Source organism: Manacus candei, unplaced genomic scaffold (assembly GCF_025592945.1).
Source record: "Manacus candei isolate 608988 ecotype Guabito, Panama unplaced genomic scaffold, ASM2559294v1 h1tg000011l, whole genome shotgun sequence".
In the NCBI taxonomy this organism is placed as follows: Eukaryota; Metazoa; Chordata; class Aves; order Passeriformes; family Pipridae; genus Manacus; species Manacus candei.
This window is the reverse complement of record NW_026138059.1, coordinates 27605297-27666244: the sequence shown is the minus strand read 5'-3', so window position 1 is coordinate 27666244 and position 60948 is coordinate 27605297. Positions and strand designations below refer to the sequence as shown.

The 60948-nt window shown below is 41.1% G+C and overlaps 1 protein-coding gene across 2 annotated transcripts; it reads right to left on the bottom strand.

Moving 5' to 3' along the window:
* Positions 1-8667: 8667 nt before the first annotated feature.
* LOC127466672 (uncharacterized) lies at positions 8668-33801 on the bottom strand. Of its 2 annotated transcripts, none has more exons than XM_051777793.1 (2): positions 33496-33801; positions 8668-11701 (listed from the first exon to the last, which is right to left on the bottom strand). In XM_051777793.1, exon 2 carries the CDS (start codon positions 11280-11282, stop codon positions 9324-9326), a length of 1959 nt encoding a protein of 652 aa, XP_051633753.1. In that variant the 5' UTR covers positions 11283-11701; positions 33496-33801; the 3' UTR covers positions 8668-9323. The 2 variants fall into 2 exon arrangements, with proteins under 2 accessions (XP_051633753.1, XP_051633752.1); XM_051777792.1 differs by lacking the exon at positions 33496-33801 and adding an exon at positions 27367-28160.
* Between the last annotated feature and the right edge of the window lie 27147 nt (positions 33802-60948).

The window sequence follows — 60948 nt, the reverse complement described above, 5'->3', positions numbered from 1 at the left end:
TCACATCTCTCAAATGCGTCAACTAAAAATCACTAATCTATGATGACATGTGACTGGACTCAGGGACTCAGGCAGTGCCTTCTCTATAAAATCTTGTGTTTCAGGCAAAGAGTATGTTTTTTGTACGCTAATTTTCACCTTTCTGTTATGAAGGGCCAGTACGTAATGCTAAAGCACTGCAGCATTATCGAAACCATAAAAAAAGGTATTGATATCTTATGTCCTCTGATTGCCTTGTAAACTGTAACAGTAAAAAAAAGTGGCATTTAAATGAACACAATGAATGAATTATGAACATCCATGACTGAGATGTAGATAGAGGGGTTTTTTCTGACAGCATATTCCTCTGTTGCTGTCCTTGTCCCAGGACTACTACCCCAATAAGTATTCCATATCATAAGCTAAACGGTCATTACAACCTACTCAGTATAGGCATTAGTATGTACTCTTTACATGTAGTACATAGAAAACTAGTGAAAGAAATAGGGAGGAAATTACATTCGGTTTTGTATTTAATAGAGTGATTTTCTTTATAATGGTTCTCTGGAGCACATTAATTTTATCATGGCTTTAATTTACATCAGGAGATAATCAGAAATCACACTGTTCCTGAAGGAGGCCCTCACTGGAATCTTCCGCCTTTGCAACAAGGTGACATTCAATCCATTTTAAAGGGCATCATGGGAGTGCAGATATGCTTCTCTACTTTGAGAGTGTCTGTTCTAATGGCCAAACTTCAGAAACATTTGACATACAGCTCTGTGTCTAAGAGCACGTGAATATATTAAATGCTGTTTATAAAAAGCAAAGCTGTGCTAAAATGCCTATTTGCCCCCCACTGCTTAGCAATATTAAAGATTAGAGACAATTGTTTTGTATACTGAAGAGCCTATAATGGCTTCTAGAGAAGAACGTGTCAGCAAACTAGATAAGGCTGCTATTAAATTTTTGTTGCTGTGGACTGCTGACTTGGATCATTATACACTTAAATTGAGTTATTGTCATTGTTATATAACAAAACAGAGAGCTTTTTGCCTCCAGTAATGTAGCATATCTTTTAAAGAATGAGTTCTCCTGACTGATTTATAAAATAGTTCTGTTTGCATTACAGTACCAGGCTGCTGGGTGTTTCAAAGTGATTTAGATGAACTGTCCTATGAGTTTGTGTGTATTTCAAAAGACAGATAACAGTCTTGGGTGAACCTGCTTCCAATAATTTTTGAAATTTATTGAGTGACAGTGAAAGACAGTAAAATTACAACCCTCCTCTCTCCCATAATGTAAGATCATTTCATTCCAAAGAAAGTGTGCTTAAGGATTTGTGAGGGTTTTTTAAATTCCTAATAATTATTTGTTCAGATTAAGAAAACAGGACTTATCCTGTTTTCCTCATTCCAGGAATATTAGTTTTTTTATAATCTCAGGTTTTATTCTTTAAAAAATGGTTACGTTAACACTTCTAAATTTGAACAAAGAATATGAACAATGGAAAGATCAGATGACCATAAAAATGAACTACTTAGAGCTACCTTATTTCAAACAAAGTATACTGCTGGGGGAAACCATAACTATTCCTTTTCACCATTGTCTTTGCTGGAGCCAGAATTTCACTGTGCACATTTTCCACAGCTTTTTCCCCTTAAATGCATCTAATGGCAGATCGAGACAGGATGAAAGCATCTAAGCGTATGCTATTTTACTTAAATTCTTTTAATTCCCTATGCCTAGTCTCTGAAGAGCTGCTGTATTTTAAGAGAAATTCCATGGTGAGTAGTAAAGGAACCAAAATCAGCAGATGTAGGAATATACGACTGGAAGAATCTCATTCCCAGTAGTCTTAAACAAGAACATGTTCAAGCAATACAGGTCTATGTATGCTAAATACTTTTTCAGTCTTCAAATTACTTGGCTAAAAGTGACAAGATGTCTTTGTTTTCTCTCTACTCCCCTCATCATCTCCCTAGCCTTTCTCTGCAGCTTTTCTGACTTCAGCTATCTTTCACAAACACAGGTCACTGGGGTTATACAATAGTGAAGATGTTCTTCATCCAGTCACACCCTCCCTTCCCTCCCTCCGTAGTGGTGCCTCCGCAGACACATTCTAGAATTGAATTTTTTTTCTGTAGCATTGCATCATTTGTGCTACTTGTATCATTCTTTGATCAAGCTTTTTCTTCTGTCTGTTTTAATGATGAGATCCCAAATCCTAGCAGAAAATCTTCATATGACCCATGTATTTCAAATTTTTAATACCGTCCCATTTCTGTGATCACAGTTCTCAAGTTCATCCAGTCTTGCCACTGGCATATTATGATCCTCTTCTGCATTAATGATGCCTTGCCAATTTAAACCATCAGCAAAATTAATTTGGGGTCTAAACACTGAGCCTTTACACAGACATTAATAAAAAGATTGTTAGAGATATATTCCAATAGTTTCTCCTGGGGCAGTCTAATAATAAACTCCCTCTACCCTATATGGTTATCTCCTTTTTTAGACAGTTCCTCTCCTGACAGATTGGAGTTTTTTTACCATCCTCATTATCAAGTTTATCTAATAGGAAATTCATATACCATTTTATTGCAAATCTAATTAGTTAAGTATTAGTTAATGTATTTGCTTTGCCTTGAAAATAATTGATTATACAAGAAAAGGTGAGAGGATTTTCAGATTTCTATCCTGGTAAAATTTTTTGACATTTATCCAGCCTCTTATTTGTTTTGATGTCCTTAATAATTATTTCTCTCAAAACATGTTCTGAATTTTATAAAGTATTCGGCTAACAGATATAGGTTTCTCTGGTTACTTTTCTCCATAAACAAACTCTTTATCCACCACAGAACCACTTCAAAAACAAGAAAACTATTGAAAAAATTGATACTGGATCTGTGATTCCAAGGGTTGAGTTTTCCCAATTCTTCCATAACCATTATCAGTTGCCTCGAAGTTCTCCATTTCTTTAACTTTAGACATTCCTAGGGTACTCCTTACAGTGAACATTGACACAGCTGCATTTCCAACATATTTTCACTGCTTTCCTGGGACTGAAATTCTAAACTCATTTTGTAGGAGGCATGTCCAAAGGTGCAGGGGACGCACCGAGGACAGAGAAGCCCGAGGGACATGGGCTGAAACGGACAACCCCATTGGTCACAAGGTCACATGGTTTTAAGGGATAAGAAGGAGCGCCGCATTTGAATAAATCTCTTTGATTGCCATCTCATCGGAGAGCTGACTCCATTTCTTTATTATATAAAGACCCACGCAACATCATTTTCCGTGTTTGACTTATTTACGAGTTTCCTCCACCAACAAGTCCATGAATATCTCACTCTGCTGCTCTCCCTGGCCAAACTCCCTTCTTTGAAAGCACTTCTCTCCCATTCAGACCAAGAACTCTGTAGACTTTCCTTTGTCTGTTCTTTCATTATGACTGAAAGGCAGCAGGGCCCTTCAATTCAAAATAATTTTGTATTATACTCTTTTCTCAACCTCTTCATGCAAAATTAAGCTTAAAATAGCATCAGCATTGCTAGTTCAGTGACTATGGGGGGAAAAAATAGAAAGATTGCTCTTAAGAAATAAGGAGGTGACAGACTTCTTTACAGCATTTGTTTTCTAGTTTATCCTTGGGAACTTAATATTTAGTTAAATAAATACATTTCCGGTGCTATTGATTCTGATTCTCTGAAATCAATACCAGATCCAGAGTTATCACTAAATCAAGGTCTGATGGTCCATTGTCAATATTACTACTTTTATCACCTTTCTAAAAGTAATTTTGACTCCAAGATAGTTTTATCCAGTGTATTCGTTGTTTGGTTTGGTTGGGGGGAGTGTTATGTTTATCACATGGTTAAATACTGAGTGAAATTATATTCTTTGATTCTGGCTTTTCTTATTGTTTAGACCCTTTGAATATTTCCCTGGTCCAGCCATGGCCACCTCTCTTCCCTCTGTGATATTCAGTTTCATTCTGTGCATTAACAGTTCTAATGCCTCCATTTTTGCCCACACTCCTTGAATTGATATTTCACATATCCCCTTGTGGCCAGCCTCTACCCAGTGCCTGCTTAAGAGCTCCTTTTCATTTTCTTTATTTTCCCACTTCCTGATATACATTTATCCATATAAGAAACTTGTAATAAATTATCGTAGTAACAATAATCTTGTATAAAGATTATACGAGTGTCTCAGAGTCATCACCTTTTGTCATTTAACAGTTTCAAAAATCTTTCTATCATTTTTGCAAATCAGAATTTAAGTACCCTAGTTGCTCAAGTGAAACCTATCCACAAAGAAAATATTTTTATCTGAATGTGTTCTGAAAACACCTACCTTTCTTTGATCCATGATTTGATCTCTGTTACTTTGTCATTCTTTGAGCACCTTTCAGAGAAATTAAACAGACAGAATCAGAGTCACAGAATGGGTAAGGGTATAAGGGACCACAGTGGGTCATCTGGCCCAACCTCCCTACTCAGAAACCTCTCTTGGAAATCTGTTCCAGTGCACAGCCACACACACACAGAGTAAAGAAGTTCTTCCTCATATTCATGTGGAACTTCCAGTCTTTATCTTCTGCCTATTGCCTGTTGTTCTGTTGCTTGGCACATTTCACTGAGGGTCACTCAAGTCTTTTGGTTTCGATTGTTTTGATCCATTCCTGCATATATCCAGCTGCACCTGGATATATAATTTGTTTTGTTGTGATGGACAGGTAGTCAGTTTTGCCCTACTATGTGGAGGCTGTTCAGCGTGGTATGGAAAGCTTCAGCCAGCTTTCTTAAGAGCTTGAAATCTCAGTGTTAACCATGTTCGAAGACTGCTCAAAAGACCTATACATGAGGGTATTAAACATAGTTTAAAAAATTTGCCCCTTTCTTTAATGCCAAGAGAGAAGCTGGATTTTTTTTGTTGTTGTTGGGTTTTGCATTGCTTGCGGGAGTTTATTTATGGTGGTTGCTGAACACTGCAAAAATTTAAAGTCCTGACATAATCACTAGCATTCATCTATAGTGACAAAAATAAAACCTCTCCAATATGCTCACTTCTGTGTGGCTTTATATTTTACCAGCAAGCATTCTCTTCAGTAAGTCTCACATTATTTAGCACTGCAGATTCAGAGGCATTCCCATCCACATGTTCATGAGACTAACAGATACAGTAAGTGGATACATCTGTAGTTTTAACAAAAACTTCTGGCCTTCCATGAATGTTTTTGAAGTGCAAATGGCAAAATCTTTTGCAAGAGTGTGCTGGTTTAAAAGTTAACCAGCAGGGGGAATGAACCCAACTCAAAGGAGAGATTATAAGTCAGAATAACAATTTATTAAAATAATACAGTAAGTACAATAATACAAACAAACAATTGGTCTCAACCCACAAAAACCCAAATGTGTAACCCAGTACCCTGGGGCCTGAACAAAGTGGTGTTCCTTGGGCCCTGTTTGAGTCCAAAGTAAAGGGAGAGGGGAAGAACCTGCTGGTGGGAGAGCTGCTGCAGTCTGGCCAGAACTGGTGATCGCAGTCCAGTGGTGGTCTAAGTCTGGTTGAGAGCGATGAGATGCAGCCGTCCTCTGGATCCCACGAGTGGGTTGAAAAAATGTTCCAAAACTCCAAGATTATATATCCTCCAGTTCAGGCAGGAATGCTTGGTACTCCCCTCAGGGCGGGGAGTTCACAAAGGGTGTGAGGACAGAAACATCCTTCTATCTCACAGGCCTCTTAACACCTAGTTTATAGCCTGAGGAGTCAGGCTCTATGGGTAGAGGGTGCGAATAGTCTATTGACAACAATAGTCTAGTTTCTGGGAAATTACATGGAATGCTATAGAATACAGTTTTGGGTTACACCCACCATGCTCTATGGGCAGAGGGTGCGAATAGTCTATTGACAACAATAGTCTAGTTTCTGGGAAATGACATGGAAGGCTATAGAATACAGTTTTGGGTTACACCCACCATGATGAACTGATCTCAGCTGTCCTAACTAGGACATTATCCACCCCTTATTCTATGCCATCCATGTCATGCCCAAATTAACCCTCTTTAAAAACTATATCCCTTTAAAACTATATACATCTATCTATCTATCTATCTATCTATCTATATATATACAATGAAACATTACAGACCATTCTCACTCAAAATTAGGTCCCCTTGTGGTACACAACGTGTCTCCCCATCTTTTTGCATTACCCACCACGTGGAACCAGGTCCCTGAGCAAAAACAATCCCTCGGATGGGTTTGCCTTTGCTTGAGGTGGGACTAATCCAAACAGTCTTCCCTAACATTCCTCTCATATGTACCACGGGGACTTTATCTCCATCTACAGTATGCAAAAGTTCTGATTGGGCAGGGCCAGCTCGATTGATGGAACCTCGGGTGTTGACCAACCAGGTGGCCTTTGCTAAATGCAGCTCCCAGTGTTTGAGAGTCTCCCCACACAGTGCCTTCAGAGTGGTTTTCAGCAGTCCGTTGCACCGCTCAACTTTTCCAGCAGCTGGTGCATGGTAGGGGATATGATACACCCACTCAATGCCGTGCTCTTTGGCCCAGGTGTCTACAAGGCCATTCTTGAAATGGGTCCCATTATCAGACTCAATTCTCTCCGGGGTGCCGTGTCGCCACAGGACTTGTTTTTCAAGGCCCAGGATGGTATTCCGGGCAGTGGCATGAGGCATGGGGTATGTCTCCAACCATCCAGTGCTTCCTTCTACCATGGTCAGTACGTAGTGCTTGCCTTGGCGGGTTTTGGGGAGTGTGATGTAGTCAACTTGCCAGGCTTCCCCATACCTGTACTTTGACCACCGTCCACCATACCATAGAGGCTTCACCCGCTTGGCCTGCTTGATGGCAGCACATGTCTCACAGTCATGGATGACCTGTGAGACAATGTCCTTGGTTAAGTCCACCCCTCGGTCACGAGCCCATCTGTATGTTGCATCTCTCCCCTGGTGACCGGAGGCGTCATGGGCCCATCGAGCCAGAAATAATTCTCCTTTGTGCTGCCAATCCAGATCTACCTGAGAGACTTTAATCCTGGCAGCTCGGTCCGCCTGCTCGTTGTTATGATGCTCCTCATTAGCCCGTTTCTTGCCTACATGAGCGTCTACGTGACGGACCTTCACACTCAGCTTCTCTACCCGGCCAGCGATGTCCCGCCACATCTCCGCCGCCCAGATGGGTTTCCCTTGGCGCTGCCAGTTGGCCTTTTTCCATCGCTCCAGCCATCCCCACAGAGCATTGGCCACCATCCATGAGTCAGTGTAGAGATAGAGTCTTGGCCACTTCTCTCGTTCAGCTATATCCAAAGCCAACTGAACGGCTTTAAGCTCTGCAAACTGACTTGACCCACCTTGTCCTTCGGTCGCTTCTGCAACTCGCCGTGTGGGACTCCATACAGCTGCCTTCCATTTTCGGTTTGTCCCTACAATGCGGCAGGAGCCATCCGTGAAGAGCACATATCGCCTTTCATCTGCTGGTAGCTTGTCATATGGTGGGGCCTCCTCAGCCCGTGTCACCTTCTCCTCCTCTTCTTCAGAGGATAGTCCGAAACTCTCACCTTCGGGCCAATTGGTGATAATTTCCAGAATCCCAGGGCGATTAGGATTCCCTATCCGGGTTCGCTGCGTGATCAGAGCGATCCACTTACTCCATGTGGCATCGGTGGCATGATGTGTGGAAGGAACTCTTCCCTTGAACATCCAGCCCAGCACTGGTAGTCGGGGTGCCAGGAGGAGCTGCGCTTCGGTGCCGATTACTTCTGAGGCAGCTCGAACTCCTTCATAGGCAGCCAGGATCTCTTTCTCAGTTGGTGTATAGCTGGCTTCAGATCCTTTGTATCCCCGACTCCAGAATCCCAGCGGTCGTCCTCGGGTCTCCCCAGGCACTTTCTGCCAGAGGCTCCAAGAAGGGCCATTCTCCCCGGCTGCGGTGTAGAGCACGTTCTTCACGTCCTGTCCTGTCCTTACTGGCCCAAGGGCTACCGCATGGGCAATCTCCTGTTTAATTTGTTCAAAGGCTTGTTGTTGTTCGGGGCCCCACTGGAAATCATTTTTCTTCCGTGTCACAAGGTAGAGAGGGCTTACAATCTGACTATACTCGGGGATATGCATCCTCCAAAAGCCCACAGCGCCTAGGAAAGCCTGTGTTTCCTTCTTGCTGGTTGGTGGGGACATGGCTGCTATTTTGTTAATCACCTCCATTGGAATTAGGCGGCGTCCATCTTGCCACTTCACTCCTAGGAACTGAATTTCCTGAGCAGGTCCCTTGACCTTACTCCGTTTAATGGCAAAACCGGCTCTTAGGAGAATCTGGATTATCTTCTCTCCTTTCTCGAAGACTTCGCCCGCTGTGTTCCCCCATACAATGATGTCATCAATGTACTGTAGGTGCTCTGGAGCCTCACCCTTTTCCAGTGCAGTCTGGATCAGTCCATGGCAAATGCTGGGACTGTGTTTCCACCCCTGAGGCAGTCGATTCCAGGTGTACTGCACACCTCTCCAAGTGAAAGCAAATTGTGGTCTGCACTCCACTGCCAAAGGAATGGAGAAAAAGGCATTGGCTATGTCAATGGTGGCATACCACTTGGCTTCCTTGGACTCTAACTCGTACTGGAGCTCCAGCATGTCCGGCACAGCAGCACTCAGGGATGGTGTGACTTCATTGAGTCCACGGTAATCCACCGTCAGCCTCCACTCTCCGCTGGACTTACGCACTGGCCATATAGGGCTATTAAAGGGTGAGCGAGTCTTGCTGACCACCCCCTGGGTCTCCAGTTCACGGATCATCTTTTGTATAGGGGTCACAGAGTCTCGGTCGGTGCGGTATTGCCGACGGTGCACTGTTGCTGTGGCTATCGGTACCAATTGTTCTTCAACCTTCAGCAGTCCCACAGCAGAGGGGTCCTCTGAGAGACCAGGCAAGGTGTTCAACTGTCTAATTTCCTCCGTCTCCACAGCAGCTATGCCAAAAGCCCAACGAAGTCCTTTTGGGTCTTTGAAATACCCACTCCTCAGGTAATCTATACCAAGGATACACGGGGCCTCTGGACCAGTCACGATGGGATGTCTGTGCCATTCCTTCCCAGTCAGGCTCACTTCAGCTTCCAGTACAGTCAGCTGTTGGGATCCCCCTGTCACCCCAGAAATAGAGATGGATTCTGCCCCTACGTATCTTGATGGCATTAATGTACATTGTGCGCCAGTGTCCACTAAAGCCTTATATCTTTGTGGCTCTGATGTGCCAGGCCACCGAATCCACACAGTCCAATAGACTCGATTGTCCCTCTCCTCTACCTGGCTAGAGGCAGGGCACCCCTAGTCCTGGTCATGGTACTCATTGTGCTCTTCTTGTGGGTATGACCTGGAGGTCCCTTCAAGAGGATCAGACGTATCATCATTCCTGTACCGTCTGGAGTCTTGCCCACGAGAGACTGGAGCAACGTTTACCCTTGAAGAGTTCTTTATGGTATTTGTTCCTCTTTTCAGTTCACGTACCCGGGCTGCTAAGGAAGAGGTGGGTTTCCCATCCCACTTCCTCATATCTTCTCCATGCTCACGGAGGTAAAACCATAGATCGCCACGTGGAGTGTACCTTCTCTCCTTAGCTGGGGGACGCTGGCTCCTGATAGCAGAGACTCTTGTTCGTCCTGGCGAGATATGGAAAATCCCTTCCTTAATCTCTTCTCTTAGCTTCTGGTGTCCCTCTTCAATTTTCTCTTCCAGGTTTCGGACGTGTTCAGCCAGTTTGGTTTCCACAGATGAGACGTGGGCTCGTAATGGGGCGGTGACAGTGTCTTCATAAATCCTGAGTTTGCTAACCAATGCTCCCACCTTGTCCTCTCCCTCCCTCCATTGCAGCGTTGCTAAGTAGCGGGAATACATTTCTGGCCCGAGTCGTGCAAACTTTAACCACATTTGGGAGGTGCACTGTACGGCATCTGGACTCTTAGGGAATCTTTCATCCTCTGAAAAGATTATCTCCAGTACAGTTAACTCCCTTAAGCACCGGATACCTTGTTCCATCGTGTTCCACTGTCCTTGCTGTACGTGGAGGTCCTCCTTGCAAAGGTATCTCTCCCTCACACTGGACAACAGTCGCCGCCAGAGGCTGAGAGTTTCCTGCCTCCTTCCAATCCCCTGATCAATGACTACATCTCTAGACAGGGATCCCAGCTGTCTGGCTTCACTCCCATCTAGGATCGTATCGTTAGCTGCGGCATCCCAGATTCGGAGCAGCCAGGTCAGAATGGACTCGTTCGCCTGTCGTGTGAACTCTCTCCGGAGCTCACGTAGCTCACCCAGGGATAGGGACCAAGTGATTATTTCTGGCTCTGTCTCCTCCGGTGGATGTGAAGGTCCTGCCTCTTCGTCATCATTTGCTATGCGAACTGATTTAGTCTTTGATTTCCTTTTCTGGACAGGGGCGACTGCTATTGGTTTTGCTTGTTCTTCTGGCTCCTCGATGGTTTGTGTGGACACGGTGCTGGTTGGTTCATTTCTTTCTCCCTCTGACTCAGCTGTGGTTTGGGTGGACGTGGTGTCTGCGGATTTGCTCCTTCTCTCCTCCCCCTGACAGTGCTGTACAATGTCAAGTAGTGCCCGGTAGGCAGTGGCCAGGGCCCAGCAGGTTGCTGTGAGCTGGCCATCTCTGGAGCTGCCAGAGCATTTTTCCTTCACCAGTCTTATCATGCTAACAGGATCCTGCAGTTGTTCAGGGGTGAATTTCCAGATCATTGGAGGAGAAAACTTTTCCAAATACTGGCTGATGTCCTCCCACTTCCCGTGCCACTCAGCATTATCTGCTCCCAGGGCAGGTGTCCAAACTGCCTCCCTAAAAGGCACTTTTCTGACCCTAAACATGGTGTACACAGTACAGAGCAGACAGAGCAACACTAACAATAACATTATGCTGTCCTTAACATCAAAAGGGAACTCAATATTTTCAAAAACTGTTTTAGCAGGTCTGAAGGGGAAGAAGGAGGTGGGAGGCTGGAAACCATCCACCCCTGTTCCCCCAAAAAGCTGGGTACGATTTTTAATGAGGCCCCAGAGGTAGCAACCCAAACCAGGACAGGCAAACAGGACTGAATACACATTTACAATGAAACTCATTGCTTCTGATGTTAGAATGACATAAACATAATATACTAATAAAGCAATTTGGATCCCTCTCCCTGGTCTTAAAGAGAGCATCAAAACAGGCAAATAATACGCCATCTGTGGAAATATGAACAGGCTCAAATACAACATCCATGTGAGTGCATCAAACAACATGGTGATCAGGGAGTTTCTATATTCAAATAGACAAATGCTTCAAATGAAATTGTGATTCTGACTTCTCTCTCTCTGCCCGACGTTTGGGCGCCAAAATGTGCTGGTTTAAAAGTTAACCAGCAGGGGGAATGAACCCAACTCAAAGGAGAGATTATAAGTCAGAATAACAATTTATTAAAATAATACAGTAAGTACAATAATACAAACAAACAATTGGTCTCAACCCACAAAAACCCAAATGTGTAACCCAGTACCCTGGGGCCTGAACAAAGTGGTGTTCCTTGGGCCCTGTTTGAATCCAAAGTAAAGGGAGAGGGGAAGAACCTGCTGGTGGGAGAGCTGCTGCAGTCTGGCCAGAACTGGTGATCGCAGTCCAGTGGTGGTCTAAGTCTGGTTGAGAGCGATGAGATGCAGCCGTCCTCTGGATCCCACGAGTGGGTTGAAAAAATGTTCCAAAACTCCAAGATTATATATCCTCCAGTTCAGGCAGGAATGCTTGGTACTCCCCTCAGGGCGGGGAGTTCACAAAGGGTGTGAGGACAGAAACATCCTTCTATCTCACAGGCCTCTTAACACCTAGTTTATAGCCTGAGGAGTCAGGCTCTATGGGTAGAGGGTGCGAATAGTCTATTGACAACAATAGTCTAGTTTCTGGGAAATTACATGGAATGCTATAGAATACAGTTTTGGGTTACACCCACCATGCTCTATGGGCAGAGGGTGCGAATAGTCTATTGACAACAATAGTCTAGTTTCTGGGAAATGACATGGAAGGCTATAGAATACAGTTTTGGGTTACACCCACCATGATGAACTGATCTCAGCTGTCCTAACTAGGACAAAGAGTCGACAAATTATAGCCAGTTTTACATTTACAAAAATATATATAAGAACGAAAAGGTTATGCACTAAGACTCAGTAATTAGCTCCAATCCATCAATATCTGTTGCCAATGACATGTCCACCAAGGGACCCACTTAAATCAAATGACCTTTCTTCTGACAAACACTTCTGCAGAACCACGAGCCTTAGCAGCCAACATATTTAGGTTTCACCAGTCCAGAGGCAGAGTGAATATGACACAGGAGTTCTTCACTGAGAATGAGTTTTCACAAGAGTGCTGAGCTAGTCTAACAGCTTCCTACCACTAAAAATATGGTTCAGCTTTCCCTTTTTCTCCCTCCCAGCTGTGTGTACTTACCACTTCCTTTGTGCTAGCTCCAACAGTTTGATGACTCAATTCAGCTCACTCAGCAAGCAAAAAAAGGGAGGTAATTTTCTGCCTGTTGAATAAGATGACATGTCTCATCAAGGGGCCAGACTGGCTTCAGAGACAGCAAAAGAAAATGAATAGGATCACACAGCCAGAGTGCAATGGGAAAAGAGGCACAGGATCTCCTGTGCTGGCAAATTAGCACAACCATCTTCTGAAATACACATTTTTTTGTCACCCACATCCCAGCATTGAAAATGCAACTGACACTTTGTGTATCATCAGATCATCCACTCTCCATACACCACCTTGTTAAGCTCAGGCAAACACCTCAAGAGTTTTGTTATCTGAACGCACACAAATCTCTATTGCCTAAACAGTAACTGAAATGATCATAATGCTCACAATGCTCACATCTCTCTTTCAGACAGGATAGTCAGATATAAGTATTCACTTAATAATTTTCTTTTAGCTGAAAGTTATATTCTCTGATGGTATGTGAAGAATTTGACCAAACCTGTGACATACGATCCTGTTTCTTACCTGCAAAGTTCATTAAAAATACTTGAGATATCTGCCTAGTATTGTCTTACATGTGTAAGTAGTGGTTTCGCTTGTCACAAAGACAGCACAGGATCATACCTAGCAATGGATGTATTCATAAACTAACATCCTCTGAAACATGTGCCCCACACACACACACAAAAAAAGAAAAAAACCACAAACAAACAACAACAACAAAAAAATCAAACAACAACAACAACAAAAACACAAAACACAAAACCCACAAACTAAATAAGTCAGAAAATCTTATTTAAAGAAACTGTAATAAGAAAACACACCTTTTGATCCTTATTGTAGCATCTATGACACAAAGCAGAAAAGCTGGTCCCTATATGTGAGGCCACACATCAAGTCCTGTGCTCAGTTTTGGGCCTCTCACTACCAGAAGGATCCAGATGTGCTGGAGCGTGTCCAGAGAAGGTCAGTGAAGCTGGTGAAGGGTCTGGAGCACAAGTCTTATGAGGAGTGACTGAGGCAGATGAGGTTGTTTAGCCTGGAGAAAAGGAGGGCTCAGAGGGGACTTTATTGTTCTCTACAACCCGAAAGGAAGTTGCAGCCAGGTGAGGGTCAGCCTCTTCTCCCAGGCAACTAGCAACAGGACAAGAGGAAATGGCCTCAAATTGCACCAGGGGATGTTTAGATTGAATATTAGGAAACATTTCTTCGTGGAAAGTGTTGTCAAGCACTGGAACAAGAACTCCAGGGAAGTGCTGGATCACCATCCTTGGAGGTATTTAAAAAGGTGTGGATGTGGCACTTAGGAGCGTGATTTAGTGGTGGACTTGGCAGTGCTGGGTTAACAGCTGGACTCCATGGTCTTAGAGGTCTTTTCTAACCCAAACAATCCTGTGATTCTACTTTATCTGTTGATCCATGGCTCACTGACTGTCGTATTTTATGCTTTGTTTATTAAGAAGTTACAGGGAAAGCTGTCCATTTGATTTGTGAGAGGAGGTGCTCCTTGGGTCAAAAAAACTCTCTCTAGGAAGCGAATTCTGCCCCCGAGCACACTGACCTTCTAGATTCCAGGGTGGCAAAAACCCTGACAAGCAGGAGCAGACACACAACCAGGGTTCAGATCAAAGACCAGGATTTTTATATAGTGTTTACTGTAACCTGGGAAGCCACTAAAACTGAGAGCAGAGCTGGAGGAAAGGACCTGTCCTTCAAGGAGCAATGGTTAAGAGAAAGAGTTTTTTTCAAAGCTTTTCATTTTTGTTCTTGTGCAGCAGACGAATTATCTCAGTTTCAAAACAAATGTATTCAAAGCTGCATTCCAGTAAACTGAATTTTTTTTCATACTCAATGTGCTGGAGGAGAAAGGTGCAGGAAGCTCCACCTTAGCACTTTGGCTTATTGTGCATTCTGTCTTACTTAGATCAGCAGGCTCTGCCCATTGCTAACCACCCGTGCTATCTTCATACTAAATCCTGACATGCTGACCTTCCTTCTGCAGAGCAGCTTCTGCTGTGTCTCACCGTGCCTGCAAGCAGTTTCCTCCAACAAAGGACCTGACCATCAGAAACAGCTTTGCCCCCATTCCCTAGAAACAGTTCCACCCTTGCCTGCCTTCTCCAGGTAAAACCCCAGCCTCTCTGCACCAGATAATTTGATGTTTCACTGCAATCCAGGGGCTAGGCATAGCATTTATCTCTGCATTAAACACAATACCTTTATTCTTTTTTTGATAAAAATTCTAAAATATTGATTCACTTAAAGCAAAACTGCAACAGACATTCTAAAACTAATTTAAAATATTATTCAAAAAGTAAAAACTTTTTCACAAATAAGCTTTCTGCACACTTGAGAGCAAAATATTATATACTGAGCAGGAAAGTAATATTAATCTTTGAGAAAGACAAATTTCCTAGTCAGCAAAAATTTGCTGAAGTTGTATACTTTTTACAAAGAAATTAAATCACTGAGCTACTCTGGAATCCTTTATAGCTAATAATTAAAAATCTAAAATCTTATTTTCGTTCTGTAATAAATATAGCTAACAATCAAGATAGATGAGACAAAACTAGAAAGGTTGGTTGGATGATTTAAGTTGAAGAAGTTGCTACATCAATATATTGTACTCCAAAAAGGGCATGCATCATTAAAAAAGAAGGCTTTATAATTAATATGTTTTCATACAACCTACCTTATTTCCCCTGAGATCACTAACCAAACCCTTTTAAAAATCGATTAGTTCAAGCACTTAGCCCAGTACCACTTTAGCAAGTAGTGAGACAGATATTAGCTGAATTTAAAATTACAGCAACTTTATTTTTAATTACTTCTCAAAATGCCAGATTTACATATTATCAAATACATTTCAGTGGCAGAACTGACCACTAAGCATTTTTGGACAAGGCCAGAAAAATTAATTATATTCTTTATGAAAAATTCACTTAGCATTCAGAACATCTGCATTGTTATCAGGGATAATAAATGTGATTAAACTTGTATAAATTTCACTATATTAACCAGTACAATAGCTCAATAACTGTGCTGAACTGAGCTCATGCTATACATTGCAACACTGAAATAACCAAGTATAATGTAGGGGACTTCTAGGAAAATGTGTGGTCCTGGAGGGAAGAATTGCAACCTGCCAAGGACAAATTCACTTTCTTAAACTGTCAGCAAAAGGGAAATTTCTGGAACTGAGACATTTTAATAAACAATGTTTAATCAGAACTTATGCACTGTTAAGGCTTAGCAATACAATTGTACCACTTGTGTTATTATGTAGTTCTCAGGGTTTCGCTGTTTTAATTTAGAAAAAAGAATTTGTATCAGGACACGGTTTGTGTTTTGAGGCATTATGGTTGGCTGAACCTGGGGGAATTGTGTAGTATCCCTGTGCCCTTCCTGGAGGCTGATGAAACAGGAGTGGTGTTTGGCCCATACAATGCAGTCATACTCCTAGCACTTGACACCTGCAACCTGAACGAAGTGCAAAACATAAGTAGCAAAATTTCCAGGTGAAGGGTATTTTTCTCTTAATGAGGTGAAGGTCCAGGCTCCAGAGAACTGTCTAGATAGACAATAAAGCACTCTATACCTCTCAGAAACCTGGTAACTGGTGGATGCCACTGGTGAGACAGGAGGAGCTGGCCCTGGAGCTGAGATCCCACTATGAGTTCTCCATTACATCCAGTGGGTGGAGACTTGAAGTGTAAGAAAAGGAAACAGTGAAAGCTTAGGCCTGATGTGTCTTTAAAATTAGGGTGTGCCAACTGGAACATCACTGTTCACCTGGATGCAAGGGAAGGACTACTGGCACCTGCAGAGAACAGTTTCTTATGCTTAGTCTTTTCTTTTAGGAAAAAATGTGCCACTGTGGTACCTGTTTCTATGTCTGCTGACTAGAGGTGAAGCTTAGATGACAAGAAAAATATTCAATACTACTGAAGGAGCCCCCATAGTTTTGCATTTTTCCAAAAGACTCTGCAAGAGTAACAGAGAAAAACATGCAAACTCTCCAACTTAAAAATATAGCCCTTAATAATTACAGAAGGCTGTTTGAGAACCTCCCTGCTTAAGTGCAATGTAGACGATGTGCAAAAAAGAGCTAAGAATGGGGATATGTGGCCTTTGTGGTTGGCCCAGTCAACAAGGATGTATAACATACAAGCAGTGGAGTCAAAATTGAGGAAAGAAAATCAAGTGACAGACATGCTTATTAGAATGAGAAAATGTCTTGTGAAACCTGGCATCTGCCATTAGTCATTCCTAAATAATGTTGTCTCTGCAAAAAAGTTACAAACATAAAAGGATAAAAGTACCCAGGGACCTTAAGTCAGCTGATACAGAAAGAATAAATTATTGAAGGAGAGTTGCAAATAGTAGAAGAGCATATGCAATGTTTCAGAGGATGAGGCAAAGGCTGAAGTATGAGGAAACATTAATAGCACTCTAAAAGAATGTTTGAAAGCTTCTTATCCTTTTAAAAAAATCCATCTCAATTAGTACAATAACCCTTTGAAGTGTCATGGCAAAGAACATTTTGTGGTGAGGCAGCTCCCTGCTGCTCTGTGAGGGGAATGTTGTTCGATTTCTTTACCTCTGTCACGGCCATGAGGAGGGAAATTAAAAACATTTCCATCCACAGGCAATGCTTCCTACACTGTTGTAACATAGCCATTTCTGAGGCAAAACATACAAATTGCCTTGCAAGACATGGTGATGCTCTATGGTAATTCACTAATTGATATTCTGGGGATAACTTGAATAAATGATTCCAGGGATTGGTTAAGCTATAGAAAACTGGTAAGAAAAACAGAGCTTAACTCGTGTATTAGTCTTCCCAAGCAGAGATTTCGTATGGAAGACTGACATATATTGTACCTATCGGTGCCTTACCTAAGCACCTTTGGTACCTAGAGAACTTGAATACAATGCTGACAGAAGCAAAACATTGCAGAATAAGTCCTGTTTCCTGCAACAAAAGGACTCAAACCATTATCACCAAATCTTAGCTTTGTCCTGTAGCCAGGACAAGGAAAATCCTGGCTTAAGCTCTAGAGAAATCCAGAGACTTTGGTCTTGTTTCAGAACTTGTTGCATTCTCCATGTACTGCCTAACCTCTGGGGAAAATGAAAGCCAAGGAGATAAACTTCTCATCTGAGTAGCAAAGAGAGGAAGAGACAAAAAGAGACCCATTTCTGCCTCCCATGTGAGAAGTCTCCCTCTGTTCCTTTTTTCCACTTCTTTCCCTTCCAGGCCTGAGAAAAAGGGCAAAAGACACTGCACTATGTCCCCTTCTCAAGGAGTAAGTAAAGTGAGGTACTACAGGAGAACCTGTGGAGTAACAGTTCTTGCAGGGGCTTAAAGATAAGTAGGTAGACAGGAATGAGACTAGGGACCAGCACTGCCTTATCCTAAACACACGGTGAAGAGGTGACATTATTTACAGAATTACAGCAGCACACATGCATGCATATACACACGCACACATACACAAGCCATGCATGGCAAGGGGCAGAGAGAGTTCAAAAATTAACCACAAGCCTGAAATATAATATAGTCTTTTTAAAAGCAAATATTCACATTTGGGAGCCAGTCCCAAATTATGGGGCCTGCCTGACTCATGATTTTGAACCTTTAGTATTAGCAACATGGACCTTTAAACTGTAATTACAGCACTCTTAATTAGATTGGGAGATTGCTCCAAGATTCCTGAGACAAGTAACAAATATAGACACCCTCAAGGCAGTCATATACATTTATGGAAACAGCAATTTAAATAGCAACTATAAATGGATCGAGTGGATCTGATGACATCACCATAATGAAAAATTATTTTTTACACCACCGTATGAAAAATTATTTTAAAATGAGTCATTATCTTTTTTTTTCACTAAATCGAAATGCACGGATGTGATTTAAAATCACTGTTGAGAGAAACAAACAGTTCTTTCAGTCATCCACTACAGCACACTTTCTGAATAGAAGGTTATAAAGAAGTTGTGTTACACAGAAATAGTTCTGTTGCACCGGTAGGAAGCTACTAAAAAAGCAACCCTGACACTGCAATCTTTGCTTCATTTTCTCCATGTATGAGGTTAATGGTTTCTCATGGTAAGATTTTAACCACATTCCTGTTTGCTTTTCTTATTTTCTACTTCTTTCCTACTATTTACTTTGCTAGACAAATCCAGTTTGGTTTTAACAAATATGAAGCAAAGATTGCATTACCTTGCCAAATTCCCTCCTACCAAATTATTAAATTACTGAAGGCAAACCCTATTTCAGTAGACCTTGGTTGTTTTGCTTGACCTCCAGCAGGTGTCCAATTAAGTCTGAACAATTTATATGATATTCCATTCCCATTGATAGTTCTAGAATTAAACTGATGAGATCTCTAGAGAAGGATCATCAGTGTTACACCTTTCATCTTTAATTACACTGGTTGAAGATGAATGAATGTACCAGAAGGATCCCAGCTGGGAAGTAGCACGCTTATTAGATAGTTGATAATTTAATATACGCTCTGAATTCTGATTATTTTCTTAAAACAACTGAAGAGCTTTCAACATATCTTATGACAAAGTCTTAGTACTTATTCAGCTGGACATTGACTGTATTCTTTATTTTTTAAGAAAATACTACTCAGATGCATCCAAAGAACAGTGACTGGCACTATAGAACAAAGAATTTCAGACAAGGTGAGTGAAAAGGTCGTGGTTAATGCATTCAACCTGTCATTTCTAAAAAATGCACAAACATAATCCAAGGGAGCACAGAGAGAAGTAGAGCAGAAGACCCCTAGAGGACCCTCTGGAGTCCCACTGAGAAGACTCTCAGTCCCTCTGCTCCAGCACTGTAGCTCCAGCTCCTCCTCATGTATCTTACTTCTCAGAATGCTTCATCAGAAATGAAATGCTAAATTTCTGAGTGAGTCACAGTAAATTGGACTTGCTAGGTAGAGTCTGTAATATAGACACCTAACATTAGGTCTCAGCAAGTAGAGGTCTGCACCTGAGCTACTTGTCTGGACTTCGTATAGTCTGTTGAGAGAAGTAGGTATGGAAATACTTCCTTTCATTTTCAGAAAGAGGTAATAAAAGAGATCAGATAATACTTCAAAAGTACCATCCGCAGGGGCCAACATGAATATTGCTAAATTATTTCAGTATTGCATCCTTAAAAACTACTCAAGTCTTGCCCAGCATACCTCCCTAAGGTGTGTGATGATCCATACCTTGAGTGAGGACACCCCTCAGAGTTACTTCTCAAGGCTGAGTGAAAGAGATTTGCCCAGTATTAATAACAGGATTTGCTAGCTTTAATATAAGTGCTTCAATATTGCTTTAAAAAATAGCACTATACTAGTAGTTACAGCAATCCTTACTGTGTAGTGAATAATTCTGATTAAGCTTTTTTTGTCTAATCATTATCATTATTGTAATCAACTTAAATAATTCATTTTATTTATATAAATGTATTTGTGTTGCCATCCTTAATCCTGCAGGACAAAGTTGTATAAAGGCTCAGTTGCACCTTAGACATAAACTGTTAACTGAGTTAGGGGATAGGATTGGATCGAGTCACATTTAGGTTCATCTCTGAGAGGAGTTACGAAAGCAAGGGGGTCCTTTCTGCACCTCGTGACTCAACACAAGGACTTTTCTAAAAAACTTCGTCTGAAGCTCCCACTCTGCCTGCAACGAACACACTGACCTGTTTTACTTGAGTAAACTCGCTGGCATATGAACAGTGCATTTTCAGTTGTTCAGGGCTTGCCTTGGAAGGGAAAAGATACATTTGACAGCCTGGTGCCTGTGCTCTGTCCTTCTAGACTCCAGTGAAGTTGAACTGAACTGCTGAAGAAAGAACATCCTCCACAGCAGAAAGTAAAACTCAGATCTTCTACTCTTACACTTATTTCACGGGTAGGTGCAGCTCAGAACAGAGACAATTTGATGTGATTCTATGGGAAGCTTGACTAGTCCTTCCACTGGGCATATTTCTACTCTGTACTCTCATTTTCTTATTGATTTGTTGCTTCTCAGTTTTGAGCCGAGTGAGTCGCAATACCAGGCAAAAGCCATCTTAAAAATCATATACATTGAACTGAAACACAGCCATTGAGAACTGAAAAGAAAGTCATGGGTGACAGCACTAAGGTCTCACAACTTTTTAGATTGGTTGCACAATTCTATAAACACCAAATCCAGACACAATATTCTTTTACTTCTCTTGTACAGAGATGCTCATCTTTTGTATCAAGTGGTAGGATTGGCTAGTAGTAAAAAAATTATCAGAAAGCAAGGATTCTTCTTTCTGCCTCTAGAAATCAAAGAACACTATGACATTCCAGAGATATACTGTGATGTGTGCTTCATTTAAATTCTGAAAAACTTGAGGAAACTCCAAAGTAGATATTGTCCAGTGTCATGTCCAAAGTAGTCAGTGATAATATTCAGAGTTACTTTGAAGAGCATAAAATGAGAAGTGAGACCCTGCATAGATGCACAGCAAGATTTACAGATACATGTGCCATAGATACAAGTGCCTTACACTCTTTATTTTATTTTATTTTTCTATATAGAAAGAATCCATTCTGCTGCTTCAGATTCAGTCTGTTATCAATTTAAAATGTTTTACAGCTCAAGCACAAGATCAGTCAACCAAGGGGTTTAGTAAATGTGTTATTTATATAGTTATTTGTTAAAATGAGCTTCACTGCATTATGGAATGTTAAGACAAATTGTTGTGCCCTTTAGACTCATTACAGATGACAAAATGCTAAACAAATCCTAAATAGGTATTCACCTTTTATCACACAAGAACATAAATGGTTATATCTCATCAACAAGGGAGTCTTTTTAATCTTCTTCCTTTATTAACCATTAAAAAAATTGTTGTTTTTCCTGCCTTTCTTTTTAAAAAAGTCCTTGTTGGGCAGGGGTGTGTGGGTGTGTGGTTAAAACAGATCATCTTTCACGTAAGGAGCAAATCAATCTCTAGTGAAGGAAAGCCTAACTAGACTTACTGACTCTGGCTTGCCAGGTACTGTCTCACAGGGAGACTTTAGTTAAAAGTGTCAAAGGCAAGCCAGCATTTTATAAGGGTACTTTATTGTGCACAAGCAAGGAGTGCATTATCTTATCATCTGGTCTTACAACTTCCTCCTTCATTGTGCTGTTGCAGATTAAAAAAAAAAAAAAAGAGGATATAAATGTCATCTTCTCTGTCATTAACCCAAAATCTATTAGAATTTTATTAGAAAATAAGTAGCAAGACAGTACAGCTACATTTCCTCCCTTGTGCTGTGCTAAATTGCTTGTGAAAGTGATATATTATGACTCTTACACTGAATCCATTGCAAAATACAGAAGAGAAGCCCACATACTGTGTACATTAAATGGTAATGTTAAATTGGTGATGAAGAAATGAACATCTCCCTAAATCTCCAGGAAGGTTCTACAAATTTTCGTTTTGAAGGATAAAGAAAGAAATTGTTTTCATCTAGGACTAAGCAAATGATACTAGTAAGTGTCCTTGTTGATATACCCAGGTCACAAGCTATTAACCTTTTTTTTAAGATATCCCTTTTTAAAGAATAACCAAAAATGAAAGTGCTCTTGTATTTCTCTGCCTGGGATTGGCAGTTCCTTCTTTATTAAAAGTCAGAGAAGTCTTCAGAAAGAAAATAGATTTCTGAGCTATTTAGAGGCTATGAGATGTTATTAATATTTCTGAGACAGAAACAGCCTCAGTTAATTTAGGTTTTCAAATATACAGATTGGAAAGCAGAAGTCAGAAGGGATTCAGTTTATTCCTAACTGGTCAGCACAAGGTTAAATAAAGAGGCAAGTTTTGTATGGACTTCAGGCTCCCTCCTTAAGGGTAAGTTTTACCCAGAATGGAGCACACAAAGAAACTGCAAAGGGTGGATCCAAAAAGCCAAAACAGTGCATCAGCAAGTAGCAGGCGTAAGCCTCACTTGGGAGCTCTTTGCTCACAGGTAAACTTGGCAGTGTTGATTTTTCTGAGCTAGTGAAGGTAATACCTCTAATTCTTGTAATATGAAAACAAAGTCCTGCCCTTCAGAACATCTGCTGTGAGTCCCATGCTTCACCTTCACAGCAACCTGCAAAGATCCAGAGCAGTTCCCACACACACATAGCAAGGCAATCTCTTCCACCTTGAAATTAACCCATTCTCCCAGCAGGACCCAGGTAGCCTCTGTAAAGAGCCCATTTCTAATTCTCCTGCTCCCATGGCTGTGGGTGGTGATGATAGTCTGTAAACCTATCAAGCTACACAAAAGAGCACCAGGAGAAATTAAAGCTCTTCAGGCTGAAACTGCAGTTGCAGAATATAACTGACCCATCCAACACTGGCAGCTGCTTTCCAGACATTGGAGATTTGAGCATGTGTAGTGCAACAGGGATTTCAGTAATTGAAGCAGCCTGCAGATGGGACCTGAACCAGTACATTTTCAATCCAATCTTAGTTCAGTTTAAACTGGGACTAAAATCCTTCTAGTTTGGGTCCCAGTTCAGGTCCATAATTATCATGATCAGGTCCAGCAATTCCTTGGAGCATTTAACACTGAAAAATGCCGCATTTAAAAAGAGGAATGGGCATGTGACAAAAGCAAAACTTTCAGGTGCAGCTCAGCCAGAGGGACAGTCCTTGCTCCCCCAGCAGCACAGGCGCTCTTCACACTTGTAGCAGAGTGCCACAGGGTCCTCGTACCTCTCCCGTATGGCTTAAGAAGATGTAGAGACACTGTGGCACTGTGTGGGTGCTGCTGTGCTGTAGAAATCAAACAGAAGAGAGAGGAAAAAAATAACCTCTCTGCTATCTGCTTACATCCCAGATGTACAGAATGCTATACATTTATACGGTGATGTACCCCACAGGATTGCCAAGGTTCAAAAGACATATAAAGGGCTCTGCTGGAAAAAAATGCATTCCTCCCTCTTGCAAAATAAGAGACCAAAGGAATAGAGCTAAGTGACCACAAAAAGTACCTGAATTAATAAGTACCCATCTGCCAAGCATCATGGCCTTGTGCAGAAATGAGGGCTTCTCCTGCCCACACTGGGAAAATCCAGGGCTGTGGAGGATCAGAGGAGGGTTAGGAGCAGGAAAACTCCATGTGATGTGGCCTTGTATACCCGAGAGGATAGACAGCCCCAGGGTTCAATAGCTCCCCAGCAGAGATGTTACTTTATGGTCAACTCAGCATTTGAAGTGGTAACTATTTACAGGTTCAGTCCCAAACTGACTACAATGATTTCAAACTTAGTTTGGTATCTCTGTTTCAGGAAAAAATAAAGCTTTGAACCAGTTACATGCTCAGAGTCAGTGCTAGGTTACCTGCTGACTTTGAAGAAATAAGGGGATAAAATACATCCATATATGGAAAATGAAATCCATTTTCCTTCATTGTTAACAAATTGTACCTCATTCCCTTGGTCCAGAGACAGAAACGGTAACCAGATCTTCAAAGGTACTGGCATTGCTGTCACCCTCAGAAAGGCTGTTTGTGAGCACTCTTCATCAGTGGGCATTTCATCTCTGCATACACACCCTTCTGCTGCCAAAATATCAGGCTGGGTCATGTGCCTTCAAGACAACTTTAACTTGGGCACATTTCCTCAAAAGACACTAAAATGATTTACATTTTTCCTTCCTAAATCAGCATTTTCAGTATAATTTGTGTCAGTGCCAACTTCCTCTCATTCTTCACCTCTATTCTGCCCCACCTTTCCCTTCCTTTGTGTGCTCCTGAATACCACTTGCATGCCAAGAAACCCATATTGATAAATGCAAGGTTTGTTCAGTTTAGTAGAGGAAACTATATCATACAGCCATCTATGTAACCTAAATTAAAATCTGTCTAGCACTGGCTTACATCTTTCATGAATAGGAGTAATTTTTCTGAACAGGATATTTTCTTCACAAATGGCACATACCCCAAACCTGGACTTTTTTTTCACATTGCATCATATTAAGCAGTTTATGCCAAGATGACAGAAAGTGACCTCTATTCTGCCAGGAGAAGACTGGGACTTGATGCAGAATTTTGGACTTTGAACAAGCACCCAGATACTATGGTGGTTATTTCACACTGATTTCTGTTCTTTATTCCTGATATTATTTTCCCTGACTGGTTAATTTTCCCATCCACGTGCCTCTTCCATCAAGGAAAATTATTAAACAATTAATTTAGTTTGTTTAAGGGTTTGGTTTGAGGTTGTTTTCCCTTTCCCAGAAATACATTTAATTTACCTTGCATTACAGTGTGCAGCTGGAATCACAGTGCAATTTCAGCAGGAATTAACAGGCAAGAGCTGCACACTATTCATATCGCACAGAACTTGATAATAAGCTATTACTCCTCACTCTCAAAGGGGTAAACAGAGCCATGAGAAGTAATTGCTGAGATATTCCAGTGCTTCTGCAGACACAATGATGTGAGTGTTTCCAGTGTGGCTCAGCATACAGTCTTCACTAACATTTACTGCCAATGCCAAGCACACAATATGAGGGCACTAAAGTCCTTTCAGATGTTGATGACTCACACTCTTTAAATATGTCACATGCTCAGACAAATCCACCTTCCCATAGAAGGCACCAAATGCCACTAGATGAAGCAGATATTTCTAGGCAACCTGACCATGACTGCAAAGTGACCCTCATCTATTTCGGATTTATCAAATCATCAAAGGCTCCTGCTCCTGCTAAGACTTGGGGCTGGCAATTCAAAGAGGTCGTTATATAATGACAAGCTGCCTGAGCCAACTGAGGCAGAAAATACTGCCTCCAGGGGATCAGGGCTGCTCCTGAGGGAAGAGGAGCCCAGGGGAGCTGAAGGGACACAGAACAGCCACTGTCCTCTCCTAACAGGGTGATGACCTACTATATCTGAGAAGAGGGAGCCCAGTGACTGTGACAGCCACCAACCTATGACAGCTGGTGACCATCAGACAAGGTGAATGAGTCAGACCTGGGGTCTATCCAGAAAGACTTTTTGGGAACAGGGACAAGCAGGGATTGGGACCTGACTGGAGTATAGGTCTGGAATTCCTCCAGAAAGTCCATCAGGAAGCCAAGACAGAAAGAAACCGAGCAACCCTCAATATTTCTCAGCCAGGACTGGGGACCTGTACTGAAATGGAACTCCTTGTCCATAGGCAGGGGATGCATGGGTGGTAATAGCAATAGAGGCAGTTGGGTGTCCTTATGGCCCAGGGAGCATCCTTCCCCTTTCAAAGGACAGTAAATACCAAGATTAACCAGCCAGCTTCTACAATGTTTTCCTATTGTACAGACACCAGAACACAGGTAATCACAAACATCTGGAGGTTAGCAACTTCAGTCTATCACATGTCACATCATAGTAAATCAGATAGCAGATATCAACCACAGTGTCAAAACCAGACATTTAGGCAAAGAAAGTTCACTCGGCCTTTGCAATTTTATTCCAACAAAAGCCTGAATCCCCAAAACCTAGCAACATTTTATCATAGACAACACACAACCTGCTTACTAAGCAAAGATACCTCATCGGCAATCACAGAAGTACTAATAATGTCAAAATGACAAGGTGAAATACAGAGGAGGTAGTACTCCCAGACTTTACTCAGTAACCTATCAGGAATGTTACATGAATTATGTTGTGAAACAAGAGGTTAGTAATAAAAAAATGAGCTGGTAAGTATTGTAGCAGTTTATTAGAAATGTGGGCTATGTCAAGCCCCTTATTGCAATCACAAATGGAATAACACCTGTAGCTATGAGGGAGAAATCAGAGCAGATGACTGCACAGAAAAGACTCTCTTTATGGAGTGCTCAGGTACTAAAAACTGCTCAACCAACAGTCCTTTTCTGCTTGAGTGCCATTTCCAAGTGCTTTATATTTTGCTCTCAGAGACTTATACAATCAAAGCCTGGAGTTAAGATGATGGTTCCACATCAGGCAAGAAGCTAAAGGTAGCTTTCAATCCCTGTACTAGGTGCATTCTTTTTCAAAATATATTCCTCATCTAGTTTACCAAATATTCACCACAAACACCTCCAATTTATGAGTAGGGAGGAAAATGCTTTGATATATCACGTCCTGTTGCTTTTGAGAGTTTTACAGCACCGTGGTACCTCACCAGTTCTGGTGTAAACAGGGTCAACTTCCAACAAAGGCAAAATCAGCAATTAACTTGGGCAACAGATATCTGAAAAGTGCAAATTTCCTACAAAATCAGGCACTGATGCTGTTATTGTGGAGGAAAGATGAGGCTGACTGCAGTAGGCATCTCCACAGCATCAGTTGCTTCCCCAGTTGCGAATCTACACCTCTCCCTGCTTCCTTGCCCTCCCTTACCCATCCTCTCTTCAGAAGCTGCCTGTTCTCCCAGTCCTGATGTTGCCGACTGTCCTAGTTAGGACAGCTGAGATCAGTTCATCATGGTGGGTGTAACCCAAAACTGTATTCTATAGCCTTCCATGTCATTTCCCAGAAACTAGACTATTGTTGTCAATAGACTATTCGCACCCTCTGCCCATAGAGCATGGTGGGTGTAACCCAAAACTGTATTCTATAGCATTCCATGTCATTTCCCAGAAACTAGACTATTGTTGTCAATAGACTATTCGCACCCTCTACCCATAGAGCCTGACTCCTCAGGCTATAAACTAGGTGTTAAGAGGCCTGTGAGATAGAAGGATGTTTCTGTCCTCACACCCTTTGTGAACTCCCCGCCCTGAGGGGAGTACCAAGCATTCCTGCCTGAACTGGAGGATATATAATCTTGGAGTTTTGGAACATTTTTTCAACCCACTCGTGGGATCCGGAGGACGGCTGCATCTCATCGCTCTCAACCAGACTTAGACCACCACTGGACTGCGATCACCAGTTCTGGCCAGACTGCAGCAGCTCTCCCACCAGCAGGTTCTTCCCCTCTCCCTTTACTTTGGACTCAAACAGGGCCCAAGGAACACCACTTTGTTCAGGCCCCAGGGTACTGGGTTATACATTTGGGTTTTTGTGGGTTGAGACCAATTGTTTGTTTGTATTATTGTACTTACTGTATTATTTTAATAAATTGTTATTCTGACTTATAATCTCTCCTTTGAGTTGGGTTCATTCCCCCTGCTGGTTAACTTTTAAACCAGCACATTTTGGCGCCCAAACGTCGGGCAGAGAGAGAGAAGTCAGAATCACAATTTCATTTGAAGCATTTGTCTATTTGAATATAGAAACTCCCTGATCACCATGTTGTTTGATGCACTCACATGGATGTTGTATTTGAGCCTGTTCATATTTCCACAGATGGCGTATTATTTGCCTGTTTTGATGCTCTCTTTAAGACCAGGGAGAGGGATCCAAATTGTTTTATTAATATATTATGTTTATGTCATTCTAACATCAGAAGCAATGAGTTTCATTGTAAATGTGTATTCAGTCCTGTTTGCCTGTCCTGGTTTGGGTTGCTACCTCTGGGGCCTCATTAAAAATCGTACCCAGCTTTTTGGGGGAACAGGGGTGGATGGTTTCCAGCCTCCCACCTCCTTCTTCCCCTTCAGACCTGCTAAAACAGTTTTTGAAAATATTGAGTTCCCTTTTGATGTTAAGGACAGCATAATGTTATTGTTAGTGTTGCTCTGTCTGCTCTGTCTGCTCTGTACTGTGTACACCATGTTTAGGGTCAGAAAAGTGCCTTTTAGGGAGGTTGGTTGGACACCTGCCCTGGGAGCAGATAATGCTGAATGGCACGGGAAGTGGGAGGCCATCAGCCAGTATTTGGAAAAGTTTTCTCCTCCAATGACCTGGAAATTCACCCCTGAACAACTGCAGGATCCTGTAAGCATGATAAGACTGGTGAAGGAAAAATGCTCTGGCAGCTCCAGAGATGGCCAGCTCACAGCAACCTGCTGGGCCCTGGCCACTGCCTACCGGGCACTGCTTGACATGATACAGCACTGTCAGGGCGAGGAGAGAAGGACCAAATCCGCAGACACCACGTCCACCCAAACCACAGCTGAGTCAGAGGGAGAAAGAAATGAACCAACCAGCACCGTGTCCACACAAACCATCGAGGAGCCAGAAGAACAAGCAAAACCAATAGCAGTCGCCCCTGTCCAGAAAAGGAAATCAAAGACTAAATCAGTTCGCATAGCAAATGATGACGAAGAGGCGGGACCTTCACATCCACCGGAGGAGACAGAGCCAGAAATAATCACTCGGTCCCTATCCCTGGGTGAGCTACGTGAGCTCCGGAGAGAGTTCACACGACAGGCGAACGAGTCCATTCTGACCTGGCTGCTCCGAATCTGGGATGCCGCAGCTAACGATACGATCCTAGATGGGAGTGAAGCCAGACAGCTGGGATCCCTGTCTCGAGATGTAGTCATTGATCAGGGGATTGGAAGGAGGCAGGAAACTCTCAGCCTCTGGCGGCGACTGTTGTCCAGTGTGAGGGAGAGATACCTTTGCAAGGAGGACCTCCACGTACAGCAAGGACAGTGGAACACGATGGAACAAGGTATCCGGTGCTTAAGGGAGTTAGCTGTACTGGAGATAATCTTTTCAGAGGATGAAAGATTCCCTAAGAGTCCAGATGGCGTACAGTGCACCTCCCAAATGTGGTTAAAGTTTGCACGACTCGGGCCAGAAATGTATTCCCGCTACTTAGCAACGCTGCAATGGAGGGAGGGAGAGGACAAGGTGGGAGCATTGGTTAGCAAACTCAGGATTTATGAAGACACTGTCACCGCCCCATTACGAGCCCACGTCTCATCTGTGGAAACCAAACTGGCTGAACACGTCCGAAACCTGGAAGAGAAAATTGAAGAGGGACACCAGAAGCTAAGAGAAGAGATTAAGGAAGGGATTTTCCATATCTCGCCAGGACGAACAAGAGTCTCTGCTATCAGGAGCCAGCGTCCCCCAGCTAAGGAGAGAAGGTACACTCCACGTGGCGATCTATGGTTTTACCTCCGTGAGCATGGAGAAGATATGAGGAAGTGGGATGGGAAACCCACCTCTTCCTTAGCAGCCCGGGTACGTGAACTGAAAAGAGGAACAAATACCATAAAGAACTCTTCAAGGGTAAACGTTGCTCCAGTCTCTCGTGGGCAAGACTCCAGACGGTACAGGAATGATGATACGTCTGATCCTCTTGAAGGGACCTCCAGGTCATACCCACAAGAAGAGCACAATGAGTACCATGACCAGGACTAGGGGTGCCCTGCCTCTAGCCAGGTAGAGGAGAGGGACAATCGAGTCTATTGGACTGTGTGGATTCGGTGGCCTGGCACATCAGAGCCACAAAGATATAAGGCTTTAGTGGACACTGGCGCACAATGTACATTAATGCCATCAAGATACGTAGGGGCAGAATCCATCTCCATTTCTGGGGTGACAGGGGGATCCCAACAGCTGACTGTACTGGAAGCTGAAGTGAGCCTGACTGGGAAGGAATGGCACAGACACCCCATCGTGACTGGTCCAGAGGCCCCGTGTATCCTTGGCATAGATTACCTGAGGAGTGGGTATTTCAAAGACCCAAAAGGACTTCGTTGGGCTTTTGGCATAGCTGCTGTGGAGACGGAGGAAATTAGACAGTTGAACACCTTGCCTGGTCTCTCAGAGGACCCCTCTGCTGTGGGACTGCTGAAGGTTGAAGAACAATTGGTACCGATAGCCACAGCAACAGTGCACCGTCGGCAATACCGCACCGACCGAGACTCTGTGACCCCTATACATAAGATGATCCGCGAACTGGAGACCCAGGGGGTGGTCAGCAAGACTCGCTCACCCTTTAATAGCCCTATATGGCCAGTGCGTAAGTCCAGCGGAGAGTGGAGGCTGACGGTGGATTACCGTGGACTCAATGAAGTCACACCACCCCTGAGTGCTGCTGTGCCGGACATGCTGGAGCTCCAGTATGAGCTGGAGTCCAAGGAAGCCAAGTGGTATGCCACCATTGACATAGCCAATGCCTTTTTCTCCATTCCTTTGGCAGCGGAGTGCAGACCACAATTTGCTTTCACTTGGAGAGGTGTGCAGTACACCTGGAATCGACTGCCTCAGGGGTGGAAACACAGTCCCAGCATTTGCCATGGACTGATCCAGACTGCACTGGAAAAGGGTGAGGCTCCAGAGCACCTACAGTACATTGATGACATCATTGTATGGGGGAACACAGCGGGCGAAGTCTTCGAGAAAGGAGAGAAGATAATCCAGATTCTCCTAAGAGCCGGTTTTGCCATTAAACGGAGTAAGGTCAAGGGACCTGCTCAGGAAATTCAGTTCCTAGGAGTGAAGTGGCAAGATGGACGCCGCCTAATTCCAATGGAGGTGATTAACAAAATAGCAGCCATGTCCCCACCAACCAGCAAGAAGGAAACACAGGCTTTCCTAGGCGCTGTGGGCTTTTGGAGGATGCATATCCCCGAGTATAGTCAGATTGTAAGCCCTCTCTACCTTGTGACACGGAAGAAAAATGATTTCCAGTGGGGCCCCGAACAACAACAAGCCTTTGAACAAATTAAACAGGAGATTGCCCATGCGGTAGCCCTTGGGCCAGTAAGGACAGGACAGGACGTGAAGAACGTGCTCTACACCGCAGCCGGGGAGAATGGCCCTTCTTGGAGCCTCTGGCAGAAAGTGCCTGGGGAGACCCGAGGACGACCGCTGGGATTCTGGAGTCGGGGATACAAAGGATCTGAAGCCAGCTATACACCAACTGAGAAAGAGATCCTGGCTGCCTATGAAGGAGTTCGAGCTGCCTCAGAAGTAATCGGCACCGAAGCGCAGCTCCTCCTGGCACCCCGACTACCAGTGCTGGGCTGGATGTTCAAGGGAAGAGTTCCTTCCACACATCATGCCACCGATGCCACGTGGAGTAAGTGGATCGCTCTGATCACGCAGCGAACCCGGATAGGGAATCCTAATCGCCCTGGGATTCTGGAAATTATCACCAATTGGCCCGAAGGTGAGAGTTTCGGACTATCCTCTGAAGAAGAGGAGGAGAAGGTGACACGGGCTGAGGAGGCCCCACCATATGACAAGCTACCAGCAGATGAAAGGCGATATGTGCTCTTCACGGATGGCTCCTGCCGCATTGTAGGGACAAACCGAAAATGGAAGGCAGCTGTATGGAGTCCCACACGGCGAGTTGCAGAAGCGACCGAAGGACAAGGTGGGTCAAGTCAGTTTGCAGAGCTTAAAGCCGTTCAGTTGGCTTTGGATATAGCTGAACGAGAGAAGTGGCCAAGACTCTATCTCTACACTGACTCATGGATGGTGGCCAATGCTCTGTGGGGACGGCTGGAAAGATGGAAAAAGGCCAACTGGCAGCGCCAAGGGAAACCCATCTGGGCGGCGGAGATGTGGCGGGACATCGCTGGCCGGGTAGAGAAGCTGAGTGTGAAGGTCCGTCACGTAGACGCTCATGTAGGCAAGAAACGGGCTAATGAGGAGCATCATAACAACGAGCAGGCGGACCGAGCTGCCAGGATTAAAGTCTCTCAGGTAGATCTGGATTGGCAGCACAAAGGAGAATTATTTCTGGCTCGATGGGCCCATGACGCCTCCGGTCACCAGGGGAGAGATGCAACATACAGATGGGCTCGTGACCGAGGGGTGGACTTAACCAAGGACATTGTCTCACAGGTCATCCATGACTGTGAGACATGTGCTGCCATCAAGCAGGCCAAGCGGGTGAAGCCTCTATGGTATGGTGGACGGTGGTCAAAGTACAGGTATGGGGAAGCCTGGCAAGTTGACTACATCACGCTCCCCAAAACCCGCCAAGGCAAGCACTACGTACTGACCATGGTAGAAGGAAGCACTGGATGGTTGGAGACATACCCCGTGCCTCATGCCACTGCCCGGAATACCATCCTGGGCCTTGAAAAACAAGTCCTGTGGCGACACGGCACCCCGGAGAGAATTGAGTCTGATAATGGGACCCATTTCAAGAATGGCCTTGTAGACACCTGGGCCAAAGAGCACGGCATTGAGTGGGTGTATCATATCCCCTACCATGCACCAGCTGCTGGAAAAGTTGAGCGGTGCAACGGACTGCTGAAAACCACTCTGAAGGCACTGTGTGGGGAGACTCTCAAACACTGGGAGCTGCATTTAGCAAAGGCCACCTGGTTGGTCAACACCCGAGGTTCCATCAATCGAGCTGGCCCTGCCCAATCAGAACTTTTGCATACTGTAGATGGAGATAAAGTCCCCGTGGTACATATGAGAGGAATGTTAGGGAAGACTGTTTGGATTAGTCCCACCTCAAGCAAAGGCAAACCCATCCGAGGGATTGTTTTTGCTCAGGGACCTGGTTCCACGTGGTGGGTAATGCAAAAAGATGGGGAGACACGTTGTGTACCACAAGGGGACCTAATTTTGAGTGAGAATGGTCTGTAATGTTTCATTGTATATATATAGATAGATAGATAGATAGATAGATGTATATAGTTTTAAAGGGATATAGTTTTTAAAGAGGGTTAATTTGGGCATGACATGGATGGCATAGAATAAGGGGTGGATAATGTCCTAGTTAGGACAGCTGAGATCAGTTCATCATGGTGGGTGTAACCCAAAACTGTATTCTATAGCCTTCCATGTCATTTCCCAGAAACTAGACTATTGTTGTCAATAGACTATTCGCACCCTCTGCCCATAGAGCATGGTGGGTGTAACCCAAAACTGTATTCTATAGCATTCCATGTCATTTCCCAGAAACTAGACTATTGTTGTCAATAGACTATTCGCACCCTCTACCCATAGAGCCTGACTCCTCAGGCTATAAACTAGGTGTTAAGAGGCCTGTGAGATAGAAGGATGTTTCTGTCCTCACACCCTTTGTGAACTCCCCGCCCTGAGGGGAGTACCAAGCATTCCTGCCTGAACTGGAGGATATATAATCTTGGAGTTTTGGAACATTTTTTCAACCCACTCGTGGGATCCAGAGGACGGCTGCATCTCATCGCTCTCAACCAGACTTAGACCACCACTGGACTGCGATCACCAGTTCTGGCCAGACTGCAGCAGCTCTCCCACCAGCAGGTTCTTCCCCTCTCCCTTTACTTTGGACTCAAACAGGGCCCAAGGAACACCACTTTGTTCAGGCCCCAGGGTACTGGGTTATACATTTGGGTTTTTGTGGGTTGAGACCAATTGTTTGTTTGTATTATTGTACTTACTGTATTATTTTAATAAATTGTTATTCTGACTTATAATCTCTCCTTTGAGTTGGGTTCATTCCCCCTGCTGGTTAACTTTTAAACCAGCACACCGACACTGCCCAGAAGATCAGAGCAGGTGCTTGGAGTGACAGGCAAGAATTGCTACACTGAGTTTGGTGGAAACTTGCTGATGCAAAAGCAGTCATCAGTGATACCATGCAGCATGCTACTGTAACCCCAGTAATGACTGACTTGGCAAATTTCTTTTCCAGACAATCTAGCTCAAAAATAGCAAGCAGACTCTCTTTTTGTATTGTTTACCTGCTAGGAAGCACGGGATAAATGAACCATGCACGTGCATGTGCACAACTTCTGTATATTGGGAAAGTTACCTGCCCTTCACTTTCTCATTTATTAAACCCTTACTTTGACAGGTTCTTGCACACATGCTTGAACAATTTTTAGAAGTATCATCAATCTAACTGCAGTTGAGTTGCTCTCTCGCCCCCCTGTTCAGACTTTGACTGAACAGTTTCTTTTAATAAATGAGTGATATGGCTGGGTGTTATCAACCTACTGTAACATTTAATAGATATTCATAACATATATTAATCATTAGGAAGTTTACAAAGGATTCAATCCTGCAAGGTGTGGAGAACACTCGATTCTCCTTGAAGTCAGCGAAAGAAGAAAGGATGAGATTTTTGTCCTCTCAGGTACTGTGTTACAAATGTCAAGTCTTCCTTCTGGACATTAAAAAAGTGAACACAGTTCTCTGAAGCAAATGCAGGTGTATTCTAGTTTGTTTTACCAGTACCTTGTTCCTTGTGGACAGAATGATTTATTTTTGTTTTAAAAGTTGTACCACAAAAAAAAAAAAAAAAGCCAAATTTATCCCAGGTACAGAAATCTGTGCTCAAATAGAACTTTCTGCATTTTCTCTGGATGCTTTGAATCAGAGAAATATTGCCAGGCAGATAAACACCCATATGGAAAATGACAATGTTCACATTCCTGTACAGAAGTCAGAATTATAAACTTTGTGAATTAAAAACCAACCAAGTATACACGAACACTAACACAGCTTCCTAAAATTTAGCAACTTATTAAAGCGAAATGCAGATTTACAATTAAGATTTATGGGAGCCAACTAGAACGAATTTCAATCAGTTTTATTTCAAAAGCTTGTGGGATCCTGTTCATCATTTATATGAAATTATCAAATATAACCTCATTACTGTTATTTCTTCCCTTTATTTGGATTTTAAGAATTAAGTTCCAATTGCTAACATAAAATAGAAGGGAAAGTGAATAAGAATGTTTAATCCTAGTAAAATATTGTTTGCTGGGATTTTTTTTTTTTCACAATAGGAAGATGGCACAGCTGAAATACACATAACTCAGTTCACTAAATATCCACCAATTCTGCTGGTTTATTTACAGATGTATTCATGCCCTGACTGCTGTTCAGCCACTTCTTGACATCATATTGTAAAGTTAGACATTTCAAGAACGATTACAAAAGATGCCACCTAAATTCTATATACCACAGGAGATGAAGTTCTTTTCCCTCAAACAAAATCTTAGTTCTGTAGCTCATTTTCATCTTGAAAAAATTGATTTTCAGTATCACCTGCAGACTTGCAGCTCAAGTCTGGTAATCTACTTCTTCACTATATAACTGAAGAGGTTATGGGTAAGGTTTTTGTATCTCCATAGATTAAATTGAACAAGCCTTTTTTCTGAGAGAAGAGTCTTGACTAGTGAGTGCCTTCTACATAAGCAGTATTGAGATTCAAGTGTCTGAATGTCAGAAAATCCAAGTGATTTTCTTGTTACTTCATTCTTCTGAACATTTATGAAAGAATTTCAACATGATAAGACGTATATGCTTTCTCTTAAGTCACCAATTAGTGAAAAAATCACTGGAAACCACTTGTCATAGTTTAGGAATGACAATTCCCAATTTAGTGTCCTCCTCTACCCCCACAAACGAGACTCTCCCAAACTAGAGCCCCTTGCTTGCTTCCCTTGGCCTTTCTCTCCCCCTTCCAGTTCCAGGGATGAAGCTGAGAATTGGAGGCACAAAAAGGTGAAAATTATGGGTTGAGACAATTTACTGGAAACAGCAATGAGATAAGATAACAAACAGTAAGGTAACAATGTTAATAACAAAAGGTGTAAGACAAAGAAACTATTTATGTGGAAAAAATGCAACAAAATACCAACAGTCTCTTCCCCACCCCACCTGGAAATAAATCCCTTACTCCCACCCCTTGTAAGTGACTGTGAGATGGAATCAAATAAAATTAGGGTCTGGCCATGCTCCCTTCCTGATTACTGTAAAAAATTAACCCTCTCCTGGCCAAAACTAGGACACCAGTACAGTTCCTTTTTTTCCCAGAAACCAGGAGACTGAGCTTAAAACTAGGTACAAGCCTAGGAATGGGATACTTGGGCAGCTGAAGGGGGTAACACTATGGCCCCTGACCAGTGTGAATAACTATATACAAAAATATTTTCCTTTTGCTTCTTCTGTATTTATGCTTTGGGTTCATTTGTTTGCAATGTCCTATGTTATAATTGTTTTGCCTCTATAGCTCATGAAGAAATGTCAAATTAGATGTTACCGTAAACTTGCAGAATATTTAACAGCCATGAAAAAGCTATTCTTCACCCTCTTCTGGCTTCTATATGTTAATGTCTCCTTGTCTAGGAGACATTAACCTAATCTAGGTTATTTTAGGGGATTTTTACCTCTGGACATGCTTTCAAATCTTGTTATGCAAATCCAGTACATGACACATAGGCAAAAAGAATATATTCAAGTTATTAAATGAGAAACCTGAATTATTTTCAAGGAGATAGATACACAGCAATAGAAATTAGAACTGTTAACCGAGAATCAATTTTCCAGCTGTCAGTTTAACAATGATGAAAGTTTTTTCATCAACTGTGTTGGCTACCTGATGTTTCCTTCAACAAGAGGCATTTCTCACATGACAGGTTCTTGGGAGAAGAGATGACAAAACCCATATACGTGGGCAGAATGCCTGTAACAGGAGGCATCTGCTAGCAACAGGCCCCTGGAAGATCCCAGCTCTGACGCCCTGAAAAGGGATCAAGCAGCAAGTGCAGAGTGTCCCATCCTGGACGAGAAGAGGAAATGGGTGAAATATAGTCACAGAGAGCACAGAAAAGCAGAAGGTGCCAGCAGGTTGTAGTTACAATTGGCAGTCATTTTGAACCATTGCTGCTTTTATTAATTATTCAACTTTGATTGCAATTACCAGCCAAAATCAACAATCCTAATAACAGAGCTCAGAGTCATCCAATGAAGCAGTTTTTCTAAGTGTTCATAACCAGATCATACAACCCTGAAATTTAACAGAAAATCTTATTAACACATTTCCTCACCATCTTCCAGGTCTTTAAAAATACTTTGAACATTTGTTCCACTATTATTCCAGAAACCAAAGTTAAGCAGACCACATTTTTAGTTCCTCATGTCACTCTTTTTCAAAGGCAGACGCCATGGTTTATGTTTTCCAGTCTTCTGGAAGCCCATGCATATTCCAAGAATTGTCAAAGATAATCATTAATAGCTCTAAGGTTGTTTCTGTAAGGCTTCACATCACAGTGAATTTTCTGAGACATGAAATCTGTTTTGTTCCTGAAAATACCCAAGAGCTAAATACCCTCTAAATGACCTATCTCCTATCTTATTAAATGACCTATCTCCTATCTTATTATTTTCTTCTAAGGTTAGCTTATTAAATTTAAGAGCACAGCTGACCACTTTACTGAAGACTGACACACGCAAAAAACCACCAAAACCCACTAAACTTTTCAACCATCTCAACCTCAACTTTTGGCATCTTATTTTATTATTCTTTTAATAGTGAATCCAGTTTATTCCCTGGACTTTTTCTCGCTTCTAACATACTTGCAGAAAGTTTTCTTGCTAGCCTTTCTGTCCCTTGCTACTTTAACATGGTGATTGAAGAGAATGTAGTAACTCAAGTATTAATTCAAACAGCTGGCATAAGAAGTACATGGCAAATTGTATTACTTTCAAGTGCAATTCTGGTCAGCTGAAGCAAGTAGCTGCACAGCTGCCTGACTTGCAGCAACCACTGACCTTTAGGGTGCATAGTGGAGCTTGTGGTTGTAAATGTTCACAAGTGGAATGAGAGTTGGGTTCATGTCACATGCCAAGAAGAGGCACCATCAAAGAGATCAGAAGAGCAGATAGCACTGTAACATATGTCACAGCATCATCTCCTTTCTCCTCTTGTTGTGCGCACTGGAGGTCAAATGTAACACTGAAGAGTGGGATAATGATGCATTCAGGGGGCTTACTGCACCTTATGTGCCATCCCATCCTGTCATACATACCTTCAGCTGCCCTTGCTGCACCTGCTGATGAGTGCAGGCACTGTTAGTCTGTTTATGCCCAAAGCACCAGGCAGACCCAAAGGTGGATCAACTGGCTCCATTTCTCTGTTTTCTTCTCAGTTCCTCTGTCTGTAAATAATGGAATATCTCTCTCCACCATACCTCCCCCTTTCTCCAAGCAATGAAACTTGAGCTGTGTCAGGGCAGCAAGTCCTTTCTTTGCTCTGATTGAACAATAATGAAAGGATGGGAAACAAAGACTAGCAGCTTTTGAGATTAATCCCCCTTCTGTTCTCAGCTGTCAGACTTACTTATTTTTTCCTTTTTTCAGCTAAATCAGGTCATTATACTACAAATCTTTACTCTGAATGAAAGATTAAACTCAGGTATTTTATTTTCATCAAGGCATAATATTCAGCACAGAATAATTGGCTATAGTTTCATCTGGATATTTGTATGGGGCCTCCTATCAAATTCCACTAAACCCTTACTGACTCTTTCCATTTCGTTGAATTCCTTATGATCTTACTGTAGTAGACTCCTGGCAAACAGACTCTTGCACTCAATTATACCTGTCTTCACATCTCAGATGTCATGTTTTTATGAAGCATCTTTAAACAGTCAAGAGAATTAAAAGGTCTTCAGGGTTGCTTTGTAATAAAAACAGTAATAGAAGAGAAAAAAATCCATAAACTAAGTGCTTTTCCTTGACATAGTATTTTTTTTCTACAATGAAAAGGAAGAAAGAGGAAGGGGGGAAAAAAAAGCAGGAAATAAGAAAAGACTTTCTGACTACCTTTAACTGCTTCAAAACCAACAATAAACATATCAGTTAAACCAAAAGACCAAAAAGGCATAAGGTCATCAAAACCAAGACTCATTGAGCCAGTCTATTTGGATAGATGTCACTTCCACTTTCTCAGTACAAAGAGTGCTATACTGTATAGAGAGAGCAGAGCTTATGCTGATATAAAATTAAAACCAAAAAACATTCAGTCTATTATGGTGATCTTACGAGAAGCAGGCGGGTTTCTCACAAATTAGTAAACTCTCTGGTGTGACTGTTGGCTGTACCTTGATGTTTCTTACTTTACTGATTATTTTATTGACAGCACCTTTTTTTAAAAGACGTTATCACAGAGGGAAAGTATTTTCTCAACCAAGAAAAACTGGCTTTATGCCACATCTACTTTACCTAAAATCGATCCAACGGTAGCTTTGGGATTTAATTTAAACAGGGAAAGACAAAGCATGACAAAAGCACAGGGCATAACAACCCAAGATGGGCCTCCACTGAAGAACAAGAAGTTTCTGCTGTGCAAACAAATCAGAACATTTCTAGACCTATAGTGTTTCTGTTCATATTTTGCTCTGTTTTCTTTTAAAAAAATATTGTCAATTTAGAAGTAAAAGCCTACTATGAAATTCTTCTTTAGAGCTAATAAAAGGTAATGGGATCAACTGATATTTGTAGCCCTTGAAAAGTCAGGCCTCATATTATATAATTCCTAAAAATATTTATTAAACATTAAGGGTTATTTCTCTCAGAGGTACCAGATTTTCATCATATAAAGGTCATGGAAGGAGTTAATATCAGACTAGGTCCTGCACAAGCTATTTTATTGTCTCCTTTGCTCTCTTATGAAGAGGTAGCTTTTCAGTCACATTTTTTGTATATGCAGTTCAAAGGTAAATTTAGTCCTTGTACTCTATAAGCAGTCCATTGACTTTGGGCAGGAGAATCTTAACGAGAATTTCCAGAAATATTGCTTGGATCAGCAGTGGCACTAACAAGTTTGAAAGGTACAAGGCAAGTAGTGTCCTCTGAATGTGGAAATCTACAACTCACCTCTTCTTCCAGTTACTTATGTCTTGTCTGATTAACACAAGAGTGGTTTTTTTCAGTTTTCTCCTTTGGCTGAGCTTTGAGTTTCTCTTTCATGTACCACTGCTGGGAAACAAAATACTCCATCATGAGAAACATACCAAGAACAAGTACAATGGCCCAGTGACAGCAATGGGAGAGTGTTGCTCAAAGCATGATGCGGGGCAGGGGCTGGAGACTGAACGATGGCACCTCAAAGTCACTGCTCAGGTAGGACCAGGGAAAGTTTTTTGCAGAGATCACCAGCATCCATGATCCTAAAAAGCCAAACCAGCATTTACATCCAAAGTAATGAGGGCCTTCACCATCAGTGAGTGAGTGAGTGAATCATATGAAGGAATAAGAAAGGAAATAAGGACAGGTTAAAAATATTTCCAAATAGGTTTCATAAAATACTTGGTCTAGAAATTTTGAATTTCACTTCTCTGTATTTATTGCTGAAGAGGCATGAAAGGCAGGCCTCTTGTATATAGCACTAGGGGTAAGGAAGACTCTTTTCTTCAGAAGAGAGGTGGAAAAAGGAAAAGGGGTGAAGAGTTCTTGCTGACTGGCTGCAGCTCAGCTGATGTACAGATTGGGATAAGAGAGGGTAGTCACCAGGAAGAGCCATCCCAGCACCCATTTGTGACATCAAAACCCTGTCCTGTCACTTAAACTGCACAAGAGGACTTACACTGAAGGGAACAAGAGTTCCCATGGATGTACAGAGGATCTGTTATTCAGGATGGTTCAATGAGTGTTACTCTGCCATGCCAGATGTGCTCAAAATGCAGTGCACATTTGCCCAAATTAATCTACCTTAATCATATTGCATGCAGCTTCCTGTTGCACGCAAACTGATGGTCTTAAAATGTCAGCATTGTCCACTAGCCCACACCAAACTAATTTTTCCAATTGGGTCAGTTTTAATTTGAGTCTTATCCTGCTATTATGGGTCTCTGCACCATGCACTCTGAATTTCCGTTCTTGGTGAATGAAGGAGGCACAGCCTCCCTGCCCTTACACTATTAAATGTCAAATTTCAACATCAAAAAAACTGCACCAGACTCAGGCTGTTTCAGAAGGACCGATCTGCAAAGTAACTGGAAGCCAGTTCAGGAGCCAGTGGTGCTGTTTGCAGAGGTGGATTATGACCCTTCTTGTGATAGCTGCTATCGCCATTGCCAAGATCACTGCTGAAAAGTTCCTGTGGTTTGTCAGAGTAAACAACTAACTTTAGTCTATTTAAATATATGGCTCTCAAAACTAAGGCAGTTCAGAGTTGTTTAACATGCAATTCACTAATCACTGTTACAAATGTGGCAAACTCTGAAAGAGGCCTGAGGCAGCAGAGCCTCAACCATTTCCATTGACTCTTGTACCTCAAGTCCTATTTCCAAAGCAATTTAGGCACCTGGGGGGGTGATGTGACTTAAACCCAGAGCTCCTTATTCATTCTTGAAAAATGCACTCACCTCTTGTATCACTCTCTTCCCTGAAGCCAAAAGGCGCTCTCAGAAGATGGTCAGTTCTCAGCTCTTTCACTGGTAAGTGCAAGAAAGCATCTGCAGACCAAAAGAAAAAGTTAAAAGAAAACATACTAATGGATTTATAATTAACATTTATTTTCTTACTAAACAAGTTTCCATCCCTTCATTCGATTGATTCAAACTGAAGGCAAGAAAGTGATAATAAAATTGATCTAGGATTTTTAGTAAGGAGGGGTCATTCCCTGACATCGTCTAAAAGGTTCCTTCAAGTGAAATTAGGTCCATTTCTTATGCTAAGAGTTTCACTGGCACACTATGTATATCAAAAAGGAATTTTTACAAGGGCACATAGTGACAAGACAAGGAGGAATGACTATAAACTGAAAGAGGCTAGATTTAGGTTAGATATTAGGAAGAAATTCATTACTGTGAGAGAGGTGACACATTGGAACAAGTTGCCCAGAGAAGTTGTGAATGCCCCATCCCTGGAAGTGTTCCAGGCCAGGTTGGATGGGGCCCTGAGCAACCTGGTCTAGTGGGAGATGTCCCGGTCCATGGCAGTGTGGCTGGAAGTATATGATGTTTAAAGTCCCTTTTCAACTCAAACTATTCTATGATTTTATAATACCCTGGGCTGGCTAAAAGCCACTCAAGCTGTCCTGAACCTGAATAAGCACTCCTTGGTTAGAGCAAGAGCAGGTTGACCTGTTTTCAACCAATAGGCATGTCTGGGGACAGTCCTTATATGCTGCAATTCAATTAGTGTTTCAAATGTACCCTGGAGAGCAGTAGATTGCAGTGATGTTAAAAAACAGCCCGGTAAGATCTGAAGTCCTTCAGACACTGGTAGGATTTGTGGACCTAACAAACTTACTTGCCTTTGAACATCTCAGACAGGCAGGCAGGCAAACACTATGCCACTTTTAGAAATGTGGAATCAAATCAAAACACTACTAAAAACTTCATAGAAGACAGTAAGGAAATCCTTCTTCTGATTGTTATTAATGGTTACAAGATAACTTTTACTTATAGTGCCCTGGGGACTTATTCAGTAGGATGTAGTGACACTGATGGAAGGATTATTTATTGTTTATACAGTTGCTTACAGATGAAGGCACTGCATAAATATTCTGGAAACTATCATTCTGTGAAAAAGCTCTTGATAATGCATCAAAATACTTCCTGCATCAAAGTTATTCTGGACTCTCTCTTCGCATCACAAGCTATATTTGCAATGCTCGGAAGGTCTGATTGTATTCTTTATCTCACACTAGCTGATATGCAGTCAATGTAAGAAATTCATAGTTTGTATCTGGTATTCATACAGTACCAACAATCTGCAAGGCATATTGACATCTAGAAGATTTAAAAACAAAAAACAAAGAAGCTGTGGGCTTCTTTGACAGAATTTAAAAAAAAAAGGTTTAAAAAACTGCATTAATGGGCCATGGAACTTGCATTCAGAAAGGATAAAATAGCATAAGCAACAAAAACCTCGCCATTTTGTGTAAACACATTAAAATATACCGCATAATTTCTAGGTTGTGTATGAGCTCAGAAATATTTTAAGTAATAAAAGATACATTTCTGTCCATAATCTCCAAAACAAACATAAAAAGAAACTTTATGTACCCAAAAGGCAGGTCAGATGGCATAGAACACAGTGCAAAACCTCGGGTTATCATCTTCAGCTCTTTTACTCTTTCACTGGTACACCAAGTAAATATATTGGTCACAGGATAGTTTCCATGGCTTCCTGCTCTCAGTAAGTAGCTCCTCACTTTACACTAAGACCATCAACAGTAGCAATTTAGTGATCAGTTAGATGTATGAACTGGTCATATGACTTTTAATAGAGCAATTCTCACCAGTAACCGCTCACATTGGAAGGACCTGCTCTTTGCCCTGTGAGCTCTTTTGTCTTGTGTTCTGTGTGTTAGGCTTCTATGAAAATTTGGCTTATTCATTTTTTTTATGTCTACTGAGCATGAATTTTTATATATTTGAAGCCTGTTACACCAAGCACAACTGAAATTGTTCTTCACCATGCTGCTTTCTTCTCTAAACTCCAGGTCCCCGGGTCTAACTTTTCCTATAGGAAATGTGCAGTCCAAACTAGATTTCAATTAATCAATAACCTCTAATCGATAGAGCAGGAAAGACGTCTCTAGAAGCTCATTTTAAACACCTACCACAGGGTGAAATAAATCTGTGTCAGTAGGTACCCATCCCTCTATGCCCATTACAGAGTCGGCTGCTTAGACCAAGCACCTGACTTCTAGTATCTTAACATCGGGGAAACTGAGTGCCACCATCACCGTGCTCAACTGAACTAAGCTACAGTAGAGCTATATTTAGCCCTTAACTAATTACAGAACACTATTTTGGAGACTAAAAGTTTGGGAAACTTAAATGCAGGCTTTCTGAAGCCAGTAAACCTTTTTTTTTTTTTTTTAATGGGAGAGAAATAATAGCTTTATCTTGTGGGAGACATGCGAACAGAACAAAGGGTCTTCTTTGTTTTTACTGCAGAAAGCAATCCTCAGTGATATAACTCTTCAAAAGTTTCTGTATGCTGAAAAAGATTTTCTGTTAAACTCTTCTGGGCAAATTCATCTAGGGTGTATTAAGACAAATCTAGTTACATTGATCTATTACTTCTGTTTGAGGACTCAGTTTTCTTCAATTTAAAAACAACATAAGGGAATAGGAAAATGTTTAAGCAATGAGACATGACATACTATACCATGCTGTACTGTTGATTAATGTGTATCCCAGGTGGATAAGAAGTAAGACAAGTGCCTGCACCATATGTGGCGAGTGCATTAATCAATATTAACATGTAATAACAGGTACAGAGAGAAGGTACCAAAGAAGAGCTGTTTCTAGAGTCCAATCCTGGTGTGATGACAATGGGGGACTGAATCTTTTTGACACAAGAAGTCAGCCCGACCTCTGAGGCTATGACTTTAGAAAAGCACGCGCATTTGACAAACACCATGCCATAGAATGCTGCAGATGCTAAAAGCTTACTTGGATTCAAGGAGAGGTAGGGCAGGTTCACAGATCAGAAATATTTTCAGGCTATAAATTCAAAGAAACATCTCCAGGCCAAGAAGTCTCTGAGCTGCAAATTATTGGAAGCAGGGTGAATGCCTAGGGAAGTACCACATATTGCGCATCCTGTTTTTATACTCTTTCTTACACACTTCCTTTTGATGGCTATCAGGGACAGGACAGAAAGCTAGACAGCCATAAGGTACAACCCCATTCAGTGCTCTTATAGTCTAAGTTTTTATGTCCTAAATTTACAATGTACTAGTCCCCACTAACTCTGTGCAAGTTGTTTAACACTCAGAGTGAAACAGTACATGCAGCTATATGCACATCTCCACTGAGCAACTGAACAGCATCAACACTTTTAGGTAACTGCCTCACTGCAAACACTGGCAGGAATTTGGCACAATCTTCCACCACAGAGACCTGATACCACCAAGCGCCCACTACCAGTGATGTAGCAGCTCCCTTTTCAGAGCTCTGATGAGGCACAGAGCCTTGAGAGGTACTATCTGCCTGAAGGTGGAAAACTAGTCAAGAGACATAAGTCAGTGTAGTATGAGGCACTGCAGAACCCCAAAGCACCATTGCTTCAGACACAGGAGTAGAGTGGGATCCCCCCTTGGAATGATGTAGCAGCTCTTGCTCTCCATTGAGTTCAGAAACAGTTCCATTTTCTACCCTGCCAGGCAGAAAGCTTATAACTCAAATGCCATGCTATGGAAACCAAAGAAATAACAGCACCACATTGCTTATTGAAGCATATTAACGTGCCCCACAGCAGTTTCTTTATGACCGTTAAACATTTACCCAAGATACTGAAATAAATGTCTTTTTTATTTATGGCATCCTCTCTGGACTCTCTGTTACTTCCAGCTCTTCCTACCAGCACAGGAACCAGAGTGATTCAGTAGCCCAACAGCCAAACAATGCCGCCAATTGCCTATTTTCAAATTAAACTAAGCTTCTCTAATGCTTCTAATTTAATATATTAATGCACACAACAAAAGCAAATATTTTGGTTTGGCTTTTGTCTGATTCATGTGGTCCTGGGCTTCAAAATTCTTTTTGAGAGGCCAAGGTGGCTTTAAAGTTACAATTTCAGTGGATAAGCTAACAAACAGATTTGAATGCTGATCATTTTCGAGCACCATATAATTTTGAATTTAAAGAAACTTCTATTTTAAAAGCGAAGAACTCGAAGAACTGGATATGCCAGTAAAACATCTCAGCTGTGTTTCATCCTTTGTCTCCATTTTAGGCAACAATAGGGAGCATCTGTAACTTACATCAAGCTATTAGGATCTGTCACTGTGTTGATCAATAAAGCCCTCACGACTTTACTCTACACTTCAGTCCCAAGCCTTAACTACTCGTTAGACAGCCTGTAATTTCAGAGAGGGAAAAGAGCGCCTGCAGGTGTTGAATTAATGCACCATGAAAGCAGAACTCTTCTGTGTTGCAATGGAGCTAAAATCAGGCTTCTCTGGTATTGCTGACAGTATTCAGCTCCCAGTATAGTTCTAACTTTGGATACATAGGCTACCTAGTAATTTTGTCACATCTTGAAAATAGAGTGCGGGGGAAAAATCCATTTAGACTCTTACAGCCATAGGACATATTTACCATTTGCTAACAGACTGTTGTGTTGTGAATGGAGCCTGCTTCTCCAGTCACACAACACAGAAAGTTTCTTTTGCTTCACTAAAACTCTCAGAAAGGAACTCAATAACAAAAAAGTCACTGATTTCTAAGAAAAATAAGCAAAATTGTGATGTTAACAAAAAAAATCCTCAATAAAAGTCAAACTTTGAAAAAAATTTATCTTGAAAGAAAAAAGTTTTAATTACTTTTTTTTTTTTTAATTTTAAAATCAGAACTGAAACACTGTACTGAGTAATTTCAGTGCCACTGATCCCATTGACTTTGGACAAGAAAACTGACATAGGCAGTGAAGAAAAGCCATCACCAAGGCAGCTGCTTTTTAAGCAGACATCTGCTCAGCTATACCTCTGTGGGTCACATCTAGTTGCCATTCCATATGTGTGACATTTCTGAGGCCAGATTGTGGCTTTATCTCCCAGTATCTCAGTAAAGTTGTGAAAATTTAGATGTCTCACTAAGGCCATGTTGACACCTGTCTCTGCTACTATCCTGTACCACTGAGTCACCCCATGGGGAGGAAGAGGCAAACCTTCAGTATTGAGGTGGAGGTGAAGATGTCTGCTCAGTATTTTGAGTACAGCTGCTCTGTTCCCTGGAGCAAGTTTGCATGTCCTGAATAGAGCTAGTCATCAAGGTGAGGTGATGTAGGCAGCTGCCTCAGGCAGCAGGCTGCCAGGGTGGAATTCAGCCTTTGCTGTCACTACAGCTGGAAACATGAAGGGCAGCAGCGACTTCTAGGTGGGAGAATGACAGCCCTCATTCATGAAGCAACTACCATTCCTCTTTTCCTCTCAGCAATGATAAATCAGGCTCCCCAAGGCACTCCCTCTATTTTTCTCTGCCTTAGTTTTACCCCCTCCTTGCTAAGAAATCTTAGATTCAAGGAGAGACTCTCCCCAGGTAACTGCTACAGATTTTGGTGCCTCAGTGAGTGCAACAGCTTATGCTACCTGTGACCTTCTACAAAGCCAGGCCAGGCCAAATGTTCTAGTTAACAAATCTTCTTATCGTGTCAGTCCCTAATGCTCACTGAAGTCTGATTCACAGCATTCTACAGTCAGAATAACGCTGATTGGAAGGGGCCTCCAGAAGTCATCTTGTCTAACATTCCACTTGAAGCAGGTCCACCACAAACACTAGATTAGTTTTGCCCAGCTATGGGCAAATATCCAACATTAGAGATGACTCAGTCTTTTTAAGTGACCTACTCCAGTGCAACACTCAGAGCAAAAGCTCTTTCCTAATGACAAACGTGAGTGCAGTCTTTGGCTGTTGCTCCTGGTTGTACAACCTGCCACCACTGTGAAGCCCTGCAGTTGTATCATCTTTGTGATTGGCCTTCAACCAGTTTACCTTGTTCTAGGTGCAACCTCACCAGAGTAGACTGGGGAAGAGTAATGTTTATTAGTCTACCCGCCATACTCCTCCTAATGTACCCTGCATGATGTAGCTCCCTTTCAGTGAGGGTGCACTGTCACCTATTCATTTTGGCATCCACCTAGTCCTTTTCAGCAGAGTTGCCACTTGGACAGTCAGCTCCCAGTATTATTGGTGTGTGAGTTTATTTTAGGCAGAGGACCAGAGCAAGGATAAAAAAACCCTAAACACAGCACATCCATACAAGTTCAAAAATAACACTTTCAGTTCCCATTATCTCCTTACTTCCCCCTTCTGTACTCCCACTGCCCACACTAGGCTCTGCCCCATGTGACTATTAAATTCAGCTGTTGGAACTGCCAGTGCCAGAGCATCCACAGATGTTTTTAAAAACAGGCTTAAGATCATGACCTTCCCAAATGTAATCAGAACAACTATCATTGGTTTGCTCAGTATTTATACATGTTCATATAACCAGAGTGTATTAGGGTGAGAACATACATGCAGAGCAGGGGAAGGAGTCTTCAGTATATTTCACTGCTATGTCCACACAAGCAAGTAGTGCAGCCCAATAAAGGAGGATTTGTTGAGTGAAACAGCTAGTGCTGAGGACCCACTTTACATTTTATGAGAATTTCAGGGCATTTTATTTCTGACTAGCTCCAGTCTATTCCTATGGATTTGATCAGCCATGACCAGAGTGAATTAGGTGCAAACTGGGACCACATCTTTCAGTTTACTTTCATGTACTCCCAAGACCTCTCTAAAATGTGAAACAAAGTATTGTAAATTGTAAAGATTAAGATTTGTGCTCCAGAGGTACTCTCCTGATTTGAACTAAAATGCTAATGCAGAGAGAGGTACTTGTAGACTTTCTTCTTTGTGCACTTCCTGATCCTATTCCTTGTCTCTCAATAGCAAGAACAACAGAATCATTTGGGTTGGAAAATACCTTAAGATCATTGAGCCCAACCATTAATCCAGCACTGCCAAGTCCACCACTAAACCATGTTCCGAAGTGTCACATCTACATGGCTTTTAAATACCTCCATGTATGGTGACTCCACCTCAGGGCAGACTGTTAATGGAAAGGGGAAAGGCAAGTATTGCATGAAAAGTACTTCTGAGAGAACTCAGGTCTTCTGACTGAAGATAATATCCCATTTCTATCAAAGTGTTTCATTTTACTTTCCCCAATTTTAGCTTTGTTTGTGCTCATTTACTCATTATATATCATTCAAACAGAAACACAACAAATAAGAATGTTAAACATCACTATATAACATGCCTTACTTTGAGACCCTAAGAATCAACATATCACTGTGTTTACATGCAAATTTCAGATGTTCAACACCATTTTCTTTATCTCATGACTTCAGTACAGGAACCATTATTGTTTCCTTCTCTGCCTCATGTCTCTCACTGCCTTGTTTTTATGGCATGTACTAGTGTAAGCTACATCCTTCCTGAAGCATTTGAATGTTGCTCAGTTTATTTACATCCAGTAGTACATTAATACTTTTCTCTATGAAATGTGAGGTCTTAGCTATTCATTGGACATTAATGTAGTTGAATATGATAGTCAGAACTCTCTTACATTGTTAAAGTTAATGATCTCATACTTTACAAGACAAGACATTTCAAATCAAATTGATCATATTAATAGTTTTATTCAGCAACATTACCAGAGGTGTGTTGTTCTACAATGTCCTCAAGCAAAACCTTTACTGGCACATTAATGGTGACAGAATGTCCAAATCCATAGTAAGAGGCACTTTTTATTTCTACAAAATGCAATTACAGATAGCCTAAAATTCTACATTAGAAATTGGTAACCGTATCCCTCTCTTGAAAGCCCTGTCTTCTGTGAGAATGTATGGGTAACTGCTGCATGCAAATCACACCACTTTTTTTGACAGATGTCCTGTTTTCAGTTGCCTGTGATAGAGAAGAAGAATATCTAGTGGAAATCGGTTGAATGAATTAGCTTCTGAGGTACTGAAATATTTGGGAACCCATTTGATATTAGGAAGAGGGGAAGGTAGCCAGCATCTTGAAAAATAAGACTTTTTCTAAGCAGCAAGATATTACATCATTTCAAGTCTATGTGATAGGTGCTAGAGGGAATCTGTTGAGGAAGGCAACAGAGAAGGGAGCTGGGAAGAGCAGGTATACTGTAAGTCAAAATAGGCAAGTTTCACAGTCATTATTTAAAGCTGTTCAGAACCTATGCACACTGTACTTACTATCTCAGTCTACTGGGCCTAAAAGAACTTATTCAAGCTAAAGGTTTCCTCAGCTAGAGGAATGCTGCACTGGCCCTCATGCACATGATCAAAGGAGGAGTTTCTCACACAGATCAAAGGCCAAATTCAACAAACTTTTCTTCTCACAATGGCCATGTCATTTAGATCAAGCCGAACGCCAAGTATCACTGAAAAATTGCAGAATTTTCAATTTTAAAATTTTCTCCTTGCCAGATTGCCAAGTGATCCAACTTAGGTTTCCAACACATATGTACAGACATCCTCTCTAAAGCTGCATATCTATATAACTAACTATGTAATTAACTAATGCCACATAACTTGGCGTAGGTGCAATAAGATTATCTGACACATCTAGAGAAGAAAACCAGGGTCACATATGGTGTAATATAATAATAAATGCAGCCTGCAAAGTGCTGCATCAGACCACCACTGAGAGGGTTCTGCCTCAGATTCTCTGACTGTTTTTCTCTGCTGATGGCAATAGTTTATCTCTACTGATAGCATCCTGAATTGCACAGCACTGCCTCATTATTAGACACCAGAGTAGCCACAAGGCTTACACTCATCAAATATACTAAGCAGTCTGATTACCACAGAATCACAGAATCATATAATGGCTTGCGTTGGAAGGAAACTTAAAGTTCATCTGGGTCCAACACCCCTACCATGGACAGGGACACCTCCCACTTGAACAGCTTGTTCAGATCCCTATCCAACCTGGCCTTGAACACTTCCAGGGATGGGGCATTTACAACTTCTCTGGGCAACCTGTTCCAGTGCCTCACCACCCTCACAGTAAAGAATTTCTTCCTAATATCTAATATAAATCTGCCCTACCATACCAAAGAGATATTTTGAATGAGCTTTGAACCTTGTAGCAGTGGTCAAAACTGTGGCTTGCAAGGGCTTGAAGTTTTCAGCCTGTCTTCTTTTATAGTCTTTTCAAATAAAAGTGCAAGACAGCCCATGAGATGTGGCGAGTGCGCCCAGAACCCCCTGAAGCAAAAGGCTTGTGAGATATTGCCTTAGAAGAGTAAGATTCTATCAAATCTTCTAAGAAGCCTTCAGTCATATAGAGTTTTGGTACCCTGCTAGATCAACAAATAGAAAAGGCAATAAAGACCATCCCAACTAATAGGGTAAAGAAGTCTACCTGGCAAACCCTTCTGCCATTTCTTCTATGTTTTGTTGCTTTCTCCCCAGGTACAAATGATTTTCTGTGCCTACAATTTTCAAGAGAGAGACTTTGAAAATGTGTATGATGCAGCAAAGTTTGCTTTGCAATCCAGCAAGGTCTGCAGCTGAAAAATGAGGCAGCAGCAATCAGGGAAGAACTGCAGACAATTGTTCTACAGCCACTGTTGCTGTGAAGTAAAAAATCTATCTCAGATAATTGACATTTATTTGATTGAAACAGCAGGGTGCCCTCCATCAGAATGGGAGGAGACCATATGGAACAACAGTATGAGTGGAGATAATGTTTGTCTGCTGAGTGTGTCAATGTGTTTAGAGATTATTCATCGGGCTCTAGGGATTCCAGTATGGTAATGTTTCAGCTAAATTAGAATCAGATTAATTGCTCTAATCTAATGGAAAGACAATGTTTATCAAATTATTGCTCCTTCACCACATGATATTGCGGTGTCATTACTCTTTGAGTTTAAAAAAAAATCCAAAGGCTTTCTTGTATCACATCTGCTCATGAGCTACTTAACAGTGCTGATTTTTCCACAGGAGAGTTAGTGCAGTTTATAAGTCTGTGAAGAGATTAATGAATTAGAGTAAAAATCTTGCAGAAAATAATTCTCCATATTGTGAGTAGACTTTAAACTACATAAATTGGAATGACTTTGCCTTGTTTTGGAATTTTTTTGCTCAAATGTAGATACTTTTTTTCTTGTTTTAAATTTTGTTTCAGTGGAATGAGGTGGCAGGTTTTTTTTTTTCCTAAGTAGCACTACAACTGAAAAATGTAGTAAAAAAAATAATGCTTTCCTCATTTTGTCTTTAATTTCATTTTCATCTGAAAATTGCAATGAAATGACCAAAAAAAAACTGAGTGTGCAGATAAGATGCCTAAAATCCTTCAGATATACTTGATATTATTTAGTGCTTAGTGTCATTTTAGATCATCTGCCAAATGCTCACATAGAGGAGACACAGAGCTCTTCAGCTCCTTCAAAATGCAGGGCAAATCTGCAGTTCTGGTAAGTTCTGGTAAGTTCTGGTAAGTTCTGCAAGTGCTGAATACCTCAGAGACCTTGAATGGTGCAATAGCCTCCAAAGATGTCTTTTAAAAGCTGATTCCAGGCTTTTTACCCTTGGTATTTTAGTATATTTTCAGTATATGCTATACATGCTAAATCAAAACATTAAAATATTGGTGTTTTTAAAACTTGATCTAGTAAGCACAATCCTCCAAAGGAGTAGAAGCATGACCTCTTCTCAAAAGGGCTAATAAATACCAGGAATACCCCTCCAAACTGATTTTCCACTGTGTTGTGCTGACTTGATGCTACTGAAAAGCCCTGGAATTCACAGGACTTTGTGTATCAAACCAGAACAATAGAAGATAGTCGGGCACTTTGTCTCTGCTTAATTTATAATGGTGACACTGTGTTTGTGAAGCATTCAGGCTACGTGCTTAAGAGAGCACTGAACAAATATTTTCTAGGCTTCTATAGTAACTAATAGTTGTTCCTGTCCTAAAAGGGTCATATATCCTCTCAAGACATATTTCACTGAAATTCTATTTAATAAAAGTGAATACCTTTGTTAGTCAAGTGTTCATAAGGTCTATTAAAACACATAGTTTATAAAAATGGGCCAAACACAACCACAAGAGTGATTGAACACTGAGCAGAAGGCAGTGCTTACACATTCTATGCCCAACAGCTTTCTCTCCCAGGTACAATCCTGCACAAAGACGCCAAGTTTTTGAGGCACAGACCCATGGTGGCAGGGTATTTGTTGTGCTAATACTTTAGGATTCAGTGTTTCAATAACCTATTTCCCTAATCATTTTCCTCAGACATGTAAAATTACATTTTCTGGCACTTCTAGAGAGACAAACTCTCCTTCAGTCTTTCTTATTTGTGAGACATTAAAAGTTCATGGCAACTCTCCCATGAAAGGATTTGAGTTCTAAGCCTTAATTTATAAAACATAGATCAAAGTTGAAGTAACACATGCAATGTAAATTGGGCTGCATAAACCAGATGCACTCTGAAGCCATGATGACAAAGCCCTAATTACTTGCTCTTTTCCAAGTTTCAATACAAAACTGTTGTTAAACCCCGTTTGCCTACCTAGTTTTTTTATATATGTGTTTGAAACTAATGGACCATCTGCCTTCTTTCCTGGAGTTTTCCCACTTTTGAAGTGAGTGAGGTTCCAGAAAGAGCCATGGTCTATGGCAGACAGACACTCACTGTCATCACTCAGTGCTTGGATCTAACTTCATACCATTTGTTCTGAGAGCTTCAGCAACAGCTTCCCCATTGTTTGCCCTGCCATAGGAGCTGTGAACCACCAGTCCAGTCACTGTCCGCTGGGCTCCTGAGGTCTGTACAGCACAAAGATCTACAGCCATGTCGTGCTGGGCATGGGAAGACACTTCTCACATCTATATAACTTAAGGATGATGGGACTTTCTGAGGAATTCTGTGACTGGCTGAATAAGCCATATCATGAAGACACTATTCAGGAAAAATGTTCTGGCTTAGTATGCACCTATAAGCTTAGAAATACAGATGGTTAATCTAAATGCTTAATTTAAATAAATTACTTATTCATTATCTTTAAATTATCCACTAACGTTATTTGGAAATGATTTAAAGTAGCTGTAGTCCCACACAGAAGAAATGGTAACATGCTGTCAGGGAACCTTTGTTGGTAAAATATATGGATTTATCTGTTTTGAAGTAAAAAAATGTTGCACACATAGGACACTCCATGTGGTAATGAATTAGAAGATTTGCAAAATAGCAGCAGGGGATAGTGTTTCTGAAGAAAAGTCCTTTACTAGAATCTGCAGGGTACTTCAAAATTGCTATTATTACTATCTATTAAAAATCACAGTGTTAAAAATGCATAGAATGCTCTACAAAAAGATTAATGTTATGATTTATTCCTTGCTCCAAAGAATTTAAAACACAGTTCTGCCTCCAGAGACACTGTTGCCATACTCACGGAAGCTTGAAGGACCCAACAAAGTCGATAGAAGCTGCAACCTATGATGAAGGGCACAACTGGGCATTGATTTTATATAGGTAAAGCTAGCAAAGAAATGTAAGAAAAGTAATATATTCAGGTCTGAGAATTTTAACCCTGACTCCTCTTATAGTCTGGTTTAATTGCACTGCATGAAATCCTGCCCTCATTGGGAGTCAATGGAAGTTTTATCATCTATTTAAATGCAAATTCAATTGACTTCAAGGAAGCTTTCCCGGTTTAGTCAGCATGTGTATACATATACATATATTTGAAAGAAACTATATGAATGAATTTTGGAGAATGCAACTGTTGGTTTTATTTGATTTTGGCAGTACAGTTTTCTGGCACCCGATCTTTGTCAAAACTGGTATACACTAAGAAATGAAACCACGACTTATACCTCTTCAGTTTATATACCCAAGTAATGGGATAAGACTCCCAGATAATTAATTTTGATTACAGTTTTATTCCAAGTTGTCATTCACTCATATATACAAAGTTCATAAAAATATGTGGACTTCTCCATAGAAAGTCAGAGGTAGCTTTAGACCCAGGAATGTCTGCAGTGAGAGGATAATAAGGACTGCCACCCTACTTATTTTCCTGTGTTATTTTTTCATTGTTTTGGAGCTTTACCAGCAGAGCAGAAGCCTGTGCTGGCATGACTCGGTAAATATCTCACAACTTCAGTATTCAACCATGATATCTGCAGAGCCATCACAAACTGTTGCATCAATATGTGTATACTGTAGTTACATTTCCAACTACATATAACTTTTTTAATCTCTAACATAGATAGGTAAAGTACCAAAGTAAGATATTATATATATGCTATACAGGCAGCAGAGTTCTGTTGCAGCAACTTTCTACTGTTCATTACTCAATTTTTATCTAATTACAGCAAATTATAACACCATTTCTGAGCCAACAACATTGTTGTAACTGATTTTCTGCTTAAGCTGTACAAACACTAAAAACCACCTGAAACTGGAAAACTCATGTGCTTAATTGAAAAAAAAAAACAGTTTGTGGTAAACAAAATGTGCCAAGGTTTTTCACCTGGAGAACATTATAACAGCTGTTAATAAAACCTGTTTAAATAGCTTTCATAATACATGAGAAACTGCTCAAATAGCTTTGGATGCAGCTCTTTAGCTTTGTTTCATGGGAGTAACCTAGTGATTGCAGTAGAAATAAAGTGACCACATAATTCAGTATTGCAGGACTGATGGCTCCCGTAAAGGGATAAACATTGCTCTTTGTCACAGTTGTAGACTTCGAAAGACACACTTGTACTTTGCATCCATGTCTAAAAAAAAAAAAAAAGTAAAGAGAGTCCACAACACTTCTTCAATTGATTTGCCCTTTGTCACTGTCACAGATAGGTTTTCCCTATTTTGACAGGTAGTTGTAATTCTATTAGTAGTCCATCGACTTACCCATGAAATCGATCTATGTTGGGCTAGCTGGGTCTTCTTAACCTGGGTGATTTATTGCTTCTGCCTGCAGAAAAAAAAAATTAAAAAGAAGAAGAAAAAGAAGGTCTTTTGCCTCCACAGTGAACAAAGTACCTAAACAGTGTCTGAAAATGAATAATTTTAGCTTGGCTTCTGGTTGTCCCAGTGGCAGATGAGCTTTAACCTCTCACCGACAGTTTTGCTGAGATGCCTGTTGATGCTGACGTGTATAAATGATTGTCAATTTCCCTTATTAATTTACCTGGGTGCCTCATGTACAAACTAGATCTCACTCACCCTAAACGTCCTCAGCATCAATCTATTGTGTTTACCTACTTTTGTGATTTTGCATTGGGCTGCCCAACTGCCTGAAACTGGAGAACTGCTCGAAACCCATTCAATGTTTATTTGCTCCAACAGCCAGAAAATTGGGGCATCTACCGTTGTTGGCATTCTGGTTTAGGACAGAGAAACAGATCAGTATCAAATGCTTCTTATGCAGTGGCATCTGAAGAATGATTTACCAGGATCTAAAATGACGTTCTGGAACTTTAGATGATGTTCTGATACCTGTCTTGATTGCATTAATTCTTTCTTCTTTCCTCTGGATCAGAAAAATAAATTACTTTTCTACTGGCCAAAAAGCAAGTTTAGTTGTTGCAGATTGTTGTGTGGAGCTTCTCTATTATCTGTAAATACAAATTTTTGACTGTGGATACAAAGAGAAGAAGATTTTTGTGTACTTGGTTATCTTAACCAAAAGTCAGTTCATAGCTGCTTTTCCTAATAGGTTGTGTAATCAAGGCAGAGATTTAAAGAACTACTTTTTAGTACCTCTCCTTTTTACATAATGGTAGGTAGGGTCATTCATTTTTTCATCAAGCATGTGCAATTAGTTAACAAATCCCAAACTATTTTTATTGTCTACTAGAAAGGGCTACATGAGTAAGTAGAGACATGTTGTATTGTAGGAGGTCACCAGGAAGAAAGCTGACTTATCTAAAATGTTGCAGTAGTGAGTTATTTTTCTTCCAGTCTTCTTTTCTTCCAACTCAAGTCAAGATCCATTATGAATCTAAAAGAGCACCTTAATGCTGACTCAAAAAGCCCAACAGGGAAAACAAAAATAACCCATGAGTTATGTGACTTTTAAAAAGGAGAAAGATGCCTAGAAGAAAGTACATAAGTATGCACTGTAGATAAAGGAAGAAAATTCAATACTATGCACTTAAAAAGGAGCTAAATAGTACGGCTGGAGGTGGATATTAAGGTTGATACGCTATACTTAATGAAGAGAAAATATACCAAATCAAAGACTGAGATGAGCAGGGAAAGAAGGAGATGTCTTGCAATACCTACATCAGAAAAAGCATCTAGGACATCTGGGCTCTATTTAGTTCTTTCAAATATTAAAGCCTAAAGAAAAATATAGACCACAGCTCAAGCCAACACCTTTTAGGAGGAGATTGGTGGTAAGAACTTGAACAAACTGGTAGAACTTTTTCAGGATAAATTCTAGCGAAATATCTCAGAAGAGAGTGATAACAATACTTGTAAATAAAAGAAACATTACTAATTAAAAAAGTAAAGCCTGAACAAAGGCAGTAGGCAAAAAGAAGAGTGCATTCAGGATGTTCTGGATAAAACTGAATCAGGTTACTCATTATTACAGGAGAAGCTGTTCTTTTGAGAATCTGTGAAATTCAACATTACTTGCAGAAGAAACCTTTTGTAATACTGATAAGTGAAATCATACATGGGACTCTCCAAAGAAAACAAGGACTTGCCATCCCTGTCAGTTGTCCAGTACAGCATTTGACACTGACTTCAGCTGAGTATCAGTATAGAATAGTTCACTGGCCTCTAATAGCAAGGATACTGAGTTGAATTTAGTTATAGAAAAAACAAGTTCTAGGGGAGAGTGTGTTGCTGCTGGAAGGTCACAAAAAATTCTTCTCTCTTCCTTCTCTTTTCCTAAAGGATGAGACAATAAAGCAAATCTGGTTTTTTTCTTGTCTTGGAGGTGTATATAAGGATGTAAGACTGGAGAAATGTGGCGAAGAAATCATGAATGTCAAGGTTGCAGCAGGGCGTGTCAGCCCTAAGGGTGGAAGGAAACCATAATGTATAAACTTTATATAATTAAAAAAGGCAGCAAGTTCAAAATGAGTAAACAGGCATGTGGACCACAGAACCAACTTTACCAATACTTGAGACATATTTTTGCCACATGAGGTTTTCATCATATATCCTTGAACAACAGGCTCCTCTTCTAATGGTAAAGTTTAAAGATCACTTCTACCTAACTTAGATATCTGACTTTTGCCTATATTTTATGCACCAAAAGTGGTATTCATGTCATACTTAGGTCTACCAGCATAGATGAGTACATCTGAATTTATTGGAGGAGTTCAGAAAGCAACTTTTTCGGCCTGTGTTTGGTCTGATGGATAAATTCCATTGATCTTGATTGGTCCTGGTTAGATCAGCAGTGACTACAATAGGAAACTTGGCACCTACTCAGTGGTGAACATTCCCACCTAAAATCAGACAAAAGTAGTGAAGCAGTCCTCTTTAAAAAAGTGCCCAAGCTCACTGAGTACTCGAGACACATCCCCTTCAGGGATTTTAGGTTTAATTTAAAAGTTTAGAGAAAAAAATTTGTTAAGGCTGGTAAGGAAACAATGCGGAAAGTGATTAATGAGGAGCTATAATCACAGCGCGCTTGATTTGTTTTGCAACACAGAACAAATCCTCAAGTTAGGACTGCAGTAAACCTCATCCAACTACTGAAGGGAATACAGTGTGTTTGTCTTCACTGAACTGTATCCTCAACATACAACAGCTAATTAAAGACTCCAAAAGTCTGCAAATACTTTGACAAATATTGATATATAAGCCTGAGATCTTCACTTGGCTAGCTGGCTAAGTCTTGTCTCATTTACTTCAGTGATGCTGAAAATGACTGTGGTGATTTCATCATCTATAGCTCCTAATAAAACAGCTAGCCCAAGATGTATGAAGATGAACTTCCTGGTTTAAAAACTGAAGAAATTCTTTCTGACAAAAGAAGAAAAATGGAATCACTCACTGTACATGTCTACTATTGTATGTTATCTAGGAAGAATATTTCCCAAAGTCTTTTTCACTAAAATGAACAATAAAGCAAAGGATCTAATTCAGAGCTGACTCACACCAAAGAAATATTATGAAGAATCTGACTCTGCCACAGTCAAACTATTTACAACACTTAGACCAATCTGGCCTAAAATACTTAAAACACAGTTACTTGGATGCTTACAGTCTTATTGCTCACATTATTATGTAAAATTTACATGCTGAGGAATACTTTTTCTGTTTCCTCAATTCACAGTGCCACTGGCAACAAATGTCTAGATACCAATCATTTTTCAAATTACAACTAAAGTCTGCCTGTGTTTTCAGTTTTGATTATTTTCCTATCCACTTGATGGTAAACCTACCCAAAGGTTATAAACATGACACAAGTCAGCAAGCAAAGGTACATAATTAAGATGCATACAAAATACCTCATGCAGCAAATATTTAATTATATTATTACCTGGGTTTATGTTACTAAATTGCTCCACAATTTCATATATAATTGATTTTCCAAGAAAAATATTACTGAAGTGATTCTGTAGTTCAAAACAGCATGAACTTAATAATACAGAAACAATTTCTATCTCACAAACTATAGTGCCGCATGGGATTTGTATGCTGAAAAAAACATTCTTTCATATTAACAGTAGTTTTGAATGCAACATAAAAACTCAATGACTTTTTTTCTCTTCATTTGTTAAGAAGAATACTAACAGGGTCTCCTGTAAGGATATATTTTGTAGGTGCTTTTGCAGATTATGAAAATAGCTGTGAGAAAATATTCGGATAAAGAAAGACAAAGCTCCAGGTAGCAATAGGTTTCATAGTGAGTTGATAAATGCAATTAGGGATCAGAAAGATGAACAATTACTTCAGGGGAGTTTTGATACCAGAATGCAATATCAGATGATTAGGAAACTGGAAAAATATAATCTTTTTCCTATTGCAGGAGCACTCAGCAGCTTCAGTACAAGTGAGAAAACCATTGTGCTATAGCAATGGATATTGCATGCCCTGAAGTGTTCACAGGCTCAGTAATCAAATATGAGCCTAAAGGAATACCTGCCTGATCCTGGGAAGCTAAAAAGCTACATTACCCCAGCACAATGAAAGGAGTCCTGTGAGGAGTTAAAATGAAGGACATTTGAGGGATATCCTCCTCAGCCCAGAGAGTTTGAGCTGTGTGGAAAAACGTGCCACCACTACAGTTCTGATGTAAAGTAGATGCAATTCACAGCCACTTTTAATGAAGGAACCATGAATGTACCAATGTTAATATATTGCAAACCAATTATAGCAATATCACAGGGTTTGTGTTACTAATTGCCAATATTTCTTGTCTAATTGATTCTCAGAGAGTAATATTGCCAGTAGCATTCCACTGCTGCTGTCAGATGCTGAGAACCTCAGCACTACCGATTGCTGCCTGCAGAGGATGCTCAGCCTCCCCCAGGCTATGAGGTATGGGATGGTTCTCCACAGCCCTTCAGAGCTGAAGCTTTAGTTTTTGAAGAAAAATTAATCTGAACTTGGTAACTTAACCTCTGACTTGGTCTCTTACAACTTGGAGAAAAAAGGAATGGGATAATAAAACATGTGCTGATTAGCTAAGCAATACTAACTCAGTTTTTGTTTCCATTATATGGCTAATGGTCTTTTCTGAACAGGCTTGATTCTTGTATCTGTTTGCATTAGAGTCAATTTGTGGTATGAGATTGGTATTATTTATTGAATGCTACACCCAGCTACAAAGTTAAAACTATGACAAGCTTCTATGAATTTAATTACACTACTGTGAGACACAGTCTTGTATAGATGCTATAAATTAAGTTTAGCGAATATGATTGGTGTGACAAAATGGTTAAATGGAGGTTACCAGCTCCATGAAGTTGCTTTAGTAATTTCAAAAACTTTATAGACTGTTTTTTTGACCCGACTTGAACAGACTTTTCAGACTTGCTTATTTCATGCAGGTAAGCATTCAAAAACAAGTCAACTTTACCTAAATATGTAAGGCTAACCTGAGCCTGCATATGTGCAAAGTTGGAAGCAAGTTAGTATTCAGTATCACTGAGCAATATGACTGCGCACTGATGACTCTTTAATACATTTGATGCTGCAGAATTTTTTTTTCACTACTAAAAATACTTAGTATTCCAAAAGGCAGAATAAATTTGGTAGCAGCAAATATTAGCAGCCTTTTCTATTTTGTCTAAACCCTTCTGCTCTGAGTGCTACTGACAGTTTCTCTCTTCTTTTTTCAATATGTAATTGACAGCTCTGCCCAATGTCCTTCTCTACCTTTTGATTTTTATCCCTGGCTGCTAATAGC

Bases quoted from the DNA above. Each gene is read 5' to 3' on its own strand.
- LOC127466672 (XM_051777793.1), bottom strand. From the start codon at position 11,282: ATGTTGTTTGATGCACTCACATGGATGTTGTATTTGAGCCTGTTCATA.